The sequence below is a fragment of the Lactuca saligna genome, chromosome 3 (assembly GCF_052625555.1).
Source record: "Lactuca saligna cultivar CGN05327 chromosome 3, ASM5262555v1, whole genome shotgun sequence".
Lineage (NCBI taxonomy): Eukaryota > Viridiplantae > Streptophyta > Magnoliopsida > Asterales > Asteraceae > Lactuca > Lactuca saligna.
In genome coordinates, this window is record NC_136419.1 from 182,186,405 (window position 1) to 182,258,493 (window position 72,089).

At 35.7% G+C, this 72,089-nt stretch overlaps 3 protein-coding genes and 1 long non-coding RNA gene across 5 annotated transcripts; 2 read left to right on the forward strand and 2 right to left on the reverse strand.

Moving 5' to 3' along the window:
• The first annotated feature begins 26,283 nt into the window (after positions 1-26,283).
• Positions 26,284-27,012, forward strand: LOC145036226 (uncharacterized). Its single transcript, XM_078984687.1, has one exon. It carries the CDS (start codon positions 26,284-26,286, stop codon positions 27,010-27,012), a length of 729 nt encoding a protein of 242 aa, XP_078840813.1.
• Positions 27,013-35,589: 8,577 nt separating this feature from the next.
• LOC145037581 (putative disease resistance RPP13-like protein 1) lies at positions 35,590-40,782 on the forward strand. Of its 2 annotated transcripts, XM_078986273.1 has the most exons (3): positions 35,590-35,685; positions 36,059-39,768; positions 40,358-40,782. In XM_078986273.1, the coding sequence occupies exon 2, from the start codon at positions 36,272-36,274 to the stop codon at positions 39,743-39,745; it is 3,474 nt and encodes a 1,157-aa protein (XP_078842399.1). In that variant the 5' UTR covers positions 35,590-35,685; positions 36,059-36,271; the 3' UTR covers positions 39,746-39,768; positions 40,358-40,782. The 2 variants fall into 2 exon arrangements, with proteins under 2 accessions (XP_078842399.1, XP_078842398.1); XM_078986272.1 differs by lacking the exon at positions 35,590-35,685 and having other exon boundaries at positions 35,831-39,768.
• A 7,060-nt stretch (positions 40,783-47,842) lies between these two features.
• On the reverse strand, positions 47,843-50,838 carry LOC145034068 (uncharacterized). The gene is made up of 3 exons (XR_013677864.1): positions 50,473-50,838; positions 49,547-49,645; positions 47,843-47,947 (listed from the first exon to the last, which is right to left on the reverse strand). It is a non-coding gene; the product is annotated as an uncharacterized LOC145034068 (long non-coding RNA).
• Positions 50,839-51,862: 1,024 nt separating this feature from the next.
• LOC145036227 (uncharacterized) lies at positions 51,863-56,733 on the reverse strand. The gene is made up of 9 exons (XM_078984688.1): positions 56,613-56,733; positions 56,167-56,297; positions 55,737-56,034; positions 55,521-55,694; positions 55,231-55,418; positions 54,326-55,108; positions 54,031-54,244; positions 52,220-52,230; positions 51,863-51,886 (listed from the first exon to the last, which is right to left on the reverse strand). Exons 1-9 carry the CDS (start codon positions 56,731-56,733, stop codon positions 51,863-51,865), a joined length of 1,944 nt encoding a protein of 647 aa, XP_078840814.1.
• Positions 56,734-72,089: the final 15,356 nt, after the last annotated feature.

Sequence of the window (72,089 nt, forward strand, 5' to 3'; positions counted from 1 at the left end):
TCTGGCCGTGATTTTTGGGATGTCATAGTTGGAATCACAGCATTAGTTTAAGTGAACTAGGAATTTGTACGATTTCTAGACTTAAATTTAGAATGCTAAGTGGAGATTGTGAGATGTGTGTCTGTTATATTATAGACACAAGCACTAGTTTATTTTAGGAAAGTTGCCTAAAATGCTTTTATGTGTTAAATATTATATGTTGCCATATATGATATTATTTGTTCGGATCTATGGTCTGTTGCCGACCAGATCTGGAAACCTTATGTGTGTAGGATTCTAAGCGTACGTCTACGACATTAGAACTAGCATGTACACGTTTCGGAGTGATAAGGATGATTTGAATATCTATCATGGATGAGGATCTAATTTCACCTTATTCGGTGTATAGATCAAAAATATTTAGAATGAGGAGTGGAGTGAGAAGTGCTGATGAAAACAGTTATCAACCACCTGTAATTGAAAAAGTAGGTGTTGTAGCAGCAGCAACAGAACCGATAACAATGGCTGGGGTGCAAGCCATTGTTCGGGCTATGTTAGCCGAACAAAGGGAAGAAATGCGACAGATGTTGCATGGGAATAGGGACGAACCTATCATACCCATTGAGGAACCCGAATTGATTCCCGAACAATCGGAGGAAGGAAACAATAGTCGCGTTGTGAGTCAAGTTGGGACTCAAGGAGAACGAAGGAATGATCCGGAAAGGAGAAACAACAAGCATGGGCGAATGTACAAGAATTTATTGGGCGCCAAGCCGCAAAGTCTTTCTAGAAGCCCAAAGCCTGTTGAGATTATGGATTGGATCTCCGAAATGGAGATGGTATTTGAAAGTTGCGACTGCAGCAACAAACAGAAGACCGTCTTTGCAATTAGACAACTGAAGACTGGAGTCTTAAGCTAGTGGAAGTTGTTGGCAGATACTATGGAACAACGAGAAGCCCTGAAAATTCTTGGATTAATGTCTAAGTCCATAACTATAATTGGTAAGACTTGACCCGACCCGGCATGGTCCATTTGGGTTGCATGGCATCATGCACTTGGACAGACTATAATGAGAGAAATAACACTTAAGGTTGATTAATATATTATAAGTTCTAATATATTAATAATATTATGTAATTAGTATTGATCAAGAATTAATCTAGAATTAATTAAGTGATCAAAAGAAGACTAATTAAATATATGGGTTGATTGTATAAATCATCCATACTTGTATAGTGGGCTAATGCTCCATGGATAATAAAGTTGGGCTAAAACCCATAGGATGGTCCATGGTTGCTCCATGGTGTATTTGAACCCATGGATCCAAGGAAATGGAAGGCCATGACAATTAGGGTTTACCCTAATTATAACAACTATATAAGATCATATTCTTTGGGAAAAATCGGCCACTATGAAGAATAAGAAAGGGCTAGCCGATTTTAGGAGTGTTCAAGTTTCTCTCAAGTTATTCCAAGTGTATTTGGTGTTGTGTGAACCATTTGAGGTGTCACACTTGAGGCACTAGGCACTAGGCACTCAAGCTTCATGAAGACATTCTACATCAAAGAGGTATGTATTCTATCTTGTTATATTCATTGTTTTGTATGCTAGATTAGGATAATACCTTGGATGTTCATATTTGTATGTATAATAGTGAAAACATAGATCCAAGGTATTTAGGGTTGCATGTACACTTAGGAGTGTTAGAATGCTCATAACCTAACAGTGGTATCAGAGCCTAGGCTTGTTTTCTTGTTATACTTGCAAAAGTAGCTGAAAAAATTGAGTTTTGATGTTGTTTGCACAGCAGACTCGCCGAGTCCGTGAATGGACTCGTTGAGTCTAAGGCAAAATGCATCCAACTCACCGAGTTGGTTCGTGCACTCGACGATTTGGACCCCCTGACAACATATATTCGATTGTTTTGGCTGGAATTGGACTAGGAACATTACCCTAAGATGCTTTTGGACTTATAAATTTGTTTTTGATGTGGTAATGTTCATGCTAATCCAATTTCTAAGATAATTGTGATAATTTCAAGATTTGTATTAGTTTTTATGTTCATGATAATTTCTTGAAGATTGATGATTTGAATTATCTTGTTCTTAGATTAATAGAAAAGTTGTGTGAAATAGTTGATTTCAATCCATTTTAATCTAAGAGTTGATTCCAAAGTGTGTTTTTGTAACTTGTCCTCAAGTTATATGAAAAGTCACATTTAAAAATCATAAAACTCATAAAAGTTGGCAAAGGTTACAAAATGAAGAGTCTAGTTCTAATTAAATGGCTTTATGACTCCATAAAAGGCATGCGAGGGTTCCAGGCATAATTGCTCATTTCTTCTCTTTCTCGTGCCGAAGCTCTGCGATTAAACCCCCGAAGCCATCCCGACATCCCAGATTTCATATCCATGTTTGGAAGGAAGTTTTACGTTCCTGAGATTCCCGAGGATCCCGAGAAGTGAAATTCCCGAGCCGAAGTTCTGCCCGCGAGGAGCCCGGTTTTTGTGAAGATCTTCCAGATCTACCGAAGAATACTACTTCTGCAAGACGTAGTGGTGCCTGATCATCTTCTGATCAAGTGAGTGTGTAGTTACCTTCTTCTAGAGCATAATTACGAAGTATTTTATACGAAATACGGGTTATGTGTATATTATTTTGGTTATATGTGTGAATGTATATTCACTTTCTTCTAACTCATAGATATGATTTATTCTCTATGAAATACATGTTATGTGTGTGTGCCTTATCTGTTATGTGGAATATGTATTGATTGAACATGTTATACAGGTTTTAAACTATGTATAAAAATATATATTTTTATCTACTAATATGTTGGGTAGAACATGGGTAGATAGTTGATGTGTGATAAGCATATGAGAGGCCTCGATGTTGTTGTTGTTGATTTAGTTATTCAGCGGAGTATGGATAACGACCATGGACTCATTCTAGACAGTCAAGTGGAACACTAGAAGGCTCATAACCTGTAGGTGTTGTGAACGATGTGTTCACCGGTGTACTCGATCCTCCTCATGGTTGCCTTTAGGACATCTGCTGTTGAGGAAACCCCTTTGTAGTAATGTCCGTCCCAATGAAAATCCTAGATTAGGTCCCTTGAGATAGATGTTGTTTTAGGGACGTAAAGTGAGGATAACGGGAATGGGTAATCAGGTTATTGTTGGTTGGTGAAATTCAATATAATTATTTATTATGGGTTGAAAACCCTATATGCTCACCAGGCTCCCAAGCCTGACCCACTCAGTTTTGTTGTATTACAGGTAGTGGCGTAAGAGCATAAGCTGGATGACTTAATCAAGATGTTTTGATTTTAGACATGTTGTTATATGTAACCGTTGTAAACTCTATCTTTTTTTGTTTATGCTTTTGGTCTGTTTATCGGAACATGACATCCCAAATATTCTTATATAATGAAAATGTATCTCTTGATGAAATGCTTTGATAAATTCTATTTTATCATGTTTTGTTTTGGGAACAAATTCCATAACTCTTTTAATGAAAGGATTACTCTGATTTTATTTAAAAGCATAAATTAAACCGGTCTTTTCTGGCCGTGATTTTTGGGATGTCACAACTGGGGTCCCGCAGTATCTTCTGGTTGTGGTTGTGTTGGCCTGACCGCAGCTAGGATCCGATCAACTTTGGCTTGTAAGTTCATGAACTCCTTCCTAGTGACAACATTCTTCTTCTTTTTCTTCTTTTCTTTTGGCTTGGAAGTTGAATGTTGAGAACCGCTGGATTCCTCTTCCTCATCAAACATCATGAGGTCATCATCAGAAGGGTTGGGCTTATTTACCTCTTGGATGTCGTCATCATCAAGACCGAAGGTGGGAGCTGAACTGACCTCAATTGCGGTTCCTTTGTCTTGTGATTCATGGACTGATGGAGTGGGGAGTGGATTTGGAGTTGGAGTTACTTTGGAGGTACCTGCAGTTGCACCTGTAGCTTGAGCTTTACGGATCGTTTTAGCCATTTCGTCCATCCAGTTTTGAACTTTAAGAATGGTGGCTACGGTATTGGCATTACTGATAGCATTTGCCCAATACTTGGCCACGGACAGGATTTCTTGCTCCTTTAGTTGTTTCTGCTTGATCTGTTGTTCCTCGCGGGCTTGAAATGCTCTTTTGAAAGCATCATACTTCTTTTTATCTAACTCAGTTACCGGATTGTACTGTAACCAAGAGTCATTAGATTCATCTCTGTCAAATCCTTCAAAATGCACCGAAGTGTCCTTCGGGTCCACGGATCCTTGCACATTTGTGCTCACCATGCCTAAACCACCTATAAAAGATGTAAGCAGAGTAGGATTTCCTGAGCTTCCTCGGTCTCCTTGACTCGTGGTCAAGTCTGGCCTCGGCTCAGTTCTGGCATGGGCGGAAGAAGTGCCCTATGGGTGGGAAGGTGTTTGAAGTGTTTGGGTGATATTCGAAAGGATGGAGCGTAACTCCTCTAGTGAAAAGAAATGCAGTCGGGAAGCCCTGGAGACCTTAGGGTGTGAACCAGTGTCATACCCTTGAGAGTGAACTGGGGGGGAGGGAGGGAGTCTCCACGAAGTTGAGAATCAGACTCACTTTCTAAGTCTGATTGGAAAATGATAGAGGTGTTGAATGGGCATGTGGCCACCCAAGGACTACTAGAGCCTTTTGAGAGGCTTCAGCATCTATCTTGTCACGCATATGGCCAGAGGTATCAGTTTTACGTTTCTTAAGGATAGAATTGGTTGTCTATCCTCATCAGAATCACTGGTAGATATGGTTGGGGCAGGTTTTGCTTTGCATTTCTTGGTGGGTGCAGTTCATTTGGGAGTATCCTTCTTGGGTGTTCATTGTTTCTTCTTGGTTGCCAATTGCTTTGTTCTGTGAGAAAGATTGGAGAGTTTAGTGGAAGAAGGGACTGCGGTACCTTCAGGGTTAATGGCTGCGGATGGAAAAGGCGGGGTAGAAGGGTATGGGGAAATACCTTCCGTAGCCTCTATGTGATCTGAGACATCAACAGTCTCAAGACCAAGTGTGGAAAGAATATGGGTAGGTAGTCTGCAGATCGGTCCAAAAACAGTTTGATCAGAAGAAAGATTGTACCTTTTGAGATCCTTAGTGACAAAGAAGTTGATGTCACTGCCCATGTCGATTCTAGCATCCGCATGCAAGTCTGAGATGCAGAGTGACCAGAACCGCGCAAATGTGAGCTCGGTTGGTTTCTCCCTTGGGTTCTCTTTGGGAATGTATTGAAGGAAGTCGTCCCATAGGATCTGCCCATAGTTTACATCGTGGCCTGTGTATATGCTCCACACCAATGTTGTCGATGCCTCCGGTTCTGCCGGATAGACAGCGGATGATAAAATGACACACAAACTGCCATACTACAGGCATCTGATTCTTCTTGAATTCACCAATCCCTCGAATTGGTTTCTGATACCCCATTTGATAGAGTGCAGATGTAACATCCGCCATTGAAGGTGAGAAAATCTTGATGGATGGATGAACCAGAAGATTAATGGCAGATAAGAACTTTTCTTTGGACAAGATGACCAGAGAATCGTTAATGAGGTTGAGGTGAACTTCTTGAGGGTTTTCGTTTGAGCGATAAGCTGAGAATGCACATTTGAAGAGAGTCGATACTGGAACAACATTTGTAAATGCGTCAAAGGGACCAAAAAGTGGATGATTCTTCAGAAATTTGATCATAAGCTTGGTTGGGGCATTGTATGAAGAATGATCTTCAAATATTGCTCTGAAATTACTTGAAGCGATTGTTGGAGAATCGGAACCGGATGGATTCACTGAGCCTGAAGCCTTGGATTGCTTCTTTGATGCACCTAATTTCACCATTGTAGGATCTTGAAGGATTTGAGAGAAGTAGAAAACAGAGTTCTTGAAGGTTTTGGGGAGGGAATGATCGATATTCAGAAAGCGTAAAATGAATTTGGGGAAGAAGACGGGTTTATAAGGGGGGGTGAAAAGTGTTTAACCCTAGGTAAATGGTAAGGATAGGGTAAAACGTCATTTGGTATTTGGGGGGAATCTTTGAATTTAAGATTAAATCTCAGCCACAAAAAATTGAAACAGTTTAAAAAAGATTTGGGAGATTTACTAAAAGAGGGCTGCATTTAATGAAAGGTCAGACATCTGTCAATGTGTCAGGTGGTCGTGGGGTGAAGGGAGAGGAAGTTGGAACGGATGGGACGTGCTGGGGAGAGGAAAGGACAAATTAAGGATGAGTTTATGGAAACACGTTCTTTTTGTCATTATCCCTAAAATAGGTCCGACACATGTTTATTCAGAAAGAGAATGAGACAGTTTCTCAAGGGAATGTTTTTTGTCTTTAATGTTTTACTTAATGAAGGATCATTAAATAGCACACAAAGATTCAAGGGTTGATGAAACAGTTGGGAAATTATCATGATGATCGCGGATGGAAACTTCATTGCGGTTGGGAACGTCATCGTGGATGGAAACTTCATTGCACTTGGGAACGTCATTGCGGATGAACAAAGGAAAGACTGCAGTGAGGAACTGAGAAAGAAACACTTGTACAAAAATTAGTAATAACAGACAATAAAGACCCATGAGAGATACGTATGATATATGGATGCAGTACCTAGACTGTGGTACGAAAACCATCTATCATATGTAAATCTTAGTTAGAACCGCAACGGAGACCAAGGATGGTTTGCGGTAGCTAACAATTCAAAAAGAATTGCGGGTCTGGATTCATCATTCCTAACATTTGCAGGAAGGTGTTAAGTTTTGTGGAGTCGAGCGCTTTTGTGAACACATCAGCAATCTCTTCATGAGAAGGGACAAAGACGAGTTCAATATTACCTTTCAAGATGTGTTCTTTGATGAAATGATACCGTAGTTCAATATGTTTAGTCTTGGAGTGCTGAATTGGATTGTGAGAAATAGCAATAGCACTTTCAGAGTCACAATAGATCGGTATTCGCAGCATTTTATAACCGTAGTCTAATAATTGAGCTTTCATCCAATGAACTTGAGAACAACAACTGGCTGCGGCCACATACTCATCTTATGCGGCAGATAGAGATACACAATTATGTTTCCTTGAAGACCAGCTGACGAGTCGTTCACCCAGAAATTGACATCCACCTGAAGTGCGTTTTCGATCTAGTTTGCATCCGGCATGATCCGCATATGTGAAGGCTTGCAGGCTGAAGTCATTGCCTGCATGTGACATCCCCAAAATCACGGCCAGAAAAGACCGATTTTTGTTTATGCTTTATAAAAATCAGAGTACTTCATTTTATAAAAAGGTTGCGGAATTTGTTCCCAAAAAAACATGGTAAATACATTATTAAAACATTTTCGAAGAAACGTATTTATTTCATTTTAAAATGTTTGGGATGTCATCGTTAATACCGAAACATAAGCTTAGACAGAACTTACAATAATTTACACTAGTGATCTACATCTCTTTTAAATCTCTCAGTGTAATGTCACTTCACTTCGTCACCTGTGATATACATAAACTGAGTGGGTCAAGTTGGGAAACCTGGTGAGTACATAGGGTTTTCAACCCACAATAATATAATTACTATGTTCAATCAAACAATCAACCCAATTACCCATCCCTATTATATTCTTTACTCTTTAAGGATTTAACCTAAGAGTCATCTATCCTGCATTCGTTTATTCCAGGGTTATAGGACTGACACTAAATCCATAGCTGCCAATGTTCGTTCATAAAGGACTAATTCCATAGCTGCTATGGTCTATTCATCAGGTACTAAATCCATAGCTACCAGTCTTTATCTAATAGGTACTAAGTCCATAGCTACCAATGTTCAACAGGTACTAAGTCCATAGCTACCAATTCCCAACAGGTACTAAATCCATAGCTACCAACGTTTAACAGGTACTAAGTCCATAGCTACCGGTGTTTGTCCCATACGCACTAAGTCTATAGCTGCCAATGTATCATCTTCTATCTCTCATCATTCATCTACCCATCTCATACCCAACATATTCGTATATATAAAATACGTATACAGCTTAAATTCTTTAAAACATGTATAAAACGTTCATCAAGCATAGACAGGAAGTATTCAGATAATATGCACACATAGCACGTAGTTTATATAAAATACTTCATATCTATGTGTAAGATGAAAGGGACTATGCACTCACCTGAGAAGGTGGTGACTCGGTACTCGGACAGCGCTTCGAAACCTAATATTATCACCACTAGATTTTAATCTAATATTACCGTCACTATTTATTAGTCTTATTATTATTATTATATAAGCGTTTAAACAATACTTTCCAACTACTATGTACAGACAGGGGCCAGACATAAAACACCGGAGGGCAGGACCATTTTGGCGTATAGCACTTCTGAAATCCAACAACCCTATGCGGCCCTTTAAACCAGATTCCCCGTACCGCGAGTAGTTAAAAATATATTATAACGACACTTATATAAGTCATAATAATAGCTCAAATATTTATTATAAATTTATAATAACAATACTAATTTTAAATATAAAGTATATTTAAAATAGGGTAAGAGACAGGACAGGCGCGCTGCATAAGAGACAGCCTAAACCTTGATTAGACGCATCACAGAAGACAACGAAAGCTTCTATCCCTTCGGGCAGAGACAGGACAGGCGCGCTGCATAAGGCTTTCTTTAATGTTTGGAATGCGGTTTCTTGTTTATCACTCCAACAAAAGGGTACACCTTTCTGTGTTAGAGTGGTTAAAGGTTTGGCGATTTTGGAAAAGTTCTGAATGAATCGTCGATAGTAGCCGGCGAGACCCAAGAATTGACGAATTTATGTGGGTGTTTTTGGTGCCGACCAATTCTCTATTGCTTTAATCTTGGAAGGATCTACATGAATACCCTCCTCGCTTACCACGTGACCGAGGAAAGTTACCTTCCGTATCCAGAATTCACATTTGGAAAATTTCGCGTATAGCTTTTCGGATCTAAGGGTTTCTAACACTAGCCTCAAGTGTTGCTTGTGGTCTTCCTTGCTTCGGGAGTAAACGAGAATGTCGTCAATGAACACGATGACGAATTTGTCTAGGAAGGGACGGTACACCCAGTTCATCAGGTCCATGAACACAGCCGGTGCATTGGTTAGACCGAAAGGCATCACTACGAATTCGTAGTGTCCATACCGAGTTCTAAAAGCTGTCTTGGAAACATCATTCTCCTGGACTCGTAACTGATGGTACCCTGACTGAAGGTCTATTTTAGAAAAGTAGCTGGCTCCCTGGAGTTGATCGAAGAGGTCGTCTATTCTTGGAAGAGGATATCGGTTCTTGACGGTTAACTTGTTCAGTTCACGATAGTCGATACACATCCGAAAGGATCCATCTTTCTTTTTGACAAACAGAATCGGAGCTCCCCAGGGTGAGGAACTCGGTCTAATGAATCCTTTACTGAGCAACTCATTGAGTTGACTGGATAACTCCTGCATTTCTGCCGGAGCTAAGCGATACGGAGATTTTGCTACGGGAGTAGCTCCAGGAATTAGGTCAATACGGAACTCGACCTGACGTTCGGGAGGAATTCCTGGGAGTTCTTCGGGAAACACATCGGGAAAGTTACAGACTTCAGAGATGCTCGCGGGGTCTCTAACTCCTTGTTTCTCGTTGATCACATGAGCTAAGAATGCAACACACTCCTTTCGAAGGAGCTTTCGAGCTTTGATGCAAGAAATGATATGAAGGTTGGAACTGGGTTTATCGCCATAGATTACGAGAGTTTGACCTGAAGGAAGATTGAGACGGATAGCTTTTTCGTAACAAAGAATGTCAGCATGATTGGGACTCAACCAATCCATGCCAATGATAACATCAAAGCTCTTAATGGAAACGGGCATAAGATCTATAGGAAATGAGTGATCATTTAAGGTAAGCGTACAACCTATGAATACATCGTTAGCGCTTTCTTTCTCACCATTAGCCATCTCGACAGTAAACGTTTCGGTTAGTGGTTGAGGATTTGGTTTTAGATTATGTTTCAATGCATGAATAACAAAACTCCTTTCAGCACCCGAATTGAAAAGAATATTAGCATATGAGTTGTCGAGAAGGAACGTACCCGAAACAACAGTGGGATCAGCAACTGCTTCCTCCCGTCCCATGGTTAGAACCCTTCCAGTGTTATCGGCAGTTGACTTCTTAGGATAGTTCCTTTTAAAATTCCCAACTTCCCCACAGTTGTAGCAGGCTTGACTAACACCTGCTCCCGATGATTGGTTGGCTGATTGGGTAGGAGTTCTGCAGTATCGAACTGTGTGCCCTTTCTTACCACAGTTGGTGCAAGACAACTCTCGACAGGGACCGGGATGGTGATGGTATTTACACTTGTCACACAGAGGCAGGTTACCAGCATATTTACTGGTAGGAGTTGAGGCTGTGGATCCCATGGCAGAAACAGTAGCAACAGGAGTAGTAGTAGCAGCATGGACTGCTACCGTCTGTTGTTTCTTGGTTGATCCTTGAGAATATTGACCCTTCTTCTTCTTCCAGAATTTCCTCTTTTCACCACTCCTTTGAGTCGGCTCAGAAGTGGTAGTGATTTCCTTAACATCATCGTTGTGATCAATCAGAATTTGAGCTAAAGTCTTGGCACTATCATAAGTATCCGGAAGAGCAACCAAAACGTGACTCTTTATTGGTTGAGATAACCCCCAAACGAACCTTTCGATCTTTTTGTTTTCAGGAGTGACTAACCCCGGGCAAAGAAGTGCGAGATCATCAAATCGGGAAGTATATGCAGCAATGTCGGAACCTTTCATCTTCAGGTTCCAGAGCTCGTGCTCTAATTTCTGCATTTCACCACGGGGGCAATACTCGGCAATGAGAAGTTCTTTCATGGCTTCCCAGCCCATGGCATTGGCTACGGGTAACGTCAGAGATTTGACTCGGCCATTCCACCAAGTCAAGGCTTTATCAACGAAGGTACTGGCTGCGAACTTGACTTTATCGGACTCTGCACAAGCACAGATTTCAAAGATGGACTCTATTTTCTCGAACCATCGAGATAAGGAAATGACACCTCCAGCGCCATTAAAGGATGTTGGTTTTGCGTTCATGAAATCCTTATAGGAACCCCCTCTTTGGTGTCCCTGGCTACCTTCAGGGTTTTGAGATTGGGGACCGCCACTTGAACCACCAGGGTTCATTTGTGACATAGCTGCTACCATTGCAGCTGTCATCATCGTCTGGAGTGATGCTAGATCGAACTGAGGAGGAGGTGGCGGCGAGGAAGAATTGTTGTCGTTCTTTGAGCTAGGTCTCTTTCGAGGAGGCATCTTGATCTAATAAGATCAAGGAAAAGAGGACGGTAAGTCCTCTACATTGAATCAATAGATATGACAGTAATATGATTCGAGTAAGCGATAAAGCAGGAAAAAGTTATCGAACAGATAATTTATCGCTAAGAGTAATCACAGAAAATCACTCGAATGAGGATTACTACAGAGGATCGGGATCGAGAAATACTCCCATAGTATTTCATGAATTGTTTACGACAATGATTCGATGTTGGGATATTAGGGTAAGTTTTAGGCATGCCACATACCACAGTCACTCCCAAGCACATGTTGGCCATGTCTTGAATGAATATAGTTGGCCAGGCTATATTGACCCTAGACACGACTACATAACTACCCAAGTTTAACCGTAGTACACAACACCCATTTACTTATGTTCTGTTCTACTTGTGGTTACGGATGACGACGCTTCGGTATACTTGTATACTTTTGAAAATACTTGTAGTTTGAAGATACTTTTAATTCAGAGCACTTAGGCCCTTTAGTGTTTATAGTTTTATACCATGTAAGGTTTGGTATACTTCATTCACTATAAACAAGGGCTCTGATACCAATCTGTCACACCCCGAAAACCGAAGGCGGAAAACATTTACGGGGTTGACTACCACGTTGAGTATCAAATCCAATGTACATAGTAAGTAAAGTAAAGCAACCATTACATTACATAATAAAAGTTTTACAGTTGTTTCGAAAGTAAAGCTTGTACAGTTGTGATACATAGTATATATAGACAAAATGTAACGGGTCTTCATGTACACCGTCTTCAAGCAAAAGGATCTTCGGGTTCCTGTTCTAACGTCGACCTGAGAACACAAGCGGTTTGAAAATCAGCATAAAGCTGGTGAGTTCATAAGCGGTTTTGTTTTACGAAAATGTATCGGTTTCCTTTCTGTTTCTGAAATGTTATGTTCACCAAGAAAATCCCGTATTTTCTTAAAAGTTGGTTATTGTTTCACAAATGTAAAGTAAAGTAAGTTTGTACATTGAAAACATATCAACTCATGTGAAAATGTATAGTTGGTTATCTGACTGGTTAAACTGTTCTGTTTACTTATCATGTGTTACCAGGAAAGTCCCATACTTTCCTTATTGTATGTTACAAATTGTAAAAGATGTAATGTTATCCAGTTTGTTACTCTTTCTAGTTATGTAAATGTTACCCAGGAAAGCCCCATGCTTTCCTGCATGTATGTATCTAATGTAAGCGATGTAAAAGATGTAAAAGATGTAATCGTGATTAGGTTCTATGTTTTCCCCATGAAAGTCCCGTACCTTCCTGAATGTTGGTTACAGTAAGTAAAAGATGTAAACGATGTATAAAGTAATCCATTATTACTGTAAGTAAATCTCTGTTATCCTAATTGCGAGTTCCATAACCATACAATAGACTGAAACCTGTGGCAATAAGTAGTCCACATGTGGCAATAAGTCGTCCACATACTTATGACTTTCGTCACCCTTGAACCGTTTCGGTTCGGCTGTAGCTAGCAGCCAGGTGTGGGGTAGTCAGCCCCGTATAGATCTATACACTCAAGTCATGCTCTCTAAGTACCAGAGATTTTGGTTATGGGTGTAGTCCTCCACTCGCGTAATCTGGGTGGAGTGTTCTCCGAGGACGTGTCTCCAATCATACAGGAATAACAAATTTACTAGTAATAATATGATAGTCCTCCACTCGTATATGTGTGGGGAGTGTTACCGAGGACAAAACAGTGTACAGGTATTATGTTCAAATGTTTTAACGTCGTGCTTTTAACTGATAAAATGTGGAAAACCATTTGTGAAATACATGTAGAACATACTAGTTTAAAGACTTATTTCACAAATATATGTTACTTGATCTGTATGTTCGATCTGTTATCAGTTGTAATATCAGTTATAAAAGCATAAGAATATGAAACACACATTTGAAAACATGTTTTGAGTACAAGAATTCCCTTGTACTTTGCTTGTGTTCCCCCCTGAAAACAGTGGAAAACAGTGAAAAAGGGTAGGGGTATGAACTCACCGGACTCGGAAACGTGTCGGTTTTGAATGCTATACGTCGGTTCGGGGTTTGATTACTCGCGATGACCCTATGTAAAATGATATAATGTCCATATATATACAATTAGAGATACATTCACTAATCATATGGAACATTACACTCCGATGAGGTTAAACACCTCAAAACGAGCGTTTGGAGTGACCCGGGTGACATCTTCGGACTTGTAATGGCACTAGGGACTTGGGACTTGAGTTTACTCTCCATAGGTAAACATTTAAATGACTTTACAACTATGGAACACACACATACATGAGTTTACGGCTGTAAACTCATACAGGTGTGGTTTTGATGGTTTATGGGCTCAAATGAACATAGGGGTTGCTAGAATGGATTATCTAAATTGCCTTGGAACACTTGGAATGAGTTTAAATCATCAAAAATGATTATTTTATGGGAGTTTACGGCCCAGTATAGGCTCCTGGCCGTAAACTCCTTAATCTTCATGAAAATGATGTTTAATGTTGTTAAAACAAATCACATGTGATTACTAGAATTATTCCAAGACCTTACATGAGTTTTATGGGACATTTGAGGGGTGTTATGGAGTTTACGGCCCATGAGACCCTCCTCATGGCCGTAAACTCTTATGTAGGGTCATACAAAGTGTTTCAAGGTCTAAAACTTGTATAGAAGGGCTTCTAAAATTCATCTAAAGGCTTTAGGGGTGTTTAGTTTGCATTCTAACACCAAAAGTTTTGGAGTTTACGGCCCAAGAACAAGCCTTGGCCGTAAACTCTTATAAATCCCACAAATGATGTGTTTTAGGCCCTTAAAGTATTTTTGGTTGGTCCCTTGATTTATTCCAAGGCTTTTGGTGGTGTTGGATGGCTTTCTAACACCTTAGAATTGGATTTATGTCACATTTTGGGGAGTTTACGGCCTAAGCACTCTCATTAGCTGTAAACTCACATAAGTCCCATAAAATTCATGTTTCAAGTGTCCAAATGCTAAAACCAAGGTCCTATAATTCATATCTAAGCCATTAAAGTGATTTGGAAGGGTTTAAGGGCATGAAAACCCTAATTATATGAGTTTACGGCCGAAGAAGGTTCCTTGGCCATAAACTCCTTCAAATGGCTCAAAATCTATGTTTTAAATGTTTAGAGTCCAAATCTTGAAGTCCCATAGCCATATCTAAAGTCCAATTGAGTTTAGGAAGGAGTTTAAGGGCTTAAAACCCCATTTAATGGAGTTTACGGCCCAAGCTTGTTCCTTGGCCGTAAACTCATGTTCTTGGACCTAAAACTCAATTATTTCATCAGTTTGAAGGTTAAAGATACTGAATAACATGCTAGGGAGGTTACCTTAAAGATTTGAAGCCTTAAACTTGAGATTTGGACCTTAATTCTAGCTTGAGGAGAGAGGTTGTAAGAGTTTAGTGAGAAACTTGCCAAAAGGCTTCAAATGAAGTCTTAAACACGTTTATATAGTGTTTAAGTTTTGGACACGGTGGAATTCTACCCGATACCGGTGTTAGACGGGGTTTTTGGTCGTACCCGATTAAGTTACCGTAACCCGATACGGTAATATCTAGAAATATTCCGATCACTAAAGTTGAGTGTTAAAATGATTTTTAAATGTATTAATACACCCATTAAGTCATTTTAAATGTGTACCAGATAATGACTTAATTATACGGAAGATCGGAAATCGAAATCGGAACGAAGATCGGTTGCGCGAATTGTACATCAAAAGAGTTACAATAAATGATATGGAAATTTCGGGTTGTTACATTATCCCCCCGTTAAAGGGAATTTCATCCCGAAATTCAAGGTTTAGAACATAAGACAAGATACAAATCATGGATAAGAAAAGAGTTGTGGATACTTCTGTTTCATTGAGTCTTCCCGTTCCCAAGTGAATTCCGGTCCCCGCTTGGCATTCTAGCGAACGTTCACTAACGGGATGCGACTTTGTTTTGTACGTTTTACTTCTCGATCCATTATTTCGATCGGTTCCTCCACAAAGTTGAGGTTTTCATTGATCTCGATCTCGTCTAAAGGAATGGTTAGGGTTTCATCGGATAGGCACTTTTTGAGATTTGAAACATGGAAGACAGGATGAATGTTACTGAGTTCGTGAGGTAAATGAAGTTTATAGGCAACTGGACCGATCCTGGAGAGGATCTCAAAGGGTCCAATGTACCTCGGATTAAGTTTCCCAGGCTTACCAAAGCGTACAGTTCCTTTCCAGGGCGAGACTTTTAACAGGACACGGTCTCCAACCTGGAATTCTAGTGGTTTCCGACGATTATCAGCGTAACTCTTTTGACGATCACGTGAGGCTTTCAGTCGGTTACAGATTTGAATGATCTTTTCGGTGGTTTCGCGGATGATTTCAGGACCAGTGAGAGCGCTGTCGGGGACTCGACTCCTGGCTAACTGTGTATCCCCCACCTCGGCCCAGCACAGAGGGGATCTGCACTTACGACCGTATAAGGCTTCGAACGGAGCAGCCCTAATGCTGGTGTGGTAATTGTTTTTGTACGAGAACTCAATCAAGGATAGATGTGTATCCCACGACTTTCCAAAGTCAATGGCACATGCCCGAAGCATGTCCTCCAGGGTTTGGATTGTTCTCTCACTCTGTCCATCGGTCTAAGGATGAAATGTCGTGCTCATATCTAGTTTGGTTCCAAGGGCTTTCTGAAGGGATTGCCAGAATCTGGAGGTAAACCTACTATCTCGATCGGAGATAATGGATACAGGTACACCATGAAGACGTACTACCTCCTGGATGTAGATTCGCGCGAGTTTCTCCATCTTGTATGATTCTTTAATTGGGATGAAGTGAGCGGATTTTGACAAACGATCGACAATTACCCAAATGGTATCGTACCCACTAGAACACTTGGGTAGTTTGGTGATGAAGTCCATGGTAATCATCTCCCATTTCCACTCGGGGATCTCGGGTTGTTGGAGTAGACCTGAAGGCTTCTGATGTTCAACTTTGACTTTGGCGCAAGTCAGACACTTGCCCACAAATGTAGCTATCTCAGCTTTCATGTTCGGCCACCAGTATTGTTTCTTAAGATCCAGGTACATCTTGTCCGAACCCGGGTGAACAGAGTATTTGGTCCTATGTGCTTCCTCCATGACTATTTCCCTAAATCCTCCGGATTTGGGAATCCAGATTCGATTCATGAAACAGTGAACTCCGTCACTTCTGATCTCAAGTTTCTTTTCCATCCCTCTCAAGGTTTCATCTGACACGTTCTCAGGTTTGAGGGCTGTATCATGAGCTTCTCGGATTTGCATTGGTAAGTTGGAATGGATGGTCATCGTCTGGTTCCTCACTTTGTGGCCTGCACTATCCTTTCGGCTAAGGGCATCTGCTACCACATTGGTCAGGGAATTCAACATTTTCAAAACCTAGAGGTTGCTGAAGATAAACCTCTTCTTTTAGTTCCCCATTGAGAAAGGCACTCTTAACGTCCATTTGGTGTACCTTGACGTTCTTATGGGCTGCGTATGCTAGAAAGATCCGGATGGCTTCCATGCGTGCTACTGGAGCATACGTTTCAACGTAGTCAATGCCTTCAAGTTCACTATAGCCCTTTGTGACTAGCCTAGCCTTGTTTCTGACTACCGCACCAGATTCATCCAGCTTGTTTTTAAACACCCATCTAGTGCCAACAATGGAGTGACCACATGGCTTCGGAATGAGCTGCCAAACTTTGTTTCTTTGAAATTCTTCAAGCTCTTTTTGCATTGCAGCTATCCAGTCTAGTTCAAGCAATGCTTCTTTGATCGTCCGGGGCTCTACTGAGGACATAAAGGCTGCGTAGTGGTAGTGATCAGATAGGTCCTTAGAAGATCGAGTCTGGATACCTGTGGATGGGTTGCCGATGATTTTTCCTGGTGGGTGGTCCTTCATCTATACATGTAGTCGGGGCTGCAAATGATTAGCAGCTGCGGTAGAGGGAATATCTTGAATATCAGGAGAATCTGCGGTTGGAGATGGCAGTTCCCCCTGGATTTGAGAACATCCTGCTGAGTCATCTTCATTTGATGGAATGAGAATGGGATTTTCTTGAGCAGTTGGGAGAGGTTCCCCCTGGGTTGCGAATGGGAGTTCCTCTGTAACCTGAGAAGGTTCCTCCTGGACTGCGGATGGGAGAGTGATAATCCTTGGATCGGTTCTAGTGTCAATCTTTTCTATGATTTCATCATCCGAATCCGAAGATACGTTTGATGGTAATGCTTCTCTGCGGTTAGGAATTTGAACAACATCAAGTACTGGAACCTCGATGGTTGTTGCTAGATCTGGAGTAGAGCTTTCCCCCTTAATCGGAGAGCTGGAAGTATTAAGAGATGCTACTTCAGATAGAGATGGTCCAGAAACATCAGCATGTTGTTGTTGAGCTGCGGGTGACACAAGGACTTCGGATAGTTTCGCCGTTTCAACAGGATCAAAAAGATCGTCATAATTGACTTCAACTAGATTTAAAGGGTCTGAAGAAGCAGGAATATCAATTTCCATGATTGCGGTGGTTTCAGTGGATGGAGGGGCGTAGCGGTTGTGAGAATCATCAAATTTCACATTGAAGCTTTCAATGATCAGCCTTGTACGTTTGATGTGCACTCGATAAGCAACCTTGTTAGTGGAATAACCAAGGAATATGCCTTCATCAAACTTCGGTGCAAACTTGTTAAGCTGATCTCTGTTGTTGATCACGAAACATCTACACCCAAAAATTTGAAAGAAACGGACATTTGGCTTGCGGTTGTTAAGGCCCTCATATGGTTTTTTATTGAGGCGTTTGCACACAATGCTTCAGTTTTGGACAAAGCATGCGGTTGCTATAGCTTCAGCCCAAAGTAGAGAGGAAGGTGGGCGAAGTTAAGCATGGATCTGGCTGCTTCTACTAGTGTGTGGTTCCTTCTTTCTACTACGCCATTTTGTTGCAGTGTGTAGGGTGCTGAGAAGTTGTGAGAAATGCCCTTGGACACTAAGAAACTGTTGAGAAGATGATTAGTGAACTCAGTTCCATTATCACTCCGGATGTGTCTAACTGGAAGCTTGATCTGAAGTTCGATTTCTTTGATGAAGTTGATGAAAATATGTGGTGTCTCTAATTTGAGTCTGAGGAAGAAGACCCATGTGAAGCGTGCATAGTCATCAACAATAACTAGTATGTACTTCTTGTGGTGGAGATGGCTATGGTTGATGGACCGCAGAGATCAATGTGCAATAGCTCCAGTGGTTCAGAGATAGAAGAGTTTATTATCAGAGGGTGACTTGCTTTGGACTGTTTACCACATTCACAAGCCGAACAGAGAGTATCGTTGCTGAATTTGAGAATATGGAGACCGCTGACTAGTTCTCTAGTGACTAAATTGTTTCTGTACCGGAAGTTGAGATGAACTAGCTTGCGGTGCCATATCCAGCTGACTTCGGATACAACTTTGGACAAGAAACACAATTGCGGTCTACCAATGATTAGAGAGACATCCAAAGGGTACATGGTACCTTCGGATTAGGATTTGATCAGGCATGTGTTCCTATCATTTGTCATCACGTAGCAAACCTGATCATCAAATTCAACTCGATGTCCTGTTTTATATAGTTGGCCAACACTGATGAGATTGTGTTTAAGGCTTTCTACATAAGCAACCTTCTTAATGGAAAAGTTCCCCGTAGTGAGAACACCGTAACCTCGGATGACACCATTTTCATTGTTGCCGAATGTGACATTTCCACCATTGCATATTGGCCTAAAATCCCGAAGATACTCTAACTTTCCGGTCATGTGCAAGGAGCAGGCACTGTCAATTAACCATTCTTCTTCTTGTTCCTCCTTGCACAAGGCCTGGAAATCACACGGTTATTTTAGGCATCCAAACTAGTTTGGAGCCTGGCGCAATTGGTGAATTTCTGAAAGATACATGGACCGAGGTTGCAAGGACGGGTCTCTTGTCAACTTTTAATCCTAGTCCTACGTGTTTGTTCAGATTTGGAGTGTTGTGAGTTTTTGAAAAAGTAAGAGGTTTCTGACTCCGACTCGATTTGACATAAGATAAATCCTTTTGACAACTACACTGACATTTACAAAAAGAGATTTTGTCATTGGATCTGACACTATGCTTGGTCAGCGGTTTATAGGATGAATTAGACTTGTTACCAGTCCGAGGTTGAAAATATCTGACATGAGTGTTGTTTGGTTTCTGAAAATTTTGTTTTGATCGAGGTTTAGCACGTGTAAATCTTTGAGTCCTTTTAGGTGGATTTGGTAAAATACCCTTCCATTTGTTGAAATTTTGACGTGACTTTAAAAGTGGTGGAGTGGGTAAAATACCTTTCCATTTAGGATCATTTGAGGAATAGAACTGAAAAAAATAGTTTTGAAAAGACTTAACACTCTTTTGGGTTGTGTTAGAAGTGATAGGAATGACTTTTGAAACTGAACTTTCCTCTTTGTTCTTTTTCTCGATGGGAGAGTTTTTTGAAAAATAGTGTGACAAAACAAATTTTTCTGGACTCTTGGACTTTGGAAATTTAAGATGCTTCTTGTTTTTTTGAAAAAGTTTGTCTGTTTGTGCCTGGAGATCTAATTTCCTCTTTGAAGGCCCTTTTGGCCAAAGATTTTCATGAACCGCAGTCATTGTTGTTCAACTGCGGTTTCCTGGAATTTTTAGAATGATTTTGAAAATGTGGGATTGAGTCATCTGAACTTGAAGATTCTGGGATTTGAGAGCACTGACCTACTTCAAAGTTTTCTATGGGTAATTCATGAAATATTGGCTGAAGAGTTACAGTTCCTTGAACTGATGATTGCGGTAGGGATGATTTGACAACTGCAAAGTAAGTCAGAATTAGGACTTCGGTGGGACATTTGTGGGACATTTGACTACAGTGAGAGGCACTGCGGTCCGAGGATAGAGATGGGGAGTCTTTTGAAACTTCGGGGCCCTCAACAATAATCTCTTCATCAACTACGGATGAAGTTTGAGAATTTGGATAAACGGTGCCACAAATAGGAATTTGATCACATGTGTGACCCGAACCCTCAGGCACAATTTCCTCAATGACACAATTATTGCTTAGATTGTGCAGTCTACCGAAGTGAGTTTTGATATCTTTGGGAAAGGTCTTGTCATTAACTGGGAAATGAAATTCTCGGTTTGGAGGGACATACAGTCTATCTTTGTTGAACCGGGGTGAGGAATCCATTGCGGTAGGATATCCATTCAACCAACCCCAATTGTATGTATTGTCGACGGTTCCATTGTTTACCAAATTTTCAATAGCTTCACTTTCATTAAACAAATTTTCAATTAATAGATTCAAGCGTACAATTTCTGTCTGAGATAAATCTCTCTGGTTCAAAGCTATCTCTAATTGGGTTTCACTTAACATTCTTGCATCTTTTTATAACTCTATGTCCTTCTCTAACATAGCCATCTTAAGTCTTTTGTTATCCAGTTGTCCTCATACGTGGAACATCTCTTGGGACGCAATGTTCTTCTCATCTAAGGCTTTATTATAGTCTGTAAGGACGGCAGCACAAGTGTCATTAAGATCATCTATGTAGGGCTGACAGTCATGCATGCTATAATTTAGAGTTTATATCATGAGTTTTACCTATTCGACGATGCTTAGAGTTCCATCCTTTTCCATGTAGTAGTAGTTCTTGTTCAGCATTGTAGACCCATCATCATCCGTAGTGGCCAACATACAAATTTTCCCTTTTCCTTTGACAATGCTGATGGCTTCATCTTCGTCTCTGGATGACCAAACTTGATGGTCTCTTTTGACATGGGCCACATAATCCCTTCCCTTTTCCTTGTCTTCCAACTCTTGAACCATTCTGAGGTAGAATGATCTGTCTTTTACTACATTGGCCTTACAATCTCTTGCAAAGTGATTCTCTTTGTTGCATTTGTGACAAATTACAACATTAGTCTTGTCTTCTGAAGGAGTACCGAAGTCAGTGGTTTGAGGAGACTGCGGTACCTCCTTTGGCTGATTATTCTGAGATTGCGGTGGTGGATGGGAACTTTTGTAATATCGAGAGTGGTTATTCTGGGAACCGAAGTTACAGTTGAATGGAGCTTTGTTGAACTGTTGATTCTTGCGGAAGGAAGGAGGTGGTAGACGGTTGAACTTTTGGCTAACCAGAGAAATAGCCTTCTGAAATTCTTCTTCATCATCATACTCTGAATCAACTTCATATGATTGCGGTGGTCTGTCATACGAGGAAGAGTAAGGTGACTGTGGTGGAGCTTGTGCTATGAGAGCAAGTGGTCCTCCGGAGTCAGCACAGTTTTTGAGTACGGTAGATTCTTGTGCTTGCAGCTCTCCATAGAGCTTGTAGAGTGACAAAGAGTGAATCTTTCTATCGCTTTGGACTATCATCTTAGCAGACGTCCAATGTCTTCCCAAACCATTAAGAAACTAAAGATTGGTTTCATGGTTACTGCGGATGGTTCCCGCATTTGATAACTTGGTGACTATCAGGTTGAACCTTTTGAAGGAGTCTTCCAAACTTTTGCCAGTATGAGCTTTGAAGTTGTTGAACTCATTGAGTGTGGTAGTAAGCTTCTTGTCTTGTGCTTGTTCTGAGCCTTCGTACAGGTTCTTGAGAACATCCCAGATCTCTTTTGCTGATTTGCAATTTATGATAATATCGAAGTTGTTAGGAGCAACTCCGTAGGAGATCTCATAAAAAGCAACAACATCATTTTCCATTTTATCGAGATCATCCTTGGTGGGACGGTTCATGGCTGGTTGACCTCCTCTTAGCCTGGTTGTAGCACCGTCAGTTTGGACTGGTGTAAGGACTGGAACATGTGGTCCTTCTTCTACGGATCGCCATACATCTCTACCAAGTCTTCTCAAGTATCTTTCCATTCTTTGTGACCAGTGATGATATTCATTTGCTACCAACATTGGGGCTCGGTTAGAACCACCAACACTGTTGGAAACATTCAGAGATTACGATTGTGCTATCTGAAATTGTTTTTTTTTTTGTTTGAATAAATGAGCTTTAGTGGTATAGAAGGCCCTTTGAAAAATCAAAGTTCCGTTTTCCAAAAAGCAACCACAATGGCTCTAATACCAATTGTTGAGAGAAAAACTTGGTGACACACTTGAATAAAATGTTAGAACAAGTAGATTGCAGAATAGTTAATCTCAAAGGATCTAAAAGCTCAACAATAATATTGATAAGTTAGAGTTAACTAGTTAGAGAGTTAGTTGGGGAAATGTAAAGGAATAGAAATTACAACAATTGTTGTATTGTATCAAGTATACACATAAGTTGATTCATAACAAGGAATGCATTCAAACCGAGTTAATAAGGAAAATCAAACTTAGTGATTAAGTCATAAAGACTTGCTCCGGAGAGAGGCTATAATCAGTTATGTTCTAGTAACAATTGAGAGTAAGAAGTGAAGATTAGAAAGATCGAGAAATAGAGAAGATAACTTTGGAGTAATGTATTCAGAATAGATTGTAAGTCATTTGTATGGAATGCAGGAGAATGAGCTCTTATTTATAGAGACTCATGAAGAACACTAGATTACGACTCTATAGTAGTCATGCAAGGCATACTGGACAATAGAGTGAATTACAATAAGACAAGTAAAGTAATCTAGCTAAATTGACTACGGTAACAAAAACCTCTGATTGCGGTTGCTTATTGGAGAAATGACTGAGGGTGTTGGATTGGTTGTGGTATCTGATTTGGTTACGGTAGCTAAAGTTCAAGAGGGTCACTTTCATGATTCAACAAATGAAATATTAAGGCTAGGACCCAACACAATATTCTACAATTCGTAAGAGGGATGCCGTAATCCAAATTGTTAAATATTTGAAGGTAAGTAAATGACGATTTACCAATTTCTACCATGAAAAACCAAAAAGAGCATTAGGTTTTAAATGAATTGAAATTCCTAGATTCTTTGAGATTCATTAAACTTTTTCAATGGCATGTTGAATCTTGATTATGCCCTACAAGTTTGTGGCTAGGATGTCTAGGATCACAAACAAGGTGTAAATAACCATGCAAATTATCTTGGTACTCTTGAAGTCATTTATCACCTAATCAATGTGTCAGTTAACCACACACGCTCCATTGATCTACGACAAACTACGAGCTACCCATTGCCGTCCTTCATTAGTCCCATATTAGTGTGCCGGTTAACCACACACACTCTACTAACGACTAATAAGGTGCAATGTGCAATTTCATGTGTTACCATCAAATTCACATTTTTCCTAAGTAACTAAGATTAGGAATTTAAAAAATGTTTAGTTACTTTATGTTTCATTATACTTTTAATGAGGATTTAAATGTCATGTCAAACCCGTTCGACTAACGATCCTCCACCAATCAAGGAAACCGTGGGTGAGAGTGGACACCCATTCAACTGCCATTTTATAGGCAGTTTTCTTATACCCCCTTATAAATTGGCTTCGTGAATGAGGTCTACTAACGGTAAGATTGACTTTTTAATTATACATATATAATATACTAGACTTTTAATATTATATAGTATAAGGGTGTATTTTACACATTTAAAATACTAGATGATTTAACCTATTAATAAATTATACTATTAATTTAATTAAACTTAAATCATATGATTATGGGTTTAATAATACTCTTTTAATTAAGCATTTAATTAACTATTAATAAAGTCCAAAACGGGGTAATTTGATTAATTTAAAAGTATCAAGGTTCTAAACAAAATTCAAAATTAAAACTATTTAATTAATTTTTAAGTTATGAACCCAAGAGTTTTAGAATTCAATGTTTCATAATTTGAGACTTTCAAATACCAAAACTTGAGGGAAAGTTTTGTAACTCTTGAAAACTTTTGAATTCCATAACTCTTTAAAACCTTTTGAGTTCCAAATTTGATGACATTTTTTGTAACTCCTTAAAAAACTTTTGAGTTGCAACACTTTGGTGGCGAATTTGTAACTCTCCAAAACTTTTGATCTCCATAACTTATGTGTTAAAGTTTTTTATGAGTGAGACTTTTCATGTTCGATAACTTGAGGACAAGTTATGGAACTCTTCAAATAACATTTAGATCAATTTTAACTAATAAGATTATCATATAATTTATCATTGATATAACTTAATTCGTAAGGCAATATAATATTAATTCAACAATTTACAAGTAATTTGCTTATCATATAAACTAACAATTATCTTCAAATTTTGAAAATTATATTTTAATTGGATGGGATAATCATTACCATATAAAAAATGATTTTTATTAGTAAAAAAAAGTTTTGGTAATGATCCTAATCCAAAACTTGGCCAAAAAACTGAAAATTTTGCCCACTGAACAGTCACCACCTCGTGGTAATTTTGACCACCTCGTGGTAATCAGGCAGAGTCCAAAAAAATGATTTTTTCAGCTTTGAACAATTACCAAGGCATAAATATAATAGAAAACTACCCATGGCTCTGATACCACTGTTGGGTTTTAGGTACTATAACACTCATATGGTGCACATACAACCCTAATAGCTTTGGATCAAAGTTTTCTCTAGTTATACATGCAACAAAAATTATATAAAGCATGAAGCATACAACTAGCATACAATTTGACATATGATTCATAAAAGTAAGTTAGAAGAATACCTCTTAATTGTAGCTTGTAGATATTGGTCTTCCAAGAGCCTAGCACCACAAGTGTGATGCCTCAAATGTCTTACAACAAACCAAGAACAAGAGGAGGAGCTTGAGAGAGAGGTTTGGAGACACAAAAATTTTCTAAGGCTTCTAGGAACACATAGTGCATGATTTTTGGCTTTAGAGGAATACATATATAGTGTAGAATTCCAAGAGTTATAAGCAAAACCTAATTCCTACACTTCGGCTTATGGTCCATAACTTATATGGACTAATACTTCATGGACTTTCACATAATCTTAGCCCATTACAAATTAACCATGGATCATTAGCCCAAACCATATGTCTCACTGATTTACATAATCAGTCCCCGTCAATTTAATTAGTCTCTTTTGATCACTAAATTAATTCCAAATTAATTCTTGATCAATAATAAATAAAATGATTTCTCAATTAATATATTATACTTATAATATATTAATAAATCATAATATCCTTTTTCTCAAATATCCATCCTATCAAATTGTTCCAGAGAGTTGCAACCCAAATGGACCATGCTTGTATCGGGTCAAGTACATACCAATTATAGTTATGGTCTTAGACACCTAATCCAACACATACTTTGTTACATGGTATCAGAGCCATTGTGTGGCTTCACTTGTGTTCGATGACGATCTGTTGAAGGTTTCATACATGTATGTACGCGTTGTTCTTTATTCCGCTTTTATTTGTTCTTTTTGTGATTTTTGAAACTAATCTTGTTAGATCTTTTGTTTTGTGTTCTCTAGATCTTTTAGATCTTGTTTTTTACTTAAGAAACTAGTTGATGCGAGTTTTTTGTTTTTTGATCTTGCACTTCTGGTGGAAAATCTTCTGATCCTGAAGGATCTATGGTTTGCACTCGGTATAAGCGGTTCATCCTCTGGTCTACTCACTTAGTCCCATTTGTCAAAGTAACTCTGTCAGGGAACGAATTTTAATTAGTCTAAAATAACTCTTTCAGGGAACAATCCTAAGGGAGGTGAGCGGTTATCTCTAGTCTACGAAAATTGATTTGGACCTCTGTGAGCGTTTTTAGTTCCCTTCTCCACTATTCCTTAGTTTAGCCGTGGGAGATCCTGATGTCTTGTGTAAACTAGATACATATTTGTGTACTTTTCTTATTTTCTTTGAATCTCTGATTTAGTATTTGTTCTTGTTGATTTGTTTCTTGATTCTATATTTGTTGCCTTGGGCCCTAACAAACGTGGTGACCATCTGTACATCAATATAGTTGTTTGATTGTATTTGTTCCTTTGTTCTATGGGTGTTATTTGTGGTTTATAGTTCTTTCCTGTTTCTATGGCTGGTCCTAATGATTATCCAAGAGGAAGTGGAAAGGACGATGCAATTAATTTTGATGAACCTCTCTACGTTCATCCTTCTGATAATGCTATGACAACCATTGTTACTGTTAAACTAACTGGTAATGAAAAATTTCGTATACGGAGGAGGTCTATGTCTAGGGCCCTTAAAGCTAGAAACAAATTAGGGTTTGTTGATGGTACATTTAAAATCGAATTTGTTGAAACTAACAAAGTGTCTAAACGGGAAAGGGCTAATGTTCTAATTTTTTCTTGGATGTTATCTTCCATTAGTGACTCTATATATACCAGTCATATTCTGAGAATGCTTAAGAAATTTGGGACAATTTGTTTGAAACATACAATAAAGTTGATGGGTCATTTTTTTAATGTACATCAACAAATTAATTCTCTAAAACAAAATGGTATTTCTTTTTCTGATTACTTTAATAAGTTGGATGCTTTATGGAAAGAATTTGATGGTTTAACTAGTCTTGCAAAGCGTACTTGTGAGGCTGCTTTTAAACTTAATGATCATGCTAAATTGATGAAACTCATGCAATTTCTTAGTGGTCTGGATGAGTCATATAACCAAGTTAAAAGTCATGTACTTCTTATGAATCCTCTTCATAATGTCAAAACTGCTTTTTCTATAATATCTCATGAAGAATCTCTTCAAATAAATGGGTCTCTGTCTAATGACTCTCAGCCTGTTTCCAAGAGTTAACCCAGTGCTTTTAATAGTAAATTTAATAATAGATTCTCTTCTGGTAATTCTAGTAATAAAAGCAAGGGTCTGGTTGTACAGTGTAAGAATTGTGGTTTAAAAGGGCATACTATTGAAAAGTGCTATAAAATAATTGGCTATCCCAAAGACTTTAAACCTAGAAATGAAGTAAATCAAAATAATCAAATTAAAAACTTCAATGCTCATATGTTGTTGCTTCTAGATCATCTGAATCTGGAGAATATGAGTTTCATCAACTTACTAAGGATTAGTATGCCAAGTTTCTTAATCTGATTGGTGCAAAACAATGCAATGAGGAAGCATTTGTCAATGCTAATATGGCAGGTACTTGCTTGTTCAATGCTTGTAATTCAACTTTTAATTGTAATAAATGGATTGGTGATTCAGGAGCTAATCAACATGTGATAGCATATGAATCTCTTTTATATGATACTATGGATGCATAATCTGAATCTTCTTGATGTTTTTGCGGTTCCTGAATTCGATGTTAATTTGTTATCTTTTCACAAAGTGTGTAAAGATAGTAAGTGTGACGTTGTTTTTAATGAACATAGTTGAAAATTTTAGGATTTACAGTTAAAGGAGATGGTGGGGAATGGTAGTGAATCTAGAGGTATCTATTATGTAGATAGTGTATCTTCAAGTAATTCTTTTAGTTATATCTCTATTGTGTGTTATGTTTCTAAGTTAACATGGCATAATATACTTGATCATCCATCTGATCAAGCCCTAAACTCTTTAAAAACAAAACATAACTTTGGTAATGAGTCTTTACCTCCTTGTGAAGTTTGCTACAAGGCCAAAAAAACAAGGAATTCTTTTTCATCTAGTCAACATGTCTCCTATTGCTTAGGTGAACTAATTCATCTAGATGTGTGGGGTCCTTATAGGGTGATCACTTCAGAAGGATTTAGGTTTTTTCTTACTATAGTGGACGATTTCACTAGGGCAACTTGAGTATATTTGTTAAAATCTAAAAATGAAGTATTTAATTGTGTTACTGCCTTCTTTAATATTTTGTTCAATAAATTTGAAGATAAAATTAAATAGGTAAGGTCTGATAATGGTACTGAGTTTTTAAATCATAATATGAAGTCCTTTTTTCAAATTAAAGTTGTTATTCATCAGACTTCATGTGTTGACACACCTTAACAAAATGGGGTTGTGGAAAGAAAAATAGGCATATCTTGAATGTTGCAAGGTCTTTAATGTTTCAGTTTGGATTGTCATTAAGGTTTTGGGGTGATGCTATTTTAACTTCAGTTTTTTTAATCAATAGAACACCCACTTCAGTTTTCAATGGAGCTTCTCCTTATGAACTTGTGTATGAATCTTTTCCTAGTTTTAATAAACTTCTTGTTTTTGGGTGTCTTTGTTTTGCGACAAAACTGAACAATTTGGATAAATTTTCTGAATGTGCAGAAAAATGTGTTTTTCTTGGATATTCTTCTAAACAAAAAGGTTACAATGTTTTAAGTCTTGAATATAATCTTGTTTTTGTTTCCAGGGATGTAAAATTTTATGAATCAGTATTTCCATTCAAGCTTAGGTCTTCATTTGGTGATAAATCTAGTTTTTCAGCTGACCCAAGTTACCCATTTTCCTGTGATGAGCCTGTAATATCTAGTTATCTTGAAAAAAAACATTAGTATAAGTGATTTAGGAGTAACCCTCAATCTGATGGTGCTGGAGTAGTCCGCAATCTGGTTGAGACCCCCTCTAGTGAGGTCAGCAACCAGAGTGACGAGGCACATGTGTCTGAGATTGATGTGGATGTTCCTGCCTCATCTACTGTGGGTGAGGATAGTAGTTTAGAACCAAATAATCCTTCTGATGGTCACTTGCTAGGAGTCACTCGATCTGGTAGGAATGTACGTTTACCAGTTAGATTTAATGACTTTGTTGTTGAAAGTTCTCATAAATATGGTTTAGAAAGGTTTGTGAATTATTATTATTTTTAACTAATGAGAGTAGATGTTTTGTGTCTATCCTTAATAAAACTTATGAACCTAAAACTTATTCTAAAGCTTCATTTGATCCTAATTGGATCAAAGCAATGAATGATGAAATGAAAGCCTTATACAAAAATCATACAATGGATATAGTTGATCTTCCTATAGATAGAAAGACAATTGGTTGTCTTTGGATTTATAAGATTAAATATAGATTAAATGGTGAGGTTGATATATATATATATATATATATATATATATATATATATATATATATATATAAGGCTAGACATGTTGCAAAAGGGTATAATAAAAGAGAAGGTATAGATTATGAGGAGACTTTTTCTCCAGATGCTAAAATTGTTACACTCAGAATTGTTATATGTATTACTATAAATAATTCTTGGCCTCTATACCAACTTGATGTTAATGATGCATTTTTGTATGGTGATTTAATTAAGGATGTTTATATGACTTTACATGAAGGGTATCATACTAAAAATGATGCTAGGGTGTGTAAACTTCTAAAGTCATTATATGGACTAAAACAGGCTCCAAGAAAATGGAATAAAAAATTATGTTCTTCTTTATCTAGTTTGGGTTTTATTCAAAGTGTAACTGATTATTCATTATTTTTCAGATCCAAAAATAACACTACTGTTATTTTATTAGTTTATGTATATGATATAATCTTGACTAGAATTGTAGTATAGAAATTGAAAATGTCAAATTGTTCCTTAAGTCTCGATTTAGAATAAAATATTTAGGTTTGTTAAAATATTTTTTGGGAATTGAAGTTTTACCTGCAAATAATGGTGTTTGTTTAAATCAGAGAAATTATTGTTTGGAACTTTTACATGAGTTTGGAATGTTAGGATGTAAACCTGTTAAAACACCTTTGGAGTTTATTAGCGATATAACTTAAAAATATATTAGATTATGTTGCTTTATTTAATTTCATATATCTTAGGACAGTTGTTGTATTGTACCTATATATGTATTTGATTGCTATCAATAAACATAAAAAGGAAAATTAATCTTGACATGGTATCAGACAGGTTCTAACCCTACCCATTGTCTCTTCTCTTCTTCTCCTTTTTATTTCCTTCTGATCTGATGGCCTCATCCTCAACTATTGAATTGCCTCTTGCAACCATCCTACATCTGCTCACCATTAAACTCACATTAACAAACTACCTCTTGTGGAGAAATCAGATTCGACCCTTGCTGGCTTATCAAAACCTTTTAACCCATGTCGATGAAACCAACCTTTTCCCATCCTCGACCCATGAAGTTGACGACAAGTCTGTCTCTAACCCCTCCCATCAATCATGGATTAATGTTGATCAATGGGGGTTACTGATCATTCAATCCTACTTGACTGAAGAAGTTATGCCTGGAACCCTCAATCTCTCCACCTCTCATGCGATATGGTGAGCACTCGAGCAAGCCTACAGTCACAATTTAATGGATCATGTCCAATCTCTCCGTGACTCCCTGTGTCAAATTCACAATGATAGCTCTCCTGTTTCTGAATTTGGAAGAAAGTTTAAAATTATTTGTGATCAATTTTCTGTTGTTGGGCATCCTGTTGAGGAGTCTGACAAAATGCATTGGTTTCTTTGTAGAATTGGATCTGCTTTTGAGACTTTTTCCACTTCCCAGCGGGCTATCAAACCCGCCCCATCATTCTGCAACCTGTTGTCTTATGCTGAAAGTCATGAACTTTTCATGACTTCCATTCACACCACTGTTGCTGCTATACCTGTTGCGTTCTCGGCCAACGCATCCACTCCTAACTTACGTCGATCTTCTTCTCACAGCCCCCATGGACGTGGCTCTCAATGTAGAGGAGGTTATTTGGGCGGTAGAGGTCGTGGTTGCCGTCCCCCACACTGTCAATTATGTCGCAAAAATGGTCACTATGCTTCACATTGCCCTGATCTCGCCTCTTATGCCAAACCTGATCCTTCCATCGATGCAAATATGGTCCATGCTTTTCAATCAAAGTTCACCACAAACCCGAATTCTCCATCAAACTTGGACAACTCATCTACTTATACTGGTCAGGAAAAAGTTGTTGTTGGAAACAGTAATACTTTACATATCTCGGGTATTGGTAACTCATCTATTTCTAATGATCTTGCACTTTTAGATGTTCTTATGGTGTTTCATATTACCAAGAATCTCCTTTCCATTAGTAAATTAACAAATGATTCTCCTGTGGATGTTATTCTTTCTAATAACTATTTTTCCATTCAGAATCAAAGAGCCAAGGATATAATAGCAAGCGGTCAATGTGAAGAAGGACTTTACATTCTTGAGCAAGGGAATAAGGCGTTTTTAGCTGCTTTGAAAAATAAGAGGACTAGTGCCTCATTTGAACTTTGGCATAATAGATTAGGGCATGTAACTTTTGATACTGTCACTTTATTGGAAAAATCGGGTTCTTTATCTATTACATCTATTTTACCTACCCCGAGAATTTGTTCTTCTTATCAACTTTCTAAAAATAAACGCGTACCTTTTGAAGATAACTTTAAACACTCATTGCATGTTCTTGATCGTATTCATTGTGACTTATGGGGACCATCTCCGGTTGAATCCACAGATAGATATCTATATTATGCAGCCTTTATTGATGACTTTTCCAGGTTCACTTGGTTCTATCCATTGAAACGCAAATCAGAATTTTCTCAAATTCTCATCAATTTCATCACATTTGTGCAAACACAATTTCCTTGCAAAGTCAAAACGTTTCAGAGTAACGGGGGTATGAAATTTATCAATGATCGTGTTAGTCAAATTTTTGTTGCAAACGGAACACACCACCGGGTTTCTTTTCCGTACACTCCACAACAAAATAGAAGGGTCGAACGCAAACAACATCACATTATCGAAACCGGTCTTGACATGCTTTTTAATGCAGACGATTCAGCATCTTTTTAGTTGGATGTTTTCACGTTGGCTATCTACATCATTAATCGACTTCCCACAAAGCTTCTTCACCATAAGAGTCCTTTTGAGCTCCTCTACTCCATGGTCCTTAATTATAATGTTTTTCGGGTGTTTGGTTGTAGAGTTTTCCCATATTTACAAGATTATTCACCTCACAAGTTGGCTCCTCGTAGTGCTCCATGTATTTTTATCAGGTATAATACCATTTATAAAGGCTATCGTGGAACAACCCCCTAGATTTATCGATGAACAATTTCTATTGCATGTATGTCGCCTTAAAAAGACTCTATATGGTCTTAAGCAAGCCCCGCGCGCATGGTTTCAATGCATCAATGCCTTTTTACTTGATCTTGGTTTCTTGTGCAGTCGGGCTGACACATCTTTATTTATTTTCAAACGAGACACTACGTTACTCTATCTCCTTGTTTATGTCGACGACATCATCCTTACAGGTAACGACACTCATCTTATTAGTAACTTCATTACTCATCTAAACAATGAATTTGCTACTAAGGATATTGGCAAACTAAACTGCTTTCTTGGCTTGGAAGTAACTTATACCGCTCATGGTCTTTTCCTCACACAAGCCAAATATGCTCATGACATTCTCACTCGTGCCGGTCTTTTAGATTCCAAACCCACAACCACACCCTTATCCGCTACAGATTATTTGGTCATTCATGGCACTCCATACTCAGATCCTACTCTGTATCGATCACTTGTTGGTGCTTTGCAATAACTAACCGTCACACGACCTGATATCTCTTTTGCTGTAAATGAAGTGAGTCAATTTCTTCAAACACCAATAACTGATCATTAGCTGTCAAACGAATTTTACGTTATGTTAAAGGTACTATTTCTTATGGGCTTCACTTTATAAGACCTCAAACCTCATCTGTTGTTAACTATTCTGATTCCGATTGGGCACGGTGTATTGAAACTCGTCGGTTTACTTATGGCTACTCTATTTTTCTTGGCGGGAATCTAGTTTCTTAGAGTGCTAAAAAGCAACCTACCGTTTCCCGTTCAACCTGCGAATCCAAGTATCGTGCCATGACAAACACTGCCTCCGAAATCATTTGGGTGGCACACTTATTACGCGAACTTCATGCCTTGCCAACCACAGTTCCCACTCTTCTCTGTGATAACAAAAGCGCCTTATTTCTCACTCACAACCCTATCTCTCACAACCGGGCTAAGCACATTGACATTGACTACCATTTTGTTCGCGAACTTGTTGCCTCTATTCAGCTTAATACCAAGTTCATTCCTACACATCTTCAACTCGCCGACATTTTCACCAAAAGTCTTGTGAGACCACTGTTTGAACGTTTTCGAACCAAGCTTCACGTTGGCCCGCCACCGATCAGCTTGACGGGGGGTATTAGCGATATAACTTAAAAATATATTAGATTATGTTTCTTTATTTAATTTCATCTATCTTAGGATAGTTGTTGTATTTTACCTATATGTATTTGATTGCTATCAATAAACGTAAAAAGGAAAATTAATCCTAATTGAGGTAAATTTTGTTTTTAGTAGAGATTGTGATGATAATTCTGAGTATGTTGGTAATATTACTGAGTTCCATAAACTTATAGGAATATTGATTTATCTTACTATAACTAGACCTAATATAAGCTATGTTGTTCAAGTTTTAAGTCAATTTATGCATAAGCCTCGAAAGTCTCATCTAAATTTTGCTTTTAGATTACTAAGGTACTTAAAAGATTGTCTTGGGAAAGGTATTTTGTTCTCTAAATCAAATTCTTTTGATATTGTTGGTTTATGGATGCTGATTTGGCTAAGTGCCTGTCAACTACAAGGTTTGTATCAGGTTATGTGGTGTATTTAGGTAATTTTCTTGTTTCTTGGAAAAGTAAGAAATAAAGCACATTAACTAGATCTTCAACTAAGTCTGAATACCATGCCTTGGGTTCTGTTACACGTGAGGTGTTGTGGATTTTAAAAAGTATGAATGATCTTGGTTATAGAGGATTAACTCCTGTTAAATTGTTTTGTGATAATGAATCAGCTATCAAGTTAGCATTAAATACAGTTTTTCATGAGAAAACAAAACATTTTGAAATAGATGTTCATTTCATTAGAGAAAAGATTGAAAATGGAATTTTAAAAATTGTTAAAATTGATTCATCTAATCAAAATGTAGATATTCTAACTAAGTCTTTAGCTTCTTTACAACATGACTTTTTATCAAAAGGCTTGGTATTTTAAGTATGTTTGCAAGTAAGTGATGTTTTATTGTCTCAAATGATAAGTTTGAGAAGGGGTGTTAAAAGTATTGCAATAATTACAAACTTATCATTTGTGTAATTAGATTGTGATGCAGAGTATATTGTGTTAAGTTATATTAGTTGTAGGGGTTGCATATGTATGTTTGTGTATGTAGATGGAATATGTTCGCGGGTTGCTAACCCGAACTTGATCCATGGGCTATCCATGGGTTGTATCTTGCCCCGGGTATTTAAAGTGCAGGTGAAGCTTATTTCAGTCATAACTCAAGATTTTTCTAGTTCATATTCTCTCGTATATTCTCTCCGTCTTCAGAAGAGGGTTTTCATATTAGGGTTTCTGTATAAACACATTTAGGTGTAGTTTTTGATTCCTTGTAATCATCTGAGGGTTTTGAGTGTGATTTTAGTGAGATGTTTCTTTTATATTTGTATGATGAAAACCAACTGTTTCATAGTGAATGAAATGTTGATGTTGGGAATATGTGAAGTTCTTGAGTTGGTACTTTGTTACATACTATTACTGGTTTGTTGTGGTCGGAACTATTGGCTCCGTCGTGTAATCTGATTCAGGGAAAATAATTGTTCATATTCACAATCGTGTTGATTCCTCAAAGGAAAAAAAGCCAAATCTTAGTATACACTTTCATATGTGTTGGAGGGGTGGTAGCCTATGTAAAGTTATTTAGGGTTTAGTAACTTAGATAAGAGAGATAAAGAGATTGTAACTGGTTTAGTTTAAATCTGTCATTTTTGTTTAGTTTAAGTCTGTCATTTTTGTTTCACGGAGCTTTATACAATCGAGGTAACGTGTGCGTGATATTTAAGGTGGAAAAGGATGTTTGCACTTTAGCATTAAAGTGTTGTAAATTATTAATTTTTTGATAATAAATAAATAAATATTAGAACTAAAAGAAATAAAACAAAAGATTAATAAAATGTAATATAATCATTTTAATTCGGTTAGGAAACGCAACAAAAATATATAATAAGAACGGTGAAAATTAAAAACAAAAGTGAGGAATCAAACACCAATCTATCCAAATCACGGGACCATGTAATTTACCCTTATTCTAAAAGAATGTTTTTTACTCCTTTGTTTCTACATCTCGTAAAACCAACCCGGTTAGTTTCCATCGCTCCACAGGGGATTCGACCCTGCTTTCTCGACCCCTGAAAACCTCGCCGGTGATCAATCTCATCTTCCTGTCGATTCCTATGTTCCTATTCAGTCTTCACACACGAAACCCAAACCCAAGCGATCATCGTTACCCCCCCCCCCCCCCCCCTCTCTGATTGGTTATTCGATTTGTGGATTCTTATTCGGTCTTCTTTTAGCGTTCAGTTTTCTGACTTTTGAACTGAGTTAAGGTCGTGACCGGTTTCTTTATTCTGCTTTTGTAGGTTTCATTGCCGGTTTTGGATTTCACATTTGTTTGCTGGAAAATGGTAGGGTGGCAGGATTTACTCAGCCGGATTTGCTATTCAAGGTAAAAGCAATTCCTATCGGTTAAAAGTTAGTGTTGCTATTTTTCGCAATTTTGTATTGGAAGAAATAATTCCGAATATATTCATTTTATATGGAAACTTTAGTAAATCCCTTTTAATACTAAATCTAATATTCGAAAATTTAAGAACAAGTGGTCCTTTACGTGTCCTGCATATAGTTGAATTTTCTATAGAAAAAAAGATCAATAAAAATGATTCTTTCCGTGATGCAAATCCAATCTCTAGTATAAACAACAATAAGATCAGTAGTTCTGTGGATCCATTTCATCCCCATCTCTACTATATTCTCTGCACTTATCATAAGCAATGGCTGAAATCGTTCTTTCTGCCTTCTTAACGGTGTTGTTTGAAAAGCTGGCATCAGAAACCCTGAAGAAGCTTGCTCGCTCCAAGGGAATCGATTCCCAGCTCAAGAAATTGAAGAGGTCATTAATTCAGATCAAAGCTCTTCTTAATGATGCTTCTAAGAAGGAAATAAGTGATGAAGCTGTTAAAGAATGGCTAAATGGTCTCCAACATTTGGCTTATGATATAGACGACCTACTGGACGATCTAGCAACAGAAGCCATGCGCCGAGAGTTCAGCACCAGCAAGGTAAGAAAGCTAATCCCAATACGCTGCACAAATTTCTTACTACGTACTAGGATACATGGGAAGTTAGATTATATTACAACCCAATTAGAAGGATTAGTAGAGGAAAAAAATAGTCTCGGTTTAAGTGTGATAGGAGAAAGCCCAAAACATGTGAATAGAAGATTAGAGACCTCTTTGATAGACGCATCTAGCATTGTTGGGCGTGAAGGTGATAAGGATGCGTTGCTCCACCAACTATTGGGTGATGAACCATGTGATAAGAACTTCAGCATCGTCCCAATAGTTGGTATGGGTGGCATAGGTAAAACCACTCTAGCTAGACTTCTGTATGACGAAATGCAAGGGAATGATCACTTTGAACTCAAAGCATGGGTTTGTGTTTCAGATGAGTTTGATATTTTTAGTATAAGCAGAACTATATTCCAGTCAATAGACGGTGGAAACCGAGAATTTAAGGATTTAAATCTGCTTCAAGTTGCTTTGAAAGAGAAGATCTCAAGGAAACGATTTCTTCTCGTTCTTGATGATGTTTGGAGTGAAAGCTATGCCGATTGGGAAATTCTAGAACGCCCATTTCTTGCAGGGGCACCTGGAAGTAAGATTATCATGACAACCCGGAAGCTGTCGTTGCTAACCCAACTGGGTTACAATCAACCTTACCATGTTTCGGTTTTGTCACATGACAATGCTCTATCGTTATTTTGTCAACATGCCTTAGGTAAAAGTAACTTTGAGTCACATCTGACACTAAAACCATATGGTGATGGTATTATTGAAAAATGTGGCGGTTTACCATTAGCTTTGATTGCACTTGGGAGGTTGTTAAGGACAAAAACAGACAAAGAAGAATGGAAGGAGGTGTTGAATAGTGAGATATGGGGGTTAGAAAAGGTAGATGAAATTGCACCGGCTCTTAGACTAAGCTATAATGATCTCTCTGGCTCTTTGAAGCGGTTGTTTGCATACTGCTCCTTGTTCCCAAAAGACCATGTGTTTGATAAGGAGGAGTTGATTCTGTTGTGGATGGCAGAAGGGTTTTTGCGCCAATCAAGCACAAGCAAGTCAGTGGAACGCTTGGGTCGTGAAGGTTTTGACGAGTTGTTGTCGAGGTCATTTTTTCAACATGCCCCAGAAGACAAATCGTTGTTTGTGATGCATGACTTGATGAATGACTTGGCCACATCTGTTGCTGGAGATTTTTTTTCAAGGTTTGACATTGAGATGAAGAAGGAACTTCATCAGGAGGCTTTGGAAAAGCACCGCCATATGTCATTTGTTTGTGAGAATTATATGGTTCAGAAAAGGTTCGAGGCACTCAAAGGAGCTAAAAGTTTGAGAACATTCTTAGCACTGTCTTTTGGGGTGATAGAAAACTGGACAACATTTTACTTATCAAACAAGGTCCTGGATGACTTACTGCAAGAGTTTCCATTGTTAAGGGTCCTCAGTTTGCGTTATCTTAGCATAAGCGAGGTGCCTGAATCGATTGGCAGTTTGAAGCACTTGCGGTATCTTAATTTATCTCGAACTCAAATCACACATTTACCGGATAGTGTCTGCAACCTTTACAATTTACAGATGTTAATTGTTTCTGGCTGTAAGAGTTTGGAAAAGTTGCCCGGGAACTTCTCAAAGCTTAAAAATTTGCGGCATTTTGACATGAGAGATACTCCAGAGTTGAAGAAGATGCCGTTAGGGGTTCTTGAGTTGAAAAGCCTACAAACTCTTTATGGGATCGTTATTGAAGGAGACGATGGATTTTCAATCAGCGATCTTAAAGATTCAAAGGATCTCCAAGGGAGAATTTCCATTAAGGGGCTGGAAAAAGTGAGAGGCTCAATGCATGCACAGAAAGCGAACTTATCTGAAAAGAGGCTAAGTGAGTTAGAGTTGGAATGGAGTGATGTATTTGATGGTTCTAGAAAAGAAACACTTGAAAAGGAGGTGCTTAATGCACTAAAGCCTTGTAGTGATAATCTAAAAAGCCTCGAAATTGTGTCATATGGAGGTATAGAGTTTCCAATTTGGGTTGGGGGTCCCTCTTTTGGTCGGTTGACTTGTGTCTCAATAATTGGTTGTAAAAAGTGTACATCTCTACCTCCACTTGGGCATTTACCATTACTTAAGGAGTTGTATATTGCTGGGATGGATGATGTACAAGCTGTAGGTCCGGAGTTGCTTGGGACTGGTTTTGCATTCCCGTCACTTGAAAATCTAACTTTTCGAGATATGGTTGGGTGGGAGGCATGGTCAACCAGTGGTGGGGTTGTCGATACAACGTTTCCATGCCTTCAAAAGCTTTGTATTGAAAGTTGCCCTAATTTGGTTAGAGTCTCAGTTGAATCACTGCCTTCATTGAGGGTTCTGAAAATAGTTGGTTGTGGTCATGAGGTGTTAAGAAGTTTGGTTTGTGTAGCTTTATCGATCACGATTTTGAATATAACTTCTATTAAAGGACTTAATGATCAGGTGTGGGGAGGTGTTATAGAGTATCTTGGGGCAGTTGAAGAAGTATGTATTACAAGTTGCAACGAAATAAGATACTTGTGGGAATCAGAAGCAGAAGTAAGTAAGTATCTTGTGAATCTAAGGAAGTTGGATGTATGGAATTGTTCAAATTTGGTGAGTTTAGGAGAGAAAGAGGAGGAGGATAATTGTGGGAGCAACCTAACATCTCTGACAAGCTTATCTGTAATGGATTGTGATAGCTTGGAGCATTGCAGCTGTCCAAAAAGCCTCAAGTCGCTTACCATCGAGAATTGTAATAAATTATTGGAAAAGGAGTTGGTAGGAGGACGAGAGGAGCCTCTGATCAACTCAAACATACTCATGCTTGAATCTGTATTCGTAACTGATTGGCCAAATCTAAAATCAATCACTGAATTGAGTTCCTTCAATCATCTCACCGAACTCGAAATAAGCAATTGTCCAAATTTGGAGTCATTTCCTGACCATGAGTTGCCAAAACTCAATGTGTTAATAAGTCTGGCAATAGTATATTGTGAGAGTATGGATGCTTCCTTTTCTGGTGGGCTTTGGCCTCCAAAATTGTGTGGACTTACTATAGGGAAGTTGAAGAAGCCCATTTCAAAGTGGGGCCCACAGGCTTTTCCAGCCTCACTTGACGACCTGACTTTAATAGGTGGACAATCGGAAGATGTGAGTAATATCAGTCAGTTGTCCCATCTTCTTCCTTCATCTCTTACTGAGCTTCGCGTAATCGAATTTGAGAAAGTGGAATCAGTTTCAAAGGGACTCCAACACCTCACCTCCCTCCAGCATCTCTCAATTATTGAATGCCCTAAGGCAATAGATCTACCAGAAATGTTGCTGCCTTCACTTTTGAGTTTGGAAATAAGGGGATGCCCAAATCTGAAAGAAATGAGTAGTAAAAGAGGCTCCTACTGGCCCCGCGTCTCACGTATTCCCTGCATTGACATATCCTGAGGAGTTAAAAACTTAATCTGAAGGTATGCTTCTCCCTCCACCTTTGATATGTTATAAATATAATAATTGATTTCGTTTTCTTTCAATCAACAGAATGCAAATCTTTTATCAATATAAGCATGTATATAATAAAACATATTTTTTGCAACCCAATATATGGTTGCTAACATGGATATGCAATTGCTTCTTTTTTTGTTTTCTAGTTCTTCGATATGATTGAAGTTGTGTACATGGAAAGCCCACCATGAATTCCAAAATAAGTCAAAATGGTTAACAAATGTAAATACTTCATTTTTTAAGTAAAACAGCTGATTCGAAATTCTAAAATAAAATTTGAACTACGATTCATCATAGAGTTTGTATTATTCATTGAAGTTGTTTGATTTAGATTTTGTAATCTTTGTACCAATAATTAAATAAAAATGTACAAATGATGAATCGCTTTACACATGAGTTTTTTTTTTTTTTTTAACTAATGTATTTCCTGATAGCTACCGATTCCTTATCCATTTAAAAATGTTATTTTTATGTTTTTTATTCAATGATCCATATAAACTATGAGTAATACTAACTAAGCACATTACCATCTATTGATTTTGATTTATTCTGCAGTCTCTGTGTTTGAGATTTTGACCGGAAACAGAACAAAAACATGCATGGGAGACCATCTGCTCTTTCACGATGTTGAAGTCACAACGATTTGTACTCTTTGCGATGTAATTTTGACTTTTATCGGAAGTTGTATGACTTTAGCAACTCGTCTTGCTACTTTTGAGAAATTGAACTCACTTTCATTGGGACTCCAACACCTCACCTCCCTGCAACATTTTACCATTGACAACTGCCCAAAACTGTTGCTTCCTTTGTTTTTGAGTTTGAGAATGTATAGATACCAAAACCCAGCATAAAGTTTGTTTATCAACTAGTATTTGAGCCCGTGCTTTGCTGCGGGTTCTTACGTGTGTTTTTCATGTGTATATCATTGTTTCCAAAAATAGTAAAAGTTTAAAAGAAATGAGCATTTTGATTTATCAAAAGTTCAGAAGAGTTTAGAGATTATTTTTGAAAGTTCAGAAGAGTTTAGAGATTATTTTTGTATGATGGATGTTTTTGAATAATTCACAAAAATGTAGGGACCATGAATATAGAAAGAAGTAGTACATTTTACATTTTAAGTAGTGATTTTGTGAGTAGTTTTTTGCCTCCGCACGTTGCTACAGGTCCAATCTTTTTTTTTAATTGAATTTAATAATTTTATTGATAAAAAGCTAAAAGCTGCAAATGGCAAATAAAAATAAAAAAGATATCTATTGTAAAGGTGTAAGAACATTATATATATATATATATATATATATATATATATATATATATATATATATATATATATATATATATATATATATATATAGGGAAATGATCAAATAAGAACACCTAAAAGGTTGAGAATGCGAGAACAATTCTGGACCAATCAATATATAAGAGCATATAAGTAATTGTATATTTTAATTAAATTAAAATAAAATAAAATCAATCAAATTTCCTTAAATTTATGATCAGTTACCAAAAAAGGAGATATTTGATTTTTTATTGTTCTTATTAATGAAATATAAAAAACATTTTTATCAAAAAAAAAAAAATTAAAACCAGAAAAATTTAACTTTTTCTCTTAAATTTTTTTTTTTCTCATATTTCACGTTTTTTTTTAAATTAATAGAAATCCAACCCCAGATCAATACATTTGTATTCATAAACGATTTTTTTTTTCAAAAAAAACTAATAGTACTGTCATCACAAATGAATGCATATCAATTTACAAGTAATTCACTGCCTTTCTTTTAATTAACTAAAAATAAAAGGGGTGTAAAAATTATCATTTCTTCATAAAAGAGTACCTTTAATCATAAATAAATACACTTATTTATACATGATTACATTGCTATTTACAAATGAATACATTGTTATTAACAAATGAATACCCTGGTATTCACAAATGAATAAAACAATACCTCTAATCATAAATAAAATACACTCATTCACACATGATTACACTGCTATTTACAAATGAATACATTGTTATTAGCAAATGAATACCCTGCTATTCATAAATGAATACCCCTCTCACGCATATCATCAAACAGCTTATGTGCACAACCTTTTACCTTGAATCTAATTACAACATTGTGTGGCTATCTCTTCCATCAATTGTAAGGGCTGTCACTTGAGCCTTCAAAGACCCACTTCAGCCTATCGAGTTCGGCCAAATCAAACAAGAACAAAAAAGAATAGCCTATTGAGTTATGCCAAATCAAACAAGAACAAAAAAAAGGAGCCCTTACCTATTTTTGAATCGTTGCTGCCCTTCTCAATCACCAAACAACCCAATATCGGGGCTTTTGTCACTGGAGGCGGAAACCAATGGCAGACCCCACATCCCGCTGCTTCCATTCTCTTTTCTTCTTCTCTTTGATCCAGCCAATCACCAAAGATGCCCCATCTTCTATCCACCGAGACCCACAACCCACCCCTCGTTGCCTCCTCCTTTCCTCCTCTTCAGCCTCGTCGGCCACGGAGACGAAATAACATAAACTGATGTCTTGAATGAAATAACATAAATAACTGATGCCTTGGTTGTTTACGCTAACCCTAGCGCCGATCTTCGCTTGATCTTCGCTGGACTTTCTTCTTCTGAAGCAGAAGCCGATGTCAGATCGTCGATAATTGTTGTGGAACTAGAATCCAATGTCACTGATTTGATACGTGGATTCAAACCTGAAGTTGAAGTAAGACGGCAGTGGATCGATTAATGGGAAGATAGGGAAGAAAAGGGAACCGAATTCATTGAGAGAGGCGTTTATTTTTAAACCCTAAAGAGAGAGCGAAGGAGATAAAGATACATGATTATGAACGGGAAGAGGAGAGAGGGTGCAAAATTGTAGGAAATATGTAAATTTGCAGTTCCAATTATGCCCTTCTGGCAATTTAAAAGTTACACTTTAATGTCCGTAGTTTTAGAATTTTTCATAAATCGCCCGTTTAATAATAACCTTAGATCTAAATATTTAAATGGTCCAGATCTGTTCTCGCGTTCTCAACCTTTTAGGTGTTCTCATTTGATCCTACTCCTATATATATATATATATATATATATATATATATATATATATATATATATATATATATATATATATATATTAAATCCAAGGGACCTTATGAATAGTAATCTTTTTTTGCTTTAGGTTTTTACCACAAGTATTTGATGAATTTGACATTTTTAGTCCTCGAAGTGAAAACTTTTACACTTTTAAGTTTTGACTAAGTTTTTGTGCCTTTAGACTTTTGCCACAAATCTTTAGTGACTTTGACACTTTTCATCCTTACAGTCAAATCTTTTATATTTTGATGTTTTTGCCACAAATTTTTAGTGACTTTGACACTTTTCAGCCTTGCAGTAAAAACTTTTACATTTTGACATAAAAAAATATAAAAAACCTCCTTTAGACTTTTGCCACCATATTTTTCCAACTTTGGCAACTTTCACATTATAGCCACAACATTTTTCGTTTTTTTTCCATCAATGTTCTTTCTTTCGGTTGTACACTTTTGACATCTAATTTTAGGGGCTTTCGGTTTTCTCCCTTATTTGTGGCGATTTACACTTTCAACACATCTTTTACACCCCGCTCCCGAGTTGTAGCAAAGAAAAGAAGAGAAGAGAAAAGAAAGTAAGGAGAGAAAAGAAAGGAAAAAGAAATTGTCATTTGTGCTTCCGAGTTGGAGAGAAATGGAAGGAAAGTTAGACATTTTGTTCTTTCTTTTCAAATCCTCCCAAATCGGGAGGAAAGGTAGGAGGGAAAGTTTTCGTTCCATTTCCTTCCACTTCCTTCCTTTAATGAAACTCGGGAGCACCATTCTCTCTTGCTTTCCTCTCATTTCCTCCCATTTCCTTTCTTTTCTCTCTTTAAGTTGAACTCGGGAGCGGGGTGTTAATGTTTGCCGATATTTAACTTCTATGACATAGTCTAAAAGCGGCGGAGCCGCGTGTCCTTTTGTAGTTTAGATTATATGCGTAAAAAGCAAAAAGACAAAGGAAAAAGGTTATAAATGGTAATATTGTAGTTGTTGGTAGAAAAATATATAAGGTTGGTAACATTGTATATACCGATCTTGCAACATATATTTACAAAAACGTAGGTTTTTAGGATAAAAATGAAAAAAAAATAATGTTTAAGGGCCGCAAATGGCAAGTAAAAATAAAAAGGTATCTATTGTGAAGGAGGTGTAAGAACACATGAATTATAGGGGTAAAAAGCAAAAAGAAAAAGGAAATATTTTGCAAATGGCGGGTTAATTAGATTATAAGGACAAAAAGTGAAACAAAAGAAAGAAAAAGGAATTGTAAGTTATTAGGGTAAATTAAACCGATCGTCCCTCGTGCAAGTGCCAGAAAGCACGTTCAGTCCCAATTTTCAAAAATTAATTCGAACTATCCCTCATTTGGTTAAAAGTTGCAAGCTTCATCCCTCTGTACATAAAAAGACCATTTTACCTTTATTTATTTATTTTTGATTTATTTTTCTGTTTGTTTGTAATTATTAATTATTTATTGATTTATTTATTTAAAAAATGGTAAATTACACCAATCGTCCCTCGTGCAAGTGCCAGACAGCACGTTCAGTCTCTATTTTCAAAAATTAACTCGAACCATCTCTCATTTGATTAAAAGTTGCAAGCTTCATCCCTCTGTACAAAAAAAGACCATTTTGCCCTTGTTTATTTCCTTTTTATTTATTTTTCTGTTTGTTTGTAATTATTAATTACTGATTGATTTATTTATTGATTAAAAAAAACTTTTAAAAAGAAATGGGGCCCTAAGCAAATGTTCATAACCTATGCCCCTCTTTCTTCTTCAACACCTCTTATCCACCATCACCACCCACAGTGGCGACTCCGACGACACCTTCGGCCGACTTCAATACTCATGCGACATCTCCGGCCGACTCAACCAAGCCACCCCTCCCCTTTCTCCAATTTCCTTTTTTTTCTTTGAATTTGATCGGTCATATCCACCTCTTTCCTTCTCTCTCTCTCATACACACACATACAGACTACTCTCTCTCTCTCTCTCTCTCTCTCTCTCTCTCTCCTCCCCTCCCCTCTCTCTCTTCACTATCCTCTTTCTAATCTCCGACACCTCCACTTATCACTGTTAGCATCTCCTATAACCACCATCGATCATCATTTTAATCTCAAAAAACGAACCCTAAACTTGTAAATCGGAGAAGAGGAAGATTTAAATCAGAGAAGCAAGCTTAGATCGAACCCAAATCTTCTCTATCAACGACGAAGATGGAGAGGGGATCACATTCCATGCGGTGTTTGAGATGGTTTTCAAGGCTTGATTGCATGGCATTTCTAGACGGTTTGGTGAAGGTGAGGTTCATAAATGTTATTGGTATTCAGCAACAGGTTTGATTGTTAGGTGGTGGCATTTGAAGGCAAGGATTTTCAAGGATGGTAGCAGCAACGGTTGCTGTTTTCGGTGATGTAGAGGTTAGAAAAAAGTGGTGTAGAGGTTGGGTTCCATGGGCGATCTGTCAGTGAAGTGGTTCATGGTGAAGGCGGTGTTTGGAAAAAAATGGTTGATAGTTCTGTGAATAGGGGAGGCTACAGAAAAAAAAAGCGGTCGGATTTTGACTTTAAGGGGTGTGCTCCGGTGGTGGTTGGTCGGAAGTGGTGGATCAATGGTTTTTAAGAGTTAACAGAAGCGGGAGGAAGAGAGATAAGTAAAAGGAAAGCGGGGGTAGGGATGTTGGGTTTGTTTTTTCAAATTAATAATAATTATTATAACATTTAAATTAATTGGAAATGAAATACAAAAGGGCATAATAGTCATTTTATGACTTGTAAGGGATGAAGTTTGCAAATTTAAACTTACGAGGGATGAAGCATGCAACTTTTAACCAAATGAGGGATGGTCCGAATTAATTTTTGAAAATAGGGACTAAACGTGCTTTCTGGCACCTACACGAGGCACGATTGGTGTAATTTACCCAAGTTATTATGAATAGAAAGGGTCATTTCTGTAATTTATACGAAAACAAATAAAGTTTGTATGTCCAGAAAAATCACGTGTATATGAGTCTTCCCTATTATTAAGTTGTAAACAATGCATTATAGGAAGTACTTTTAGCTCCAGTATTTTCATTTCACAAACTCAAGGTTGGTATCTCCATTCCTAATAATTGCCTCTCCTAAATGCCACTTGTCCCCTCCTTAAACCCCCAACAATCCACGTGTCATTCTTCTGCCTCTATTCTCACTTCTTTTCCCGCCCATTTCCTACTTCAGGAATGTATATCATATCCTAAAAATTAGCTCTTTGGTTACGTTATTGTCCCTGCATTCAAACAAATTTTGAATTTTCAATTTCATATCTACTCATATCCCATATAATCAGCATTGGTTTTGAATTAATTGATCTTTTACCAAATATATAGCCATCAAATTAGGAATTAAATCACAATTAGAATATTCTCTTCTCCTATTCATTGCATTTATAAATACCGAACCCCTAAATATTTTTATATGTTTTGACGACTTTCTGTTTCTTCATCTCTACAAAGTGCAAAGTACCATCTTTTATCGTACATTTCAATCCATAAGGTTAGTGTAAAACAAAATAATTATACTTTCTTTTATTCTGTTTATTTCTATCTTCTTCTCCATCAGGTTGGTGTAAAACTACTTTGCAATGAACTTTAAGATCCTATATTGCACTATACATTAAATTCGAACATAAATTAGTTGTGTATAATTTTTTACTCCCAGTGCAGTTTTTTTTCCTCAATCTGACTTTCACAAATGACTGTTTTGCTACACCATGATATTTAAATAATTATAATTCAGAACCATATTTGAATAAATTAAAAACTTATGATAGCAGTAAAAATGCCTGTCATAGAATACATATGTACTTATCCAAATCTCCATCTCCATTCTTAATAATTGAGATAAAAGGAGGTATCTATTGAGGCAGTGAATATATTTTGATATTTTTTTTCTCTATTGACTATTTTGTTTATAACCCGCAAACTAATTGTAGGAAAATAAATATTCATGAAAGAAAGTGGGGCTGTCCTATACAAGTAGGCAATAATGCTTTCTTCATTCAATTAAGTTTGAAAACAAAATTAACTTGACTGCAATTTTCATATTCATAGATTTTCAGAATTTCATTTCTGCAAACATTATTTACTATTGAGATTACATATGATATGAAGCTCTTCAATCTGACTTTTACCAATGACTTTTTTGCCCCTTTATTTGTAATTTAGCAATTTTGGCAAAACATCAAGATCCCATGAAAAGGAAGTATGAAAATAAACAAAAGAAATAATGTGTACATAATTTTGGCAATAATGCTTTCTTTTGTCTTATGTAGTTTAAAAGTATACTTCTTTTAACAATTTGCAATTTGGACTTCTTTATGCAAGTAAATAATAACACTTTGACTACTTTTCATATGCAAAGTCAGTTTCAATATCTTACAACAATTTATAGTAGTCTAAATTTCTTATTGACACCGAAGTATGAAGTCACACACAAGATTTAGTTTTATTATTCTAATTCTTTCTTATGAGAGTAGAAAAATTACCTTTCATAGAATACATATGTGCTTATCTTGTCTCTTATTTAATTAATTTTTATTTTTTCTCCTTTTATTGCAGATAAATGGCAGCACCAAATATTAGCTTCATATCTGATATGGATGTAACTAGGGATGGCTAGGCTTTCAAGCTTCATGTCATCTCCATCTCCATGCTTAATAAAAACCTCCTTTAAATGCCACATGTCACCGTTTTACTCCACCTTCTTGCCACATGTCACTTCCACACCTATGTTCTGCTTGCTTTTCCCGCCCATTTCTTGCAGTTAAGCATCAACATCTTCATCTCCTATTAATCAGCAAATCAGTTATAATACTCCAACATTCTATCATTGAAAGCATTATATTCACGTTTGAATTTTGTACATAAAATAAGTATAAAGATATGATATCAGTTATTGATAATTCAATCACATTATCTTTTACCAAAAATAACTCCAACATAATAGGAATGCAATCGATCTCCTAAATTATTCTTTATTGACATTTTTAGAGCTATCAATCAATACTTCTTCTCCATCTCTGCAAACTACCATCTGCATTCACACATTTGAATCTACCTGGTTAGTATAAAACAAAAATTTGTTCACTAATGTCAGTTTATGTGATGTACTATATCTTTTGTTTTTCTTCTTCTCCTTCTGTTTTTAATACCTTCCTTTGATTATTTATGTGGTAAACAAATGGTATAATGTCAGTTTATGATCATTTACACTTCTGTTTCTGTCCCTTTTTTTGAACAACCTAATATTTGTTAACAACCTACTAACACTTTTCGGAAACCTAATCATTGAGTTCCACTTCCAAGTCTATTAGCATCTACGTATAGATATATATTGACCATTCCCTGTACTGATTCTCAGAATTTTTTAAACTTTTTTTTTATTATGGGTGTCTTCTATAACCCAATTCTTACCTGCAAAACTTCCATCAATGAAAATAACAAAATGATGTAAATTAAAATAAATAATTTTTTTACATAATAAGTGAAAAAATGAGTACGTGAAGTAAATATATATTTTTCCTTTTTTGCTTTCAGAAGTAATAATGCAACAAGAACAGAGAAAACTCTCATCGATTTCATGTAGATTCTTTCATTTCTTAGATGTTTTCACTTGTATGTAAAGAAACAGTACGGACATCAGAATGTCACAAACCGAGGTCCTACCTAAGCATTCAATGATAGTGAGCCTAAAAAAAGATACAATATTTATGCTATAGGGAAAATGTATGCTATTTTTTTACTTAATAACTAGTACAACAATGAAATTGGCATGTAGTAGCATTCTACAACTAATACCACTTATGTCCCTTAGCTTACTGTTGTATGTTTTTTTCTGTTCATTTGTTACTGTGTGTCAACTTACATTGATTTGTTAAACTTTATATATGTTACTGCGTGTCTATATATATATATATATATATATATATATATATATATATATATATATATATATATGTACCCAACAGTTATTAACAATTTACTTAGCACATATTATAGCAACCTACTTTTAATTCTTTAATTTTTCTTCATGTAACTGTTATTCATCCCAACTTGAAGGGATCATTTAGGTATTAATTATTATTTTACTCTAATAGTGGATGGTTTGGTACAATTAAAAGAACAAAGGGAAAATAGGGCAATTTGGTCCTGTAATGGTTGTTACCAAAACTCCAACATTCAATACAACTAAAATGCTATTTATTTTTTATTTTTTCCATTTGTTTACTCAACGGGCCAAAAATGTAATGTAGTTTTGTTATTATAATTACATTTAATACATATTTAGCATTTTTAAATGAAAAAAAGACCGTATTACCCCTACTAACTTTTCATGTTTTGGTATTTCTACTTATATCTTAGGGACATCATATATAAATTTTTAGTACTTTTTATTATTCCATTTTCAGTTTTTCCTATTAGAGCCATATTCTTTATAAAATTATTTCCTATTATAGCCATAGACTTTATAAAATGATTTCTTAACTAAAACAATGCCTTAAATGAAAAAAATAGTAAAACAGATCTTTGTAATATAGAAGTATGGAACTATGATGTTATAGTACACAAATAGTTGTAAGTAAGTTGTTGTATGCTACAACTATATTACTACAAGTGGGAAGAAGAGACTTACATGTATTACTACAACTGGGCAATTGACTTTTTCTACTTTATCAACATGAATGATCATTTACACTCTCATGTATTAACACACCAAGTCACCAACCAATTCCTAAAAACATTTGATAAAAACGAATATTTAAATGGGAAAGCAAACACAACATATATATATTTCATTTTAATGAAATTCATATGAAAAAAAATTAATATGGAGAAGTTGTTGTAGATTAGAAGTATAATCATATGATCCAACATAAAACAACGTCAACTTTATCCCAAATAAAAAAGAACAGGATGACCAAATTTAAATCTGAATTATTAAGGGAAAAATAGTTGAAGGGCATTTTGGGAATTAACTTAAAAAAGTTAAACCAAAATGTCACTTTCACCGGATATGAATCCTACTTTTCATTCCAACATTGCATTAAACCATAATTTTCTTTTCTTTTTGGTGAAATGTCTCTGAGTAGATCTTACGAGAGACCACAAAATTCAACAATGATATTTTTAATTAGAAAAAAGACCATATTAGCTTCCAAAACCCCAACTCAAAATACAAAACATGTGCATCCACTTGTGCTGGATTCAGCTATGTGTGCAACTCTCAATGGGCGCATAGACAATACAATCTGTATGACTTCCTTTTGCTTTTGCTTACAAGTGAATGATTGGATTTAACTTTTCTTACTATTTTTTATCCTTATTCTCTTTTGTATTTCATTTTAATCTTCAATTTTCTTATTTACGTTTATAGTTTAAGTTGAATTTAAACAAAATTTCTTTGTAAAATGAGATTGTATACACAAAATATGAAAGTAGATCATTAAAATAAATTTCTTTTTAATTTTGAATATAATCGATCAAGAATAATCTCCTAATTTATAGCATTTTCGATTTTCAAAACTGCAGAGTTATATTTGGTGAAAATTTTCAGAGTACCTGATCATTTCAAATACACCCAGTCTTCATCTAAATAACGTCTTTTGGCTATCTTGATTATTCCTGCATATTCAACAGGTAAGTGATTATATGTAAATATTTATATTTTCATAGAATAATAAAGAAATGTGAATAATAGATTGAGGGATATGTTGAATCTTAGCATTGTATTTGGATTAACACTTCCAATTTCACAGCCTTGGTCCTGATTTGCAATCAACAACTGCAAAAGGTGTTTAATCTAATTTGTTTGGAACAAACGATGGTATGATGTGTGCCGAAGAAGTGAGTTCGCCTTAAGGTTTCTGGTATGCAGTCTCTGCATACACATTTGGGGGTATAGGGTTAGTGCAAGAAATTGGGTAGTTTTTGTGCTACCGTACGTCTCTCAAAAGGGTTATTGGTATACAGTTAGTAATACTGTACGTGTTTCACTATAATTTAAAATATCATTTAAAATTTAAAATATCATTTTGTAATAATTTATATATTATGGTCAACAATTCTATAAGTCAATCTAATTTATATATCATTATACATGTGAACATTTTAATTAATTTTTTTAAACGTATTAAATATCATCAAAACATATTAAATATAATTTATTAAATATAAATAACATAAATATGTAAATTGTAAATTGTTTCAAGATAATCGATTACCCACTATGATTTTGAAATATCATTTATTTACTATTCGAGTTATAGGAGATAGGCCGGGCAATCGTGTCGTGTTCGGGTTGGCGTGTCGCGGGTTGGTGGGTTTGGAACATAAACCCATATATGACCCGCCAACCTATTTATTTATAAGGGTTCACAGGTTAGCGGGTTCATGGGTCAGATTTGGGTTCATGGGTCCGAATTTTAGACATTTAAGTCTTAAGCATCCAAATGAAAAGTAAAAACATTCATAGAAACATGTTACAGACTTAGCCTTATAGGTTACGACTTACGACCTTAGATCATCCACCACGAGTCAAAATGTCAAAACAGTCAAATGGTCTATGAATAAATGATATATATTATATAACACTTATTAAATATTAATACTTGATACATAAATATATTTAAAAATAAAATAATTTTTTTATTAAGAATATAAACGGGTTGACGGGTCAACCCATTTATTTTTTGAGAAACCCATATATGACCCGTTTAATAAACGGGTTGGCGGGTTAGCGGGTTGAAAAACTCAACCCAAACCCATTTATTTCGTGTCGTGTCGCGTGTCGTGTCGAGAATTATCAACTCTAATAGGAGATACGAATCGTCTCTAACAATTACTCTAATATTATTGATTTAATTTTATAATTTACTTTATTATTTTTTATTAACTTGTGATGGCCATTGGCTATTTGGATCACTTTAATTATTAGCAGATATAAGGATTTTTATCCGTATTGAAGTTCGATATTCTGTATAAAGAAGTTTTAAAAATTTTATAGAAACATTGTATAATTTTATTATTTATATCAATTATTTTATTAATTAAATTACCGTCAATTCACCATTTTAATTCATAATTTTCTGTGTTTATTTATTTTTATTATATTAGAATAGTTTTTAAATGTCATATAACAACGTCATTTACATGATCATAACTTTCTCTTTTAATATATATTCAAATTTATAATGCAATGTACAAAATCATAACTTTATAACATATATACAAATACAAATTGTCTAACGGATATTCAAATTACTTTACTTTCATAGTTTCAATTAATCATTATATAATATGAACTTACCGGCAAAACATCTATATTTATAAATTTAAAAAAAAAAAAGTTATCATTGCTCAATAATTACCTTATAACTTAATTAAAAATATATTTTTTTCCTTTCTTATCCGTGATACCACGGGTTATAACCTAGTTTGTATATTTTTATAATATCAGAAAGTTACTTTGTTGGTGAATGTCATGTAGTTGTGAACATGTAAGAGTTATGGTTGTAAAATAGATCAAAATGGTTAATAAGTTAAATACTTTAAAATTCTAAAAACATAAATTGTAGATTTCGAAAATTTAGGACTGGTTGTAGAGTTTTCATTACTCTAAATGCATCTATCTATTGATCTGCTAAGATACCATGATGATATTGAAATGATTAAAATTGAGAAGAGTATAATTCTTATGTATAGGTGAAAAACTACGTATTCAACTACTGATAAATTGGGAAAGGATTGTGCTTAATGAGAGAAACAAACTTTGACTCTTTTGAAGTTGATGGAGAACCAGTACTTGAATGCTCATTGGTGGGGCTGGTTACATTAAGGTATAAAATGAAATGTTCATTAGTAATAGCCTTCCTTAGACTCTTAGCTGGAATATCATTTAGTATTTCTGAGATTAGATTATTTTGTGTTGGTTGGGTTCAAATAAATGAATATTCGAGATTTATGGGTGATATGATATGAATTGCATAAATTTTGGTGTCAAGTTCTAAATGAATTTACTCAGGACAAAATCACAGAACTTAACATTTTAAGACTTGTTTTAGACTATCATCTTTATTTCTCTTTCAGATTTTGTTTTTTAAACTTTCAATCGCAGATACGTGCGGGCAAAAATCTTATATGTGCATGTATCCATAAGTACATAAACCATTGAGCTTCCCTCTTTATATTTCTTTTAGTAAAATCTTTTAGCTACCTTTTTAAAATAAAAACTTTACAAGCTAATCTGAACAAAAACTAGCCATGTGCCCCATGACTGATTTGATGCATGGTGCAGCTATTGATAACAGAGATTTGGATTTTTGTAGCATGCTTATTTGGTGCATACAAAACTGGTTGTTAATCTAACCAACTATAGCATTGTACTTCCAGATTGTATTTCTTACTATTATATTATACATCTAAAGATTATTATAATAACAAATCAAATGAAAGTAAGTTGCTATTTGTATGCGGATGACACCCATGTAATTGGGGAAATTTTTTAATTGTACAACGATGTAAAATAAATAAATGAAACTAAGATGCTATTATGGGAGTTTGAGAAAAAACCACATGGCACATGTTATGGTTAGATATATATTTTTATAAAATTAATATTACAACCTAATAAAGAGGAAATAATAATCTACAATATATACCACAAACTATTGTTTTTGGTTATTTCTAATATCCCCCTTAAGCGAAACGGTGGCGGACCCAAACGTAGCATGGCACGAAAAAAGTCGAACGGAGTATGTGGAAGACTTTTGGTTAAGATATAAGCTACATGATGCTGAGTGTGCATAAATTTGGTGTACAGTTTCCCGAATGAAATAAGTTCATGAATAAAATGATAAACGAGATCAATATGCTTTGATCATTTCTTCATGCATGGCTTGAAGCCATTTAGGGTTCTTGGAAGAGTACTTGAAACCTTTTGGATCATGTTCCGAAAAAAGTGTTATATGTAACACATGAAATTCAAGACTTTCCAAATCCGCCATATGTTTGTGTTTAAAGCACTTGCTTTTGCTAGGGTAGTCATATAGTGAATACTAGATATGTGAGGATGTATCGAACCATTATTAGTGGCCGAGGAGGGATGAAATTCATGCATACAGGGCTGCTCGGAATTTGGAGGTGAAGGTTTTGACATGGGGGCTGGTTGTTGCATACAACCTGAAACGAGTTCGTTAGGAGCTGAATTTTGCAAGACTATAGGAGATGATTGTAAGTCAATATGGGGAGCTTTATGCAATGGCGTAGCCAGGATTTTGTGCTTTGTGCTAGGGTAGGCAAAAAAATTTACAAAATATAAAATAATAGCAAAATACTTCAAATGATAACAAAATGTAATAATGTATGCATTTTAAAAGTAAATTGTTCATTTAAGTTGCACACGACACTCTCTTACATCATTAAAATCATCTGAAATAGAGTCTATACTAAAAATCTTACGGACATCTTTCTCGATGTAAAGAATCAGATTATCAGCAATAAAATCATCATCCATTTTATTACGCAGTCGATTCTTCACAATTTTCATGGCGGAAAATGCACGCTCAGTAGTTGCAGTAGACACCGGTAGGGTCAACACAAGCCGGATCAACCTGTCAATAAGATAGTAATGACTCGATTTTCCTGTCTCTACCAAACCTTGACATACTTCAACAATAGATGACAAATTCCCTAAAAATGGATGGTCCTTCACATCAGCTTCAAAGTGCTTCAATTGAAATTTTAAAACATCTATTTCTTGTTCTGTGAAATCAAGATAATAATATTTTTTTGCAAGTTTGCAAATAGAATCAGAATTGAAGCGTTTATATCCCTCTTTCGGATCCAAAGAAGCACTAAGTTCTAAAAGCTCTACAACTCTTTCATTGAACTTTGTGTCAATTTCCTGTAACTGAAAATCAATTGTTTCATTAAATATATCAAAATGAGAGTGATGCTCAATAGTAATATGACCTCCCTTCCTGTTACTTCTCCCTTCAAAATAAGGATCTTTGAATTCTGGAATTTCAATGTCATGTTGCTTACAAAGCTCAATTATGTCATTAAGAAAAGAGCCCCATTCATTATCTCTAAGGGTTTCAATCAATTTCTTCGTATGGGAGACCATTGTGATTGCACTTATGATGTTTTGTGACTTTTGTTGTAAAGCTTGACAAAGAATATCAGTAATTCCCAAAATCTGTTTCATCATATGTAAAATGAAAACAAACTCAAAAGATGTCATTCTTTTCAATGCAATACTAGCATCACCTTTTGTTTAATAATTAGAGCCTGCTTTTTTTATGTTTTCCAAAACTGTACAAGTTGGATTATACATCCGAAACTACTAATAGAATTATAATGTGAGCTCCAATGAGTGTCTCCGGCACACTTTAAAGTACCAATCTGATTAGCCCCTTTACCACTTTCAATTTCACCAGATTCTAGCAATTCTGCAATTTTAGCAGCTTGAGCAGCTTGTAGCTCATCTTGGCGTTTACAAGAAGCACCTACGACATTCACAATGAAAGATAAATTTTGGAAAAATTCATGTATAGAGTTTACTTCTCTAGCTGCTGCAACCAATGCAAGTTGTAACCTATGGGCCATACAATGTATATAATAAGCACATGGATAATCCTTAAGAAATAATGCTTGTAATCCCTTCCATTCACCACGCATGTTGCTAGCTCCATCATACCCCTGTTCACGAAGATTCTCAATGGCAAGCTTGTAAGAAGCAAGAGTTGCACATATAGAAGAATACAAAGTGGAAGATGATGTATCTTTGACATGGACAAGATCAAAAAATCATTCTTGTATGTAACCTTTTTTGTCAACATATCGAAGAACAATGGCCATTTGTTCTTTCTTACTTTCATCACTTGCCTCATCCACGATTATGCAATATTTAGAATCACAAATATCTTCAACTATCTTTTTTGGCACTTTCTCAGCAAAAACATGTAAAATTTCTTTCTCAACCTCAGGTGAAGTATATTTTGTGTTGCCGGGTGCATTTTCTAAAACGACATTTGCAACCTCTTCATCATAGGAAGTCGTGTGTTTAATCAACTCAATGATGTTCCCACGATTTTTATCATCATGTCCCCTATAAGCAATCCCCTGAAATGAAAGAAAACAACATCTATTGATGTTTTCACCTTAGCCTATTCTTTACAATTTGATCAACAAATTGTTTTTGCATCACTTTATCAATATGTACTGATTGATTCATCAAGTATCACAAAATCGTACATCAATATTATGTTGAGAGATTGACCCTTCTCCTATATGTTTAAAAAATGAACAATATTTCTCTTTAACTTTGTTCCAGTTTTTAAAACCCTTGATTCTAATTGCATCATGACCATTATGTGTATTTGATTCTTCAAGAAAAAGATAGCAAAAAAAACAATATGCACTATCTTTAGTTTTAGAATACTCAAGCCAAGGAAATTCGGACCATTTAGACTGAAAGCGTCGCGGATGACTTTTTGACCCAGATGGAGGATATTTAGGCAACACAGGTTGATGTGGCCCCGATCTTAAGTATGCTCATCTGATTTCATCCTTTATATTGGCAACATATTTCCATATAGGAGGACGTAGGCCAGGATCATGTTCAATAGAACAAAAGCTAGGATTTTCAATCGTCGAAGCTTGTTCATGCTTCTTTGTTGCTGAAGATGGTAGATTGTTACCATTTTCTGGAGGTGGTTGAGGTTTTCCAACCGGTGATGATGATGATGATGTGTTCTCTTCGCCTCTTGGTAAAACATTACACATGAAAAATGAATCTAATCTTTTTTGTTTTGTTCCCATTGCTCAACAAAATACACTAATCACAAAAAAAAATCAATTACAAAAAAAATAATATATTCTTATATAAAACTAGTTTATATAATATAATACAAGAGCAAATATATTACAATAATTAAAATCATAACAACAATTAACAACCTAATTTATAAAATACATACGAATATACGATAAAAATGTAAACACCTACATAAATTTCAATGCTATTAGTAAGAACTAAATCAATTAATTTTATATAAGATATAAATAAAGAAAATAATTGTAATTAAGATAATAAACAAAATACGAAACATCCATATATATATATATATATATATATATATATATATATATATATATATATATATATATATATAATTGTAACTAAGAGATAATAAACAAATGTGTACTTGATGGATGAATGCAGAGAACATTATTTAAATTGCCATAGAATCTTGAGTAGGTTACTGCAATTGCCAGCAAAAAAAAGTAAACCTGATAAAGAGTTTTTGTTTTTAGTTTAAATGGGTGGGCCCTAAGAGTCCAAAAGTTCATTTTGTTTAATGGAAATATATATAATATATAATATGTATGTATGTAAGTTAACTTGGTGAGGGTGGGCCACGACCCACTGTGGCTTTAATGTACCTACGCCTCTGGCTTCATGATGTACCACAGAGCCATGCAAATAGCCACAAGTGTGGCATGGTTTGCGATTAATAATTCATGGCTTATGTAAAGATGAATTTTCTCTAGGAGGTATACACGAAGTAACATGATTAGTAGACGAGTCCTTAAGAAAGTTGGTCAAGAGAAGAGATGAGAAGTGTGTAGATAGTATAAAACCAGAAAATCGAAGCAAGGTTCAATAAATCGAGCATGTCGTGTGATATACACACGATAGGTTGTCGGATCAAGGAAGCAATAACCTTTATACTTATCGTTATAGCTAATGAAAATGCATATAAGACTTCTTGGCGAGAGCTTATGAAGAACATAGTCTTGAACATAAGAGAAGACCTGACAACCATATGTTCTAAAATTGCTATAGACTAGAACCTGAAAATATAGTACCTCAAATGGTAATTGGTCATCCAAAACTTTTGTGGACAATCTATTAATCATGTAAGTTGTTGAACTAAATGCACCAAGCCAATACATGGTTGGAATACGAGCATTAAAAGCATAGATAATTCGGTTTCAACAATGTGACAATGTTTCCATTCAGCATGTCCTTCATACGTCTGTTTTGCTGAGGTGTGTAAGGACATGAAAGTCCATGAAACGTATCATTTTCCTCCAACAAGGCATATATATTTTTATTAACAAACTCCATTCCACCTTCACTCTGAAAGGTTTTAATTTTCCGACTAAACTTCATAAACACAGTAAAAACATAAAAGAAAGCGGATTTAGTCTTTAACATGTAAAACCTATTAAAATGAGAATGATCATCAATAAAGACCATATAATAACGATAGCTGTCAAATGATGTAACTAGTGTAGGTACCCACAAATCAATGTGAATTAAGTCCAAATGATGCAAATATCTCTTATTATTGACGTCAAATGAGAAACGATGTTGTTTTGAAAGTTGGTAAGAAGAACACATAATTGTTTTAGGTAAAACTAAAGTAACTCTCAAACATCCAAATTTATTCAAAAGGGGAAATAATAACATAAGCAACATGCCCTAGTCTATTGTGCCATAATTCAAAAGACGCTATCGAACTTGAACTAAAAAGATTTGTATCTATCTTCAAGAACATATAAGCCCTGCTCATATTTTCTGTTTGCAAGAACTTGTTTCATTAGCCCATCCTGAATATGAAAGAAACTTTGAGAAAATAAGCCATCCACTAGATTATATGTGATCAATTTGCTTACGGACAGAGGGTTATTTATGAGACTGGGAATAACCAAGACATCACGTAATCATATGTTATAAGACACTGAATACTTGTATGAGAAATAGGAAGATAAATATCATTTCCAAAAAGTAACCTTGGAATTCCTAGATTATGGTGACATATGAGCGGTGACACCCGAATCCACATACCAATTAGGAGTAGAAGATGTGACATGACATTGTGCCTGAAAAGCATATGCAAGATTGACATCCGAAGATGGTGTCCTTATGGCATAACTATGTAAATTAGGGCAAGAATTAGCATAATGGCCATTTTGGTGACCCAATTGGCAATGTGGAGGATGACAATTACCACACCCTCATCCACCGAAACCACATCCACAATAGAAGTTGGTTAAATGACCAAGACCCCTAGATTTGTTTCTTTGGTGATATTCTTGTGTAGTAAACGCAGTAGGAGGTGTGACAGAACGATAGAAAGACCTAATACTTTATAAACAACTTGTTTAGACAAGGAAGAATTAAGAATAATCACAGTTTTTTTTATCAGTAAATAACCATGAAGTATAGGAAGGATTAGGGCTTTCTTTTCCTTCATTGGTCATGGTAGGAGATGGTGGAAAAGAGGATCCATGAACATGCCCCATAAGATTTTGATACACTAGCATCGGTACCATGTGATTTTTCCATAAAAAGTAATTAGAAAAAGATAGATTGAGGGTGAGCATGTGAAGAACCATAGCCATTGTGACAACTGCCAATTCAGGTTATTCTTGGACTCATGCATCTTTATAATAACCATTCATGCACAACATGCCATGACCTAGTAGTATAAATTAGGTCAAAAATCTTGCATAAACTAGGATCCAACTAAGGTCTAGGACTAATATACTTGATACTTACAATTCTAGTAAGTTGCTTAGCTACAATAGGAAATGCCAATACTATAATTAGAATAAAGCTTGAAGCTTTGTTATAATTGAAATAGGGTATAAAACTCTAAAAAATAAATTAAAACATTCTAATTATACTTCAACATGTTGTTGAATATCAAACAATATTCCAAAAACCCTAAAGAGCCAAAAATCCAAAGTTATAAATTATAAAGCTTAAAAACTTTATAAAATTTGGCTATAAACTTCCTAATATCAAATTTTATTAATCAAATTATGGATTATACCAATGAACTAGAAATATAAATTACAAGTATTAATCATAAATTATTTGTTGAAAACAAGATTTTTAAATAAATCAAATTGCTTAATAAACATTTTATAAAAATGAATGTTTTTATATAAAATATAGGAGGGAAGTTTATAAAGTTTAAAATTTAGGAGAGAGGAGGCCAAAATGCATGCAAAAACCGGCCATCACCTGGCTCCAGAGGCGCTGCCGCAGGCGCCAGCACCGACTGAAGTTGCCCACCCCGCTCCCGATCAAAAAGAGCGTGCGGGACTTCGAAGGGACATTCAAACTTGAATTCCCCATGCCCTCTCTCTTCCCCAAAACACAATCATTAAGCTTAAACCCTTACTCCACCTCTTCCCTCTTCACTCTTCACTCTCTCACTTCACTCTCTTCACACACTTCACTCTCTTCTTCCCTCTCTCTAAACTCACAAAAATCCTCTCATTTCTCTGCAAAATTTCGAGATTGTGAAGCCCTTGAAGTGTTCTTACTTCTCTCAAGGTCAAAACCAAGGTAAACAACAACATCTTCTTCCATAGTTTCATGGTTAAACCTCTTTTTCTTCTTAGTCTTCTCTACTTTTCGGATTCTATGCCTTTCCATGGCTAGAAATCTTTATTCTCCCCTTGTGGTTTGTAGATTCTCACCATAACACAATGCATGTGTTAGAGATGGTGAAAATCCGGGATCAAACCCATGCAAGGAGTGGAAAAGATGCACATATGATCATGTGACATCAAAACCTAATATTTCATGTTCTTCTCCATTTCTTTTGTGTTCATGCATGAACAAAAGCATTTAAACCATTTCTAGTACATCTTGGATGCTCATTCATTCCATGCATGTGTTAGAAATCGGGCCTTACCAAAGACATGCATGATGTTCTTGTTGAAATACCCTAATAATGCACACAAGCAAACATGCAATCTGCCAGATTACTTTGTTCGACTTTGAACAGTCATAACTCAGTCATTTCTTAACCAAATCATGATATTCTTTTTGTATTGTTTATTTCCACGAGTTAACTTTCAAACCCAACTGGTATCACTGTAAAATATTAAATATCCGATTTTTAGCAGATTTTACAAAAAGGTTGCGCATACAGCTCTTTTTCTGTGATCACTATTTTTATCTTGCTTAAACAATGGCCTTAAACCCAACCATAAATCTGAGGAAAAATACCTTAGAAACTTAACATATCTAGTGAACTATGGTTGAAATTTCGTGGCTTAAAACCTCACTGAATGGGCTACACAAATTCATGAACTTCAGCCACATTTACACTTCATGCATTATTGCATGCAACTTTTCTTAAATTGTTTGAAATCATTACCCTCATTTCTCTTCTGAATACATTTTTTTACATTTTTCCTTTTGAAAGCCCTTGCATGCATGAGATAATCTGGAAAATTTCAAGAGCTTTTGTTATTTCTTTGATTTGTTAGAATTATTGCTAAAACCAAGGGCATAAATCATATAAAATACTTCCAGAGGTCAATAAATCCTAAATAAATTCATGGATGATCCTTATGGGGAATAATGATCCCTCACCAAATTTCAGCAATTTTTGTTATTGTTTCATATGATTTCTAATTTTCTTTTATTTAGGACATGATAAATTACAAAACCACTTTATAGGATGTGAAAATTGTATCTAACAATTTTCGCATACCTTACCTGTGATGGGTGACTCCAGAAAATAATTTCAAGATTTTCCATCATGTTTTACTATTTTTCCCAATTTTTGGTAATTATAATGGTCTAAAAATGGGAGAAATAGTTCTGATTATCCAAAATTCATGAAAATTTACCAGGATATAATATTATAGAGTAGGAGGTTACATAAAAATTTTGAATATTTTTCTCTGCTGTAAACTATTTTTCTCTTATTTTCTAAAGTTAATTGCACTAAAATACACTTAAATATACATAAATACCCAAAACTAGTTTATACATTATGAAAACCACTTTTGATATTTTTCCCAGGATATTTATACTGTAAATGATGTTACAAAAATTTATGGTGATTTATTTTAACTGTTTAATATTATTTCTTTAATTAATGACTATTTAAAGGAATAAAGCAAGGAAAAATAGAAATACCCACTGGAAAATATCTTTTATATTTTTCCCAGCCTATTTATGTATAATAACAATTAAATAAAAAGTTTGGGTAATTTTGGAAACTGTTTTCTATTTATTTCAATTTTTATTGAAATAAATGCTCAAAAATCATAAAATATAATTAAACAGCTTGGAAATCCATTTTTATAATTTTCGCAGCTTAGTATTGTGTAATAACAGTTAAATAAAAAGTTTGAGAATTTTTATCCCTCGAATGCTATTTTCGTGAATTTATGTTGTAATAAGGACTTAAAAATTTGGAAAGTTTATATTCCAAGGTTGTAATTAATCGCCCGATATATAGAATTTCATTACTTCAGAAAAAGTGTAACTAATTGATATAAAATCCAATACTAAAACATAAATTGGCATTTCCCTATATGTAGAGTTTAGTATATTAGCATTAGATATCGACATGGAAACTCACTAGTGCGTGTGTTTGATATCGTAGGATCCCGGTAGTAAGACGTTGGTGCATCCCGAAGTACCGCTTGTGTCTACACAAAACATCGTGAGTATTCACGCACTCCCCTATTTTTGGTTTTTATGTTTTGGGGTGGAAAAGCATGTCCAAAAAAACTACTGTTTGCATGTTGTATTTAAATTGAATTGTATCAAACATGATTGTTATTGTATTGCTATGTTTCTTTATGTATGTCTATGCAACACGGAACATGAGAACTTATCGTACTAAGGCCCTTCCCTTATCTCTAACCATTAACTCTTTGAGCCAATGGTCGTTATGGATAGCGCTATTAGGAATTGACAACTCCTCACTCGCCCGAATCGCTGGAGTGCATGATACCATATTCATCTATGGAACGATAAGCATAGATCTCGATAGGGCTTCAGTCATAGGTTTGGTTGAGACTCATTGTTTGCTCATACACATACAAACTCGTTTCTCGTTATAGCAATAAACTTGTATTCATTAATAGCAATCAACTTGTTTATCATTGAAGCAATGTACTTGTATTTACGAAAAGCCTTATTGTACGCTCGATTTTTATAAACTTGTGATACTCACCAACTATTTTCATAGTTGACGCTCGTTTTACATGCTTTTTCAGGAAGTAATTAGTAAGTGGATGTAAAGATTCATCATCATAGAGCATGCTGCATCGTGTTGAAGCTATTACGAAGCTATATTTTGAACAATGTTATTTTGAAAAACTTGTATTTTGTTTCTTTTGAAGCTATGGGTTGTAAACTTTTAAATACTGCTATGGTGATGTATCTTTATCTTTTGCATTGAAACCGTTATCGCTGTCATACCTTGCGTTTCCGCTTTAGCGGGGTGTGTTCGACAGGGACGTCGAACCCTATAATGGGGGGTGAAGGTGGGTTGCACCTGATCCTACATCGGCTTGGAAGGAGAACAAAACATCTCCTTATAAGGGGTGTGGATACCTTCCTTGTCACAACGCGTTTTAAAGCCGTGAGGGCAGCAGATCCCATAAGAACTCTGCAGTTAAGCGTGCTCGGGCGGGAGTAGTACCGGGATGGGTGACCCCCTGGGAAGTCCTCGTGCCGAGTGGCCCAAAGCGGACAATATTGTGATACGTGCCAGAGGGGGTGTTACAGCCATGGGAAGAGTGTCAGTGGTAGAAAAATCCATGAGAAAAGATAACATATTTGAGTAAAATTCTGGTTAAAAGTGAGAAAGTTGATTAAAGACTGATTGATGAGAAGGGTTTAGCGATGCAAAATGTAATTAATAATTAAGCAGAGGGAGGGAGATGCGACCAGAAGTGAGGAAGGTGAAAATCAACGATTAATTCCTAACCAAGATTAGGTCGTCTGATACCATATTGGAGTTTGAGAAAAAACCACACTTCACATGCTGTGGTTATATATATATATTACAACCTAATAAAGACGAAATAATAATTTACAATATACAACACAAACTACTATTTTTGTTTATTTTTGATAGCTATAATAAGAAATCAATGAAAGTATGTTGTTGTATCTCCAATGTAATCCTAATAATTATTAGATTTTTTTTTGTTATTACAAAGAGAAGAACATTGCCATTCTTTATGTCACTTACGCCTATATTGGTGTATTTAATAAAATGACAATCTGCCTAGACATGAAAATGTTAACCTTTTAAGGGCTTTAATCTCTACATGACATGTTCAAAATTTTTACAGACTTCATCACTATGGTCTTGCAGACCTTTAAAACTATCATGCTTATAAAAATTGATTAATGTAGGATGATTTATACAACTTATTTCCAGGTGTATTTTTAACACCCATTTTGCATGTTTAATTGCATCCTTTCATTGCATTTTACTTCCTAGTTCGAGTATTAAGAAGGAAATCTAGAACAGAAAGCATTAAGAACACAGATGTAAATAAATTCTATTTGGCTTGTTGATTACATATGAACAATACAAGAACACAAGAGAGTAAAAGCACTAAAGCTCTAAAATTTTCCTCTCGACTCCTTTACTTACCTTGTTTATAGGGTGATACAGAATCGAACAAAAAGTATTTAAGGGCTAAACATTTAAGCTTCGACCTCTAAATTTGACATATATATACATACACCCATGCCTAAATTTACTTCGACACCTCACTATATATTTCAAACCTTACAATTTCCCCTTTATAGAGAAGTGTCGAATTCATGTCATCGTCATCTTCATGGCCTGGTGATGTACTCGACGGACCTCCGTAAACCATATGACCGTCTTTCAGATTTCAGCTTTATCTTCTGTAGTATTCTTCTTGTAATTGCCAAGATGAACTAAGAGACAAGTATATTGAGAGTTCGTATACCTATCCACATCAAAAACTTGGAACAAAAATTTTGTCATCTTCCTATTCTTATTCTTTCCAAGAAAGACAACTCCCAAAGGTTTGTGAACAATCTCCCCATCAACATAGTCCTTGACACTAACCTGCATTTTCATCTTTGACTGAGGCACCTTTGAATTCCTATTCACCGCCAATGCAAGCTCGATATCTATCACAAACAAGAAATCATAGTAGTTATTTATGAATACTTTGATATGAGCAAACCCTATCATGAAATCGTCCTTGTTGTTTACATGAAGCTTTGAAACATCAATTGTACTCAATATCTTCGTCATGTTCAATTTCATCAGAGGAAAGTCCATAATTGAGAAAACACAAGCAACAATATTCGCTTTAACCACATAGTAGCGAAAATTCTACAATAACCCTTCAAACAAACCTTCTCTTGATATCTTCATCACTTTAACAATATTAACCGAAGACCAAACTTCCTCTTCCTTCTTCCCCAAAACTGCATGGAATCTCATCTTTAATCTATTATACTCATTTTTGTCTTCGAAGTGATCAACCAGCTGATGCTGTGCAGACACAAACATCATGTGATTTATTGAAAAATCCAATTGACTGAAATAAAAAATTTCAATATCATAACTTTTCTTTGGAAAATTTCCAAAATAATGCATCTCTCCTAATGAAATGAATTGTTAGATTGTCTCATAACACCAATGTTTACTGGGATCACCTTTGTTTAGACATGGTGGATCACATTGTCATTGTCTTAAAATGTTGTTTATCTGTCTTTGCCTCTCTATTTCCTTCTCCGCATTTTTCTTTTTCTCTTCTTCAGAAATCACTTTCTCATCAATACCCTTCTCCTTGTCACCTTTATCATCCTTAGAAAGAGGTAGCTTTGAACTCAAACTTGATCACCAACACTTTCTCCAATAACAATGCCTTTTGTTATTGGTATCGAAGTCAATGTTGTAGAAGTCGTTGTTAGAGAAACAGGAAGTGATGTCGAAAGTTGAATTGATATCACCTTCGCTATCACTTTACCCTCATCAGTGCCTTTCGAAGGGCCAACACCTTTTTCTCCCCTTTGCACCACATGTTTTGTAGATGGGGCATTTTTTGGCAACAAAAGAACCAACTTAAGAAAAGGAGCGAGTTTATGTTGAGGAGCAAGTTCTGCTTTGAGATTCGTTTCAAGAGAATAAATCATCTTCAAGATAGTTTCCTAAGGGACAAAAGATTGTTGAGAAAGATCAACCTTCGACATAGACTCTTTTAAGCTTCCCAAAAACTCATCCAACTTTTCAAACACTTTAGAATCTTTATCTGACTTGGCATCAAAATTGATTGAGAATGAAGTGTTATACTCCACAAGCTTCGTGATCGCATCAGCAATGGCATCAACCTTATCATGAAGAATAGAGTAATTCTTCTCAATATTTTCCACCTCCTTTGTTATCTCTGACTTCAGCTCAACAACCTTGATGTTTACAGAGTCCTTGACCTTATTGACTTGCTCAACAAAAATCTTATGCCGTTCTCACTACTAGAAAACAACCCTTTAATGATGCGCAAACAATGATACACACTGATAGAGGACATGAATTTGTGTGTGCCCTAAAAATAATGTCAGTTTTGCAAAATTTGAAAGATGGAGGACACGCATTTATGCGTGACCTAAAATTAGTGTCAGAAAAGAAAAAAAAGGAAATACGGAGGGCGCCTTTCACAAAATGTGTGTCATCTAAGTGTGTCGCTTTATAATTTTTTAATGAAACAAATGTTTTAAGATGGGATTTCACCCGCCTGTTGGATCCAAAAAATTAAAACCCCCGCCTCTTCCAATTAGCAAGAAAAAGCCCTAGGGTCTTCGTCTTCATACCAGAATTGCTCTTGCTTTCGTGATCAAATGCCTCCCGACGACGATGATAACGATCACCGTCTTGGCGGAGTCACTCCAACAAAGTTCGCTCAAGTTCCCTCAAGTCATCCTCACATCTGCTTCTTTTGATTCACATCTCTGGTATCGAATTGGTCAGGTTAGTCTTCCATTCTTATTGATGATCTAGGTTTTCTTTTTCTTTTTTTTTTGATTTCATGTTCATTTATAGTTATCAGTCAACAATTAAGCAACATTCTGTTCTACTTTAGTTTAGATCAATATTTCACTACAATTCTCTGAGACAAATTGTGAGCGAACCTAGGGTTTTTATTTATCATACTCCAACGACACAAATCAACACCTCTCGGAAAACCCATTCTTAATAGACGCCTTACAACAAGAGAAAGAAAACTTTCACTTCTTGAAGATGTACGCCATTCATCTCTCTCCCTCTCTATATCTCACTCTCTCTCTCTCTCTCTCTATATATATATATATATATATATATATCTTTCTCTCTCTCTCTCTCTCTCTCTATCTCTCTCTTTCTCTCTCTCTCTCTCTCTCTCTCTCTCTCTCTCCCTTTACACACATAATCTCATTCCTTGCTTGAAGATTAATTAATTTCGATCCTTTCTGGGGTGAAATTATCGCATTTATAGGTGGATAAACTAAAGAAAAAGTTAAGACAAGAAGAAAACATACACAAAAAAACTTGAAAGAGCTTTCAGTCAACGTTTTGGAATTTTACCTCATCCCCCTCCATATCTTCCTCCATAGGTTTCTACTTTAATCCCAATCCATCTTTATCTCTTCATTTTTCTTCCTAATCGAATAAAATTAGCTCCAAATCTTTCTTTAAATTCATCATGTTTCAAAGGATTTACGCACTTTCTCGCAAAGCTTTAAGCTTAAATTCATCATGTTTCAGTGAAGAAATCTCCTCAAAGAGACTCCTCCCTCCATTCACAGATAATTTAGAAGAAGCAAAAGTTCTAAGTAATATTAATTCCATCATCCAAAACAATAATGGTGAAGATCATGTAGTGGATCATAAGACAATATCAAAGTGGGCTAGAAAGGTTAATCTATTTCACATTAGGTTAAAGGAATGAGGAATATAAAGAAAAGAAAAGAAGAAATGTACTCCATTATGTCTGTTTTTGATGCTCTATGTATTGGTTGCTTGGGTTTCTCTTGTTGGGTAAAGATGTTATCTCATTCTTTCATAGTTCTTTCCAGTGTGGACACCATTTTCTTATTATATGCATACCAAATTGTCAATATTCATGGCACTCCATTCTGTCTGTAATCCAACTTCTTGAATGCCTCTCCTGATCACCACATAAAGCATATGTCTATTAAATAAATATACATGTGGCTGCTCAATTGATATCTCTGGCTATTGCTCCATTTGAAATCTTTCTTGATCAACATAATAATCTTATAACACACATTTGTTTTCCAACTCACTTGTCAAAGCTTCAGAACACAGTAGGATTTATTGAATTTCTTTTTTGAAATCTGATTATGATCATGTTTTCGATTCCAGGGTAAATAATTTGATGTAGATTCACTCAAGAAAATGTTAAGAGATTATTATTTGGCCAAATAGCTAGCTATTAAAGGTTCTTTCACATACCAATATAATCTTAACTGTCTAAACAAGACTAAATGACCATTTTACCCTTTAAAAAGTAAATTTCATATTATTCATTAATTTTATAGAAGCATGGTAACAGTGAGTGTCAACTATTCTTTGCCTCCTATATTTATTTGTGCAGGTGAACACATCTACAACTCATAGCAATACAGGTTTGTATGCACTTCATTTTCCAATCGATGATTTCAGGAAAATCTTATGATTATGGGAAAACAGTGTCATATGTAACTAAAAAGTACATCATAGTGTAAACATATAACATCAAGTCAAAAACTAAACCAATAAGTGGATTTTTTTTCCCTTGACTAGATGCTAATTCTATTGGTGGACATGTTTCCCATAATGTAGTCCTTAGGAAATTTGGTGGTAGGGATCAAAATGAAGGTGGTAGTCCAGATATAACTCAGGTATGTTTCTCTTCTCCAATGGCCTTTAGTAAATGTTGTCTAAAAAGCCAGCATTGATCTTTTTGTTTTTTCAATTGTTATAGTTGATGAATATTGTTTGTTGGGCGTGTAAGGGTAAAATGGTCATTATTTTTTGTATTCTAGGTGATTGGGGCAGTTTTGAATTCCTTTGGGGTAGGGGCCAAAGTCAAACCCCCATTGGTGTATCACCACGAAATATACAGGTGACACTTGCTCCTTAATTTTTTTTTTGTTTCATTGTGTGCTACACCTCTTGTATTTCTATTTTTTTTATTATTGATAAAAATCTTTCTTAATGATTTTGTCTACTTATTTACAGTTGAGCATTCACATTCAAGTTACCCAAGGAAATGAAAGAAATCCAAGTCCTAAGCAATCACTAGCACATGTACCCACAATTGCTTCAGTAAAACATCATCTTTCAAATTTTTTACTTTAATCATCCAAATCCAAAATTTTATTTTTCTATTTTCCATACAACCTTACTTTGTGCTCTTGGATTGTTTTTGTAGCCAATTCCTGATTCTTTGAAAATAATTTCCGAGTTTATGAACCATATGGAGCAAGCACTATCAGAAAATGGTACATAATAACTCAAGAATTATTTTGTTAATATTACATAAATATTCCTTGTTAATTATTTGCATGATTTATTTGATATTTTACAGGGAATCACCCATCAGATAGTAATGCAGCAGAATTGCCTTCTAATGCTCGTGGCTTACCATCACCATCAGCTTTGGAAGTTGTTATGAGACATGCACAATGTCTTCTGAGTGGACATGTTGTTCTTTCTTTATCTGTATTTATCTCTCTATTCTATGTTTTTTATATTCTTACATAAATTCTTATTATATCATGTTTCTGATGGTTTATCAACTAAAATTGTCCTTATAGAAAACAGCAACACATCAGGAGGAAGAGGAAGGTTGTACTGATGATGTCACAGCGAGAACCCAAATCCAATTAGAAGCCATGCAGTATGGCTTGCAATACAACATTTATGTGCTCTTTTTCTAGAGCTTGGTCGTACAATGCTCACATTGCATATTGGAGAGTCTCCCATATGTTTTTTTTTTCTTTGCACTACAATAGTTACATATAAGTATTGTCATTTAGTCATGTACAATTGAACTGATTAAGCTCAACATTTCAGGCTGAATCTTCTGTAAACGTTGGGCCAGCTGTTTATATATCTCCATCAGGTCGTAATCCTATAATGGTTCAGGTTTGTGGTCAACTCTCACTATATACACACACTTATAAAATTTAAAAAAGAAGCTTTTTAAAGAGGTTAAGTGGAGACGGTAACAATATGTATGTTTCTTTAATGAAGAATGAATCCACAATCTTTTTGCAGCCCTTTCCTCTACAAACTAATTCTCTTTTTGATAGTTAAGTGGAGAATATTTTTAAAGAGGTTAAGTGGAGAAGCAAATGTTGATCTTCTAATGTTGTTCTTTTACAGGTGGTTGGAATTGGACCTAAAGTTGGTTGATGGTATAGGAATAGTGGATGCTCCAAATGCAGGAAAAAGCATGTTTTAAGTGTTATTAGTGTTGACATGTAGTGTTGTTTGACATGTAATGTTAGGTAACTTGTTTGACATGTGATATTTTTATGAAATGAATTGTCATTCTTATGTATGGTATTTTTATTTTGTATTATGAAAATTTCAATTTTTTGTTTAATTTAAAAATTAGTAATTCTATCATATATATATATATATATATATATATATATATATATATATATATATATATATATATATATATATATATATATATATATAACATTTAAAATTATGACACGCAAATACGTGTCATCTTCATTTATGACAGGGGCTTTAATGATATGCAATGTGTGTCCTAAACGCGCGTCTTAAGGTTACGACACCCAAATGTGTGTCGTCTTCCTTTATGACAGGGCCTTCCTTGATACACATTGCGTGTCGTAACTGCAAGTCGTAAATTCATGTCGTAAATGCGTGTCATAAATACGCGTCGTAAATGCGCATCATAAATAGACGACGTGCAAAAGCGTGTCATCTCTCGTTATGACAGGGCCTTCCTTGACACGCATTTGCACGTCATCTGAGCATTTTACGACACGCATTGAACGTTGTAAAATGTTGTTTTTCTAACAGTGTTTTTGCAACATCACAAAATTTTGTAACCTCGTATTCAAAATTCTGAGCATGATGCTTTAAATGCTCTTCATGTTTCTTCTCAATCTGCTCCATATCCAGCATTAGTCCATTCTCCTATTACTTGAGCATGATATTGTTGGATTAGTGTCTAAGTCCATAACTATATTTGGTATGTACTTGACCTGATTGAGCATGGTCCTTTTAGGTTGCCTTCACCAAAGCAACTTGACAGGAATGATTTATGGAGAAAGAGGATATTATGGTTTATTAATATATTATTAGAATAATATATTAAAAGAGAAATTATATTAATTAGTTAATTAATGTTGGTTAAATAATTAATTAAGAATTAATTATTGTGACTAAAAGAGATTAATTAATTAAAGGGGACTAGATTGAAATTATTGGATAATTGAACAATGGGATGTGAATCTCCTTGGATTATAGTATGGACGAAAATAAGAGGGAAGCCCATCTCATTTTCGTCCAAGGCCTAGATTCTAGAAGATTTATTGGACTGCTTAAGGCCTAAGCTATCCAATTAGAGTTTTGACAGAAACCCTAGCAGCACAAGTATATAAAGACCCCTAGAGCTTTAGAAATCTGCTACCCTTGCCTCTAAGAGTTCTAGAGCCGATTTTCAAGAGCCTACATTCCTTCTTCAAGATCATTCAATTGCTTGTGGTGTTTGTAAGCCATTAGAGGTGTTACATTTGTGACACTAAGCTCGAAAGTTTGAAGATTCAAGATCTTTGCTACACAACAAGAGGTAACATTCTTATTTGATTAATTATGTAGATCTTAAGTTTTTGTAGTATGCTAGATTAGGGTATTCAAGTCTTGGATAAATTGCATGTACAATATAGAAACCTAGATCCAAGCATTAGGGTTTTTGCATGAGCACATAAGATTGTTCTTTTGTGTAAAACTCCTCAGTGGTATCAGAGCCTTGATTGGGTTCTATTGTATTTGATGCCTTGTATGTTCATCTTTCTTGCAAAATCTATTTTTTGGTACTCTGCCTGACATACTCGACGAGTCACTTGCTGGAATCGGCGAGTCAGCCCAACTCGGCATGTCCGGACGTCAGACAGAGGGAATTTCGGGATTTTATACCTATATTGCTATGGAATAATTGCCAAAACATTTTTAATTGATAAAAGACAAATTTTATTGATATTGTGTGATTATCCTTGTCAAAATAAAAGATAATTTCAAATCAATTGAATAATTATTTCCTTATATGATAAAAATTGATTATTTGAATTATTTGATGAATTATCTTGCATAAAATTG

Coding starts and splice junctions, on each gene's coding strand:
- LOC145036226 (XM_078984687.1), top strand. CDS start 26,284: ATGGCTGGTCCTAATGATTATCCAAGAGGAAGTGGAAAGGACGATGCA.
- LOC145037581 (XM_078986272.1), top strand. CDS start 36,011: ATGGCTGAAATCGTTCTTTCTGCCTTCTTAACGGTGTTGTTTGAAAAG.
- LOC145036227 (XM_078984688.1), bottom strand. CDS start 56,733: ATGGGAACAAAACAAAAAAGATTAGATTCATTTTTCATGTGTAATGTT. Junction 55,419..55,520: donor ATGTGCTTATTATATACATT/GTATGGCCCATA, acceptor TGAATGTCGTAG/GTGCTTCTTGTAAACGCCAA. Junction 54,245..54,325: donor TTTCAGATGATTTTAATGAT/GTAAGAGAGTGT, acceptor TATCATTTGAAG/TATTTTGCTATTATTTTATA.